Source organism: Schistocerca serialis, chromosome 12, assembly GCF_023864345.2.
Source record: "Schistocerca serialis cubense isolate TAMUIC-IGC-003099 chromosome 12, iqSchSeri2.2, whole genome shotgun sequence".
Taxonomy (NCBI): domain Eukaryota; kingdom Metazoa; phylum Arthropoda; class Insecta; order Orthoptera; family Acrididae; genus Schistocerca; species Schistocerca serialis.
Window position 1 is genome coordinate 1,421,666 of NC_064649.1, and position 72,089 is coordinate 1,493,754.

A 72,089-nucleotide genomic window follows, 5' to 3' on the forward strand; every position below is an offset into this window, starting at 1 on the left:
GCAGCAAAGGACTTGGAAGAGCAGTTGAACGGAATGGACAGTGTCTTGAAGGGAGGATATAAGATGAACATCAACAAAAGCAAAACGAAGATAATGGAATGTAGTCGAATTAAATCGGGTGATCCTGAGGGAATTAGATTAGGAAATGACACACTTAAAGTAATAAAGGAGTTTTGCTATTTGGGGAGCAAAATAACTGATGATGGACGAAGTAGAGAGGATATAAAATGTAGGCTGGCAATGGCAAGGATAGCGTTTCTCAAGAAGAGAAATTTGTTAACATCGAGTATAGATTTAAGTGTCAGGAAGTCATTTCTGAAAGTATTTATATGGAGTGTAGCCATGTATGGAAGCGAAACGTGGACAATAAATAGATTGGACAAGAAGAGACTAGAAGCTTTCGAAGTGTGGTGCTACAGAAGAATGCTGAAGATTAGATGGGTAGATCACATAACTAATGAGGAGGTATTGAATAGAATTGGGGAGAAGAGGAGCTTGTGGCACAACTTGGCTAGAAGAAGGGATCGGTTGGTAGGGCGTGTTCTGAGACATCGAGGGATCACCAATTTAGTACTGGAGGGCAGCGTGGAGGGTAAAAATTGTAGAGGGAGACCAAGAGATGAATACACTAAACAGATCCAGAAGGATGTAGGATGCAGTAGGTACTGGGAGAAGAAGAAGCTTGCACAGGATAGAGTAGCATGGGGAGCTGCATCAAACCAGTCTCAGGACTGAAGACCACAACAACAACCCTTTTATAAAAATGCTTATGTCATCAGCGAACATCACATCTGAATGGTTTGGCAAATCGTTTATGTACGTCAAGAACAACAGAGGGCCCAACACCTTGGGGCACTCCATAGCTTGTTTTTTTTTTTTTTTTTTTTTTTTTTTTTAAAAATCTGAATGATACGTTTTGCCTTCATGACATATTTGTACCTTCTGTTGTCTATCAGAGAGATAAGACTTGAACCATTTGAAGGCAATTCCCCAGACCCCATAAAATTCTAGTTTCATAAGCAATAAGTCATGGCAGATTAAATCAAACGCTTTAGATAAATCAAGGAATATCCTGCAGCTTAATTCGTTCTTGTCCAAGGCATTTAGAACCATTTTCATGAATTGGAAGACTGCCGTTTCTGTGGATCTGTTCTTTCTTAACCCATTTTGAGCATTAGTCAGTATTTTATTTTTATTCAGGAAGTCAGCTAGCCTTTCATACATTACTCTTTCAATTACTTTAGAGAAACCTGACAATAATGACACTGGTCTATAATTAGTTATGTCAGCTGTACTATCCTTTCTGTGAAGTGGTTTTATTATGGAGAGTTTTAGGTTTGATGGGAACACCCCTGTCCTGAAAGAAGTATTAATAATGTCAGTTAGGTGAGTATCTATACTGGTGGAACTATGTTTGATTACCTTGTCTGGAATTCCATCAATACCACAAGCCATTTTATTTTTTAGTTTATTAATAGCTTTTGTAACTTCATTTTCTGTTACTGGGTACAGAAACATTGTCTTTTCACCAGTTGGTACTTTTATGTTTTTGTTGTTTGAATCACTAGGTTCAACAACTTTTGCGATCAGAATAATTGCCAGTTTTGAGGATGTAGAAATTAGTTAGTTAACATACTTAGCATACTTCCACTCTCTGATGTCATATGGAATAATACTCTGGGGCAACTCAACACTTAGGCAGAAGGTATTCACTGCTCAAAAGAAAGTAGTTAGAATATCGTGTGGGGTTCATAGTCACACATCTTGTAGGCATCTGTTTAAAAGATTAGGAATTCTTACAACTGCTTCACAGTAATGAAATTTTTTCTCAACAACATGGACCAGTTTAAAATCAACAGTGACATTCATGATTACAATACCAGAAAAAAGAGAGACCTACACTATCCTTTACTTAACCCATCTTTAGCACAGAAAGGGGTAAGATATGCTGCTATAAAACTTTTTGATAAATTACCATATGAAATAAAATGTCTGACAGACAGCAGTAATAGTTTCAAAAACAAATTGAAATCATGCCTCCTTGACAAGTCCTTCTATACCATGGATGGGTTGGGTTATTTTGGGGAAGGAGACCAGACAGTGAGGTCATCGGGTTAGGGGAGGAAGTTGGTCTTGCCCTTTGAAAGGAACCATCCCAGCATTTGCCTGGAGCGATTTAGGGAAATCACGGAAAACCTAAATCAGGATGGCCGGACGCGGGATTGAATCATTGTCCTCCCAAATGTGAGTCCAGTGTCATGAATTCTTGAATATGAGTAAATAAATCTGGAGATATAATATTTGCATTTTATGCCATTTAAGGGAATGGGATAGATAATAGAAATATTAGGTATAACACTATAATGTAAAAAAAAAAAATACTTGTTTCCTGTGCGCATTTCTTGTGCATTTGACACGTTCCACATCTTAACGGTGCTATTGATCAATGAAACACAACCAACTAACTAACTAATTAGGTTCAGTCCTATGTTCACATAATGTTCATTGATTATATTGGCTACCTGTTGAGCATCGCTATCACTTTGCCCTAGCTTATAATTTTGAAATTATGGGTCTTGGTTTTGCATTTTCCTATGTTATTGTTTATAACCTTCCAAATCAATTTTGATTTGTTGCTTCCCTTATTAATGTATGAATCATTGCTTAGCCTTTTTGCTGCCTGTAAAACTTTCCTATGGACCCTTCTGTATTTCCTATAATATGGTTTTATTGTTGTATTTATTTTAGCATGTTTGCTTAGGTTTCTAAGGGTGGTTCCTGATTTTTTAATCCCTTCTGTCACCCATGTGTTTGTCTTCTCACTGACATTTTTTTAACAGGAATGCTACATCGTAACAATATTTATAATCAGTGAGGAAACTGTCATACTTTTTGTCTGCATCGTAAGTTTATTCTATGCCCAACTGCACCCTTTTTAGCATACTATTAAATACCCTTATGTAATTTGCATTAATAAATCTCCTTTGTACATATTTTTCAGTGACTGTCTTATTGTTCTCATTCCTTATCACCATTTTTAAAGCCATGTGGCCAGAAAGTATGGAGTGTAGCTATGTATGGAAGTGAAACGTGGATGATAAGTAGCATTGACAAGAAGAGAATAGAAGCTTTCGAAATGTGGTGCTACAGAATAATGCTAAAGATTAGATGGGTAGATCACATAACTAATGAGGAGGTATTGAGTAGAATTGGGGAGAAGAGGAGCTTGTGGCACATTTTGACTAGTTGAAGGGATCGATTGGTAGGACATGTTCTGAGGCATCGAGGAATCACCAATTACTATTGGAGGGCAGCGTGGAGGGTAAAAATCGTAGGGGGAGACCAAGAGATGAATACACTAAACAGATTCAGAAGGATGTAGGCTGCAGTAGGTACTGGGAGATGAAACAGCTTGCACAGGATAGAGTAGCATGGAGAGCAGCATCAAACCAGTCTCAGGACTGAAGACCACAACAACAACATGGCCAGAAACGCCTGTATCTGTTACTTAAACATTGTACTCACAGCTTTGTTTATTGGTAAATATCTGATAATGTGTTGTTTCAGACGCATCCCCATTTCTGGTAATTTCCTGCACTGTAGGCTGCATGCTGTATGTGTTAAACAGATTTAATAATTGTACCTTGTTCTTATTACTTTTGTTAAAATTAATGTTAAAGTCACCCAAGAACTATTGTGCATTTTGACCTGCCTCTCAATTCATTTAAAAGGTCATCTATATAATATAAGAATTGGGTAAAGTCACCTGATTTTGCAATTCAGTCTGCCTTCTTATACCTGCACGAGACGTAGAGTAGCCTACGTGCGTCATGGGCACTCTGCTGTATGTGACTCCGCTGTGGCTGTGCTGTTGCATGCAAGTCACTGTGGGTGAGTGGCAGTGAAAACAAATTATGTGGGACAGTTAAATGTATTTCTATACTCTGTGCGCAAACTAAAAATAAGACATCACAGGAGACGGCTGCACACTCAAATAGGTTTTCATTTATTTCAGAATAAAATAGTCTAGTGAACTAACGCAGTAGTCTGTCCGCCCCTGAAGTTGAGCAGTTAGCAAATGAGACTTGCCGTATAAGTTCTATCAAAATTCCTGCATTTGTATATGTCAGGACATTAAACGGAATTAACATATTACGTACCGTGTCTTCTCAAACGTTCGATTTCAATAACGTTTCCTCTACATGTAATTGCCGATTTTGGTGAGGAGAGGATTAGAATATTCATTGCATCAAAACATTGTGTCCATCTTTGAACTTCATGTTTGCAACTGTTTAAAAACCTAGGCGTACCACTTGCTCTCTTATGAAGATTGTTGTGAAGAAACAGGCACAATTTGGAAGAAAAAAAGGTCGTAATTGTAAGACGAGGAATAAAAATAACTTTCACTATCCACAACTTACCTTACTTGTGCAACAGAATGGAACAAAATATGCAGCCATAACAATACTTCACCAATGGCTCTTGTGAATAGGGATACTGGGGTATAATGAAAGTTTTAAAAACAAGTGAAATCATTTCTACTCAGTAACTACTCCATAAATGAATCTGAGTATATAGTATGTATGTCATTGAGTTAATCAAATTTTGGTTGTGGATTGAGATTAAAACAAAACAAAAAAATCCACTTGTGTAAACGGACAGTACGTAGCCGTGTTTTCACAGAGAAAATGTGTCTTATTTGTGAACCGAGCGACACGTCTCACACGGTTGCGAGTTGTTACGAATTCAATCTGGAGAATGTGCAAAATAACTAGACTGATCTCTCCTCAATATTGCCGAGAATTTTCCACAGTGCAAGACTTCCTCTTCTGGTGACAAGTGGAGGAAATTGTCTGTACGTACCTTCAGGGTGGGAAATTCCGAGTACAGCCGATAGAAACTCAAAAAGTAGAAAACAGTGTTACCAGCTTTTGCAACTGTTAGTTTCTTCTTCAGGGAGGAAAGAGGGAAAATTGGAAAGTGGAAAGAAATGAGGTAGCACTATTTCTAATTCACAGGTCAGACTATAAGGAAGAGCTGATGCCATTACCACCAGTGCTTAAAATTCCTCCATTCTGTTGTCTAAAAAGCCTAACAAACAAAATTCTCTGAGAATAAAGCAAAGTGTAACCTGGATCATTTCTAAATAAGATAAAATCAAGAAATTAATTCCTAGACATTAATTTTGAGAGAAATGATGAGAAATTCGAATTATTAGCTGTAAAGCTGACCGACTATTTTGCTACAGTAATCAGAAGCGCTGGATCCAATAACAGCAAGTGAAATGTAAATGTATGTTATACTCCAGTAGACACAGATGAACACTGATTAAAAAAATAATAATAATCATCATCATCTTCGAAAGAGTTTAGAGAATACATTGTATTTCTAGAAAGAGGCATTTTGTTCTGCCTCTGGGATTGTTTGTAGGAAATAATAACCCATTTCCTTAATATTTTGAGAAAGTCATTCTCAGCAGAGTATTGACCCACAGTTCCCAGCTGAAAACTGAAGTAACAGTATCTATAAGCTGCCAGACAGGACAACTATACCTAAACAAGATGTGGGACACTTTTTCAAAGGGAGTGGTAACAGATCTACATGTACATACGTACTCCACAAGCCCCCATGTGCTGTGTAGCAGAGGGCACCTTGTACCTCTAACTAGCCATTTCCTTCCCTATTCCACTCACAAATAGAGTTAGGGAAAAAAATTGCCGATATGCCTCCGTATGAGCCGCAATTTCTCTTATCTTATCTTTGTGAGCCTCCACAAATTGTACATACACGACAGTAGAATTGTTCTGCGGTAAGCGTCAAATGCTGTTCCTCAAAATTTTCCCAGTAGTTCTCCACGAAATGAATGTTGTCTTCCCTCCAGGGATTGATTTAACAAAGTACCTCCGTAATACTCGCGTGCTGACTGAACATTCCGGTAATCGTGTGAATTGCTTCCGTGTATTCCTTTAATCCGACCTGGTGGGATCCCCAGTACTCAAGAATGGGTCACTCTAGAGTACTATACGCAGTCTGCTTTACAGATGGGCTACACTTTCCCAAAGTTCCCCCAATAAACTGAAGTTGACCATTCACCTTCCCTAGCACAATCCTCACACGCTCATTCCATTTCATATCGCTTTGAAACATTGTGCCCAGATGTTTAATCTAAGTGACTGTGTGAACCACTACAAGAACAACAACAACAACAACAACTGCTACTACTAATACTGTATTCAGACATTATGGTATTGTTTTTCATACTCATCTGCATTAACATACAACTTTTTTTTTTTTTTTTTAGAGCACACTGCCATTCATCACACCAAATAGAAATGTTGACTAACTCATCTTGTATCCTCCCACAGTACCTCGACAATGACGCCTTTTCGTGCAACACAGCATCATCGGCAAACAGCTGTATAGTGCTGCTCACACTGCCTGTCAAATCATTTGTGTATATAGAGAATTAGGCCAGTCCTATCACACTTCCCTGGGACACTCCTGATGACACCCTCGTCTCTGGTGAATACTCGCTACTGAGGACGACGTACTGAGTTCAATTATTTAAGGAGTCTTCAAGCCGCTCACATATCTGGGAACCTATTCTTTATTCCTGTACCTTTATTAATAGTCTGCAATGGGGCACATTAATGCTTTTTGGAAATCTAGGAATATAGACCCCGCCTCTTGGCGTTCGTCCGTGGTTCGTCGGATTCGTGTCGGAACAGGGTGAGCTGATTTTTGTACGAGCTATACCGTCTAAATCCGTGTAATATGCGGACTTATTATATTCCGACTGAAAATATGTTCGAGAATTCTGTAGCAGACGATTGTTAAGGATACTGGTCTTTGATTTTGTGACTCCATCCTTTTACCCTTCTTATACATCGTAGTCACTTGCACATTTTTCCAGTTACTTGTGGCTTTGCTCCGGGTGAGAAATTTCTCATAAATGCGAGCTAAGTAAGGTGCAAAACCACAGAGTTCTCCCTTCCAAGCATAATTGGGATTATTTGTTTCCAACTCTTTCAGTTGGTTCTCTGTGCCAGAGCTGCTTACTGCTATGAGCTCCATACGGGACTCTGTATGATGGTTTGTTTATATCACTCTCCCGAATGAATGAGTTCTTAAAAACAAGATTTAAAACTTTGGGTAAAATATGAAATACTGCACAATCTGTTTGACAGCCCTGTATTCCACAACAAGTTCTACCATATAAAATATGACAAAAATTGTCCTGCATTAGTAAATTTCTACCGTACCTACAAAAAGATTTATAGAAAAGTATTATAAGCAGCAAGATGCTGCGATCCACCACTACACGAGAACTGAGCAACATTGTCTGTAACCTAAAAGAAATAAAACGTCAGCAGGTATAGCTCAAGTGTGTGGGCACTTGCTGAAGGATTGTATATACAGTATTAAATGCCCTCTAGTGCACATCACGAATGAATCTTTCACTGCAAGTTATTTCCCAGAGACACTTAAGTATGCAAATTCTTTCATCCACATAAGAAAGGAGGCCAGGAAAAATATAGATCGTTACAGGTCCATCTCATTACTCTAATTGTTTTCAAAACTAGTAGAAAGCATAACGAAACCCAGACTCACGGGGTACTTGACAAAGTACAATCTTCTGTGTAAAGAACAGTTTGGTTTCAAGTCTGGTATGAGCAGAGGACCAACCATAGCTCAGTTTACAAATACTATTCTAGACGTATCAGGCAAAGGAGATAACGTACTGACACTTTTCTTGACCTTGCCACGGCTTTCGACACAATTAGATCACGAAACAGTGCAAAATAAACCAGCTGCATTAGGAATAATGGTGGTATCAAATTAATGATTCCATTCATATGTGAAAACAGAGTGCAGTGGGTGGACACCCAGACCTCAAACAGAGCTCTGTCGGACCATAAAACTCGTTCATCACCCAGAATAGATTAATATTCGAGTCCATCAAGGAAGTGTGCTGGGCCCAGTACCCTTCTTAATATATGTCAGTTATTTTACCCAGAGTATCACTCAAGTTGAAACAGCAGCTTACTGTTTGCTGCTGAAAGTAACATTCTAAACGCTCACCAAAGAGCAGAAGCACTGAGTCATCGTCAGACGCACGCACATGCGTGTGTGCACCCACACTGAGAGACAGAGATGTGTGTGATTTTCACACAATATATGAGACACCCAGTGTACTTAGGGACAGAGTGGAAGAAATATGTATGTAGATGGATAGAAAACATCAAATTAACGACACATGAAGAAGGTTGTATTAGTTGCTACATAAGCAGAAAACAAGATGGTAATTCTCTAAAAGTGAAAGATGAGCACCCAGAAATTTCTAGGGATACATGTTCATTCACAACTAAAGTGGACTGAACATATTACAGTCCTTGGGTAGTAAATACAAGGTGTGTCCATAAAATAAGGTGTCCTAAGGTGGTGGAGCCACGAGGAACACTTTTACGCGAGATCTGGCAACAATGGTGTGTACCTTGGGTCAAACCCCCCCCCCCCCACCCCACCCCACCCCACCCCCCCCCCTCCCACACACCAATCCGACGCTCAGTCTCGACTGGGCAGCCATTCACACGGAGGTTCCCCTTGCTTCTCCTGCCAGGTGCAAGTTGCATGCTGGGCTCCATTTTTAGAGTGCCGAGGATCACTACCCCCGTTCACATTTGTCTTCAGTTACACGACGTTTGTGGGCCAAAGTGCACGGATGTCAGAAACGTGTGAAAATGGGTCAGATGGTTCGAGTATGGACCTACAGACATCTGTGATGAAAAGTGAGCCTTCAGTTTCGATCGAAACAATTGCGAAAGTGGAGAAAGAAATGCTCAAAGATCGGCATGTGACAGTTTATGAGCTGTGCAGACAGATCCCTGAAGTCGGTAAGAGTACGACTGACAAGATTTTGACTGAACATTTGTGTCATCCGACGTGTGTGAGAAATGGGCCCCCAGAATGCTAATCGAAGACCGTAAATAGCGACGTGTCGAAGCGGACACGAATCCCTGGAGCACTGTGCAGAACCAGATGAGCAATTGTCAGATTCAGTTGTCTGTGGCGACAAAACGTGGGTACATAACACGACACGTGAAGTGAAGAAAAAGTCTCCTCAGAGGTGTTATTTGAATTCACCGAACCGGCGACACTTTAACAAACATTGTCTGTCAGCGAAGTGATGGCCAGTGTGTTGTGGCACAGAAAAGCTGTATTGTTGTGCGAGTAGTTAAGTTAATCTCACTACCAAATTTCAAACTGTGTGAACACTACTCCAGATCAAATTATGGACATGGTGGGGTTGCCATCTTCATAAAACAACACATTGAATATAGCCCACTTCCTACCCTAAAGGAAATAGGAACAGACAAGATCTTTGAATGTGCAGCCATAAAGCTTACGGATCTAAATCTAATTGTAGATCAAATTTACCATCTCCCCTCCAGTAGCATTAATTATTTTCTGTTACAAATGGACTTGCTTCTATCCAAAATAAGTCAGTGGCAAATTTTTGCAAATAGAAATAAACTTAACCCAACACTAGAAGTATACAATACAGCATTCAGCGACCACCGAGCTGTCATTCTAAAGGTCAATGTTAGCAAAATAACTCAAACCCAGTCCCACCTAAAACTTTACGAGGTTTTTCACAAGCTAAATACCCTCCTTAGTAAAGAAAAGTGGACAGAGATGTACGCAGCCAATTATGTCAACATGAAATTCAACATGTAACTTGACACAATGATCCACCACTTTGAAGAGGCTTTTCCACAAAAACCAGTAAGAATAAATAATAATAACGTGGATCACACCAGCTATAAAAATCTCTTGCAAACATAAAAGAATACTCCACATGTTATGTAAACAAAGTAATAACTCCCCCAACTAACAGAATACTATAAAAACTACACATGTATCCTAAGAAGAGTGATAAGACAGGCAAAAAGGATACAAAATGATGAGTACATTGACAAATCCAGCAATAAAGTAAAAGCAATGTGGAATATTATAAATAGGGAAAGAGGGGAAGTAAAAGCTACACACGAACATAGAAATCAAACTCAACATTGAATCTATATCTAATCCTGAAGTTGTGGTGAAATCTTTCAACAAATTCTTTACAAGCATAGCTGAAAAATTGGGCAAAAATAATCCTAACACAAACTACCAACCAGCAAACCGAAAATATCACACATGTGCAGAGCCAATTTTCATTACCAAAGTCACTGAAAATGATGTTGCAAAAGCCCTCATTGAGTTAAAAAAACTCTTATTCAGCTGGAATTGATGGTATCCCAGCAGCTGTCGTCAAAAATTGTGTACGCTCAATTGCTGGCCCATTAATTCACCTCTGTGACTGTTCTTTCCAGGCAGGTACTTTTGCTGAAGCTCTGAAACTTTCTAAAGTAATTCCTGTCTTCAAAAAAGGTGACAATAAATATATGAATAACTACAGGCCTATCTCATGGTGGGGTAATCTCATCCTGCTTTTCTAAAGTTTTTGAAAAAATAATGTACAAAAACTGATGGACTTCATTAAAAAAAAAAAAAAAGATTTACTAAGTTTAGCTTAACATGGATTCAGAATCAACAAATCTACTGAAACTGCATTACATGATTGCATAAATACGCTATTACATCTGTTAGATAAAAAACAACCCATAACAGGCATATTTCTGGATCTTTCAAGGCTTTTGACACTGTTGACCTCAAAATATTGCTGGAAAAAATAGAACACTATGGTATCAAAGGAATTGCAAACAACTGGAGTGCTTCATTCCTAACCAATAGGATGCAGAGAGTCAGCACGAAATACACTAATAGACAAACCAACTCAGTAACTGAAATCCTATCGAGTAATAACTCTGTAAAGCAAGGTGTACCACAGGGCTCAATATTGGGACCTCTACTTTTCCTCCTGTATATTAATGACTTGAGCCTGAATGTAGATGCACACAAAACAATAATATTTGCTAATGACACAACTATACTCCTCAAAGGGGAGAATACAGAGGCTGTGCAAAAAGCTGTGAACTTGGCCACTAAACAACTCAGCAACTGAGCTAAAATCAACAGATTAACTATCAACACCAAAAAGACAGCTTCCATGAACTTTCACACAAAACAAAATGCAAATTTCTCTCAGCCACTTGTCACTGTAAATAACCAGCCAACAGATACTGACACTGTTTTCAAATTCTTGGTTCAAGATAACCTGAAATGGAATACACATACAGGAAAGGTAAATGTCAGAATTAGTACTGGCTGTTATGCATTGAGTGTACTGAAATCATGGGCTAGTCTGAAAACATTAACCAGCACGTACTACACTTACATACGAGCCCACCTAAAATATGGTATGACATTCTGGCGAAATTCTCCAGCTGCGCTGAGAACATTCAAAATCCAGAAGAGAGCAATGAGGATTATTACTGGGAGCAAACCCAGGGACTCCTGCAAAACCATCTTCAGAAAGTTGGAAATCCTTACACTTCCGTGCATATACATTCTCGAGACTAAAATTTTTCAGAAACAGCATAGTACAAACTGACTCCAGAGTCATAAAAAATAGTGAAATACATAAACACGACACCGGTAAAAACTCAAATCTGCAAGTTTTATGTACAAACACTTAACTGTGTAAAAAGGAACCTTTCCACAGGGGCCTCCAACTGTTCAACAATCTTCCCACTAATATTAGGTCCAGCGAAGACAACATAAAATTTAGCAAAGCCGTAAAGTCATATTTGTTGTGTCACTGTTTTTACTCTATAAATGAATACCTAGAACAGTAATCTTGCTATTTATGTTAAATTGAAAACATTGAGCAATGGAGTGAAGTAAACTTAACCAATCTTTGCAATATAATACATGTATGTTAACAATGTTAACTGATATTTTCCGACAGCTGTAACACACTACGTACCATCAGATCACATGGAATAAATAAATAAATAAAAATGCCTACCTGCACAACAACGAATGCTGCTCACTATTGTGAGACTTTCAGAGCCGTGCTTTACAAAATTGAAGTGAGTGTGTTGACTACACTCGTCCTCATACTGCCCGTGCAACTGCTGATCTCCTGGAAATCTTCAGCCGTCCCCCTTACAGCCCAGATTAGCACCTACTGATTTTGATGTGTTTCCCGAGTTGAAGTCGCACCCGGGTGGAAAGCACATCCAGACTGACGACGAGTTGAAAAATGAGGTCGAACACTACCTGCGTTCTGTGACGAGGGTGTAGGAAAAATTCCACAGCGCGCAAATATGCGTCGATCGCGACGGTGATCGTGTCAAAAAATAGCTGAAAGGTCAGCCTTTCCATCAATGTAACATTCATTGCCAGTGTCTTCTGTGTGAAAAGAATTGGAGACCTTACTTTACAGGTACACCTCGTCTCTTCAGCTCCGTATGCACTTTGAATAATAACTTCAGTTTGTAGTGGCTCGTGCACTGGACTAGAGCAATATATTTTGAATATGTCTGTTCTGTACTTAGTTATGGGGTAACCTTCTGGGGAACTCACGAGCAGAATATACAATCTTTAAGCTAGCAAGAGAGACTACATATTACAACAAAAAGTAGCAGGAGCACACACTACACTGAGTTGTTTGAATGTGTGGGAATGTGGACTGTTCCGTGTGAATACATTTTGCAAACAGTGATCCACATAAGGAAAGACGTCGATCAGTTCGCAACTGACAGGTCTTTGTACAAATGTGCAACCGCTTACGTTTCAGTAGGAAAAACAAAATGAAAACCCAAGACAGTGTGCTACATATACGACAAACTTCCACGAGTTATCAAAGACAGTAGTGATGTACGTGCCATCAGGCATAACCTAAAAATTATCTGTTAGAAAAGTGTTTTTATAGTGTCATGGATTTCCTGAAATGACATGTAATTATACCAATGATTACTGCTGTGATTAGGAGACATTTACTATACATCCAATAGAACAGTGAAATGTGCTGTACAAACCTGTAACATAGTAGTATGTATCTATTATGTGCCTGTGGTTGTGTATATTTATGTGCCTGTAATGTGTACATTTGTGTATGCAAAACGTACATCAACACAATTCACATTCTCCGTGGATAAATAAGTAAATAAATACATATATTATGCTGACTGGAATAATTTATAGAGTATGTAAGAGGTAGGTAGGAAGTACTGGAAGACACTCAGTATCCCTACAGAATAAAAATTACATGTGGAAGGCAAAGGGGATTGGAGTGACGTACTATATGCACAGAATCGACTGTCAATATGAAAAGTGGAAACTGAGGGCAAAAAATCTCTTAAAGCAGGAGTAATTCTAGGTCACACATTGTAAACCTGTGAGCTGGCAGGGCAACGAAAAAGAAGTTAAGAGAAAGAGAGTGCAATGTAGCTTTGCCCAGCTAGCTTAATGTAAAGGTGGCATTGTTCATTGTGTTTTGTTGAGGAGAATCTTCATGGATGTGGAATGAGTCAAGTAAGAAGTAGCAAGTCTCAGAAACATGGTATTAACCACTTACCACTACACTGCTTAATACTGCTGGTACTCACACCTGCTAAATGTCACCCAGTAACTTAGAATTTAAGATGCTACGGTAACTTATTATTTATTTTACTGGACCTCTATTTTAAAAAAAAAATATCATCTGCACCTGTAAAGGTCACTATTATTAGTGAAGCAGCTAACTAGAATTTTCCATACAACTAGATCATTTGCACATCAAATGGTGTAATGTTTTTTTCTTTTTTTTGAACTGGGAGTCCCAAACTCTTGCTTCACATTACATGGGAGCTTTACACCAGAGTGCATCAGTCGACCACAAACCCTACGCGGAGACACAATATCGCGAGGTGCCTAAAGCGAGCGAGACGAGAAGCACCTCTGAAAGCTTTCTTCGGAAAAAAAGGGAGATCTGCCAGTCTCAAACATCATGGAAGAAGTATACTGTCCAGACAATAAGAATGTACGAGCCAAAAGTGGGCTCCCACAAGTCGAGCACTGCCTGAAGTTAATACTTCCTCTGGAATCGTACTTATAAACTATTTATTTGCTATGTATTCCTCTGAACAATATTTTCTGTCTCAGTGCCATCTCTGCGACAAAATGTAGTTCATATGTTCCACAAATTACATGAATATCTACAAAGAAACTGATCTGTCACAATAATTAAATATGCATAAGAAACATTCTACTTACCACACGGCCGCAAATACTAACATAAAAAAGGTGTTGCAAGTGCTGGCTCTAAAATGATAGACACCCTACTATAGCAAAAGAGGAAAAGGTTGCAAGAAATGATATTTCCAGGGATGGAGTGTGAAGTAAATCTGTCCACGTAATGAGGCCACCTAAGAGAATAATCAAAACTGTTGCAAAATATTCTAATAATACCAGTATTATTTCTTTTCACATTTTGCACCTGTCAAATATTAGCTATTCACTGCTCTACATTTCAGCAAAAGTGCAGATTTTGGTGACATTCTCGAATAAAAATGTTGTAATTACCTTTTTTATGTTACATGAAACTGTGCTCCATCAGAAAATGAACTGCTGACATGCATCAGCTAAGTTTCTTCTGAATTTGTAACTACACCAAGAAATGAGATAGCTTGTGAGAACAGTATAATAAAATTTATTGTGAAAATAACATTATTATAAGGACATATCCTACTACTACATGTACATTTAAAATGAAATTTTTTTTGTACAAACATCAAAATATTTTTGTAAATTGCTAACAACAAGAATAATAGACAAGAAGTAAATAATACAAAGAGCTCATAGATTAAAAATTCCTGTAAGCAATTTTGAGAATTATTTGTTCCCTTTACTGCTCAATGATTAAATACAAAATGCAAGAGAACAAAAGTTTTAAGATATCACTATCATTTGTCTGAGGCATGTGGTATCTTAGGCATATGAGAGATGACTGATTAAAAGTTTACTTTCTGTTGTAAGTATCAGATAGTTTTGAGAAATATTGTTTTGTTACATTATTAGTAGAAGATAAATTGGTAATACACTAAATATTTTTAGTGGTGTTACAGTTAAAAATCACGAACATTACTGTTCCAATTGGTATAAGAATATTGCAAAACATTTTCTGAGAACTGGATTCTTTGGTTATGAATTGGTACAAGTGAGAAGGCTAGTGTTTTGTTGTGCCTGCTACCAGCCTTTACCATCAAATAATAATGTTTACTGTAGTCTCCATCATCTATGTCCGAACACTTCGTGGGAGGATTTAGGATGAGTTGCAAGGTAGTTACCAGTCTGTTGTGGGTACCACCGACAACTTGTTTTTAGGAAAGAAAGATTCCTGTCCACACTGGGCTAAGTACCCAGCACACGGCACAAAGCATTGCTGTAGTGGCAACACTGCACGAAAGAGGCACGAGTAATTTAGGGAAACCACAAGATATGTATATCTGGGTGTTTGGATGAGGATTTTAACTGCTGCTCTCCTGTTGCACCTCTCAGTATGTTGGCACTGTTTAGCCCAAATTTACATAATCCTCGATCAGCACAAATATTCAGCAAGTTGATCTACAAGTACACAAATGAAAAGTTTTTGGATCTGCTTTTGTTCAAAACATAAGCTGATTCCTAAAATTTGTAAGGCCTCCAGATTATGATGCACAGTAAGAATTTTTAAGCAGATGTAGGGTCAGAATAAGGTTAGAACATCTGATGTGAGAAGGATAAACACGGAGTGATTAAAGGATATCTCATTCAGTATTTACTAACGCTGTACTGTCCACGTGTTTCTCAGAAAGGTGTAACTGCCCGCACATTACCGACGGATCGGCCACTCCGAGACGTGGCGTACGGAACTATAAATGATCTCCACAGTCTGTCGTAAGGAGTCTCAGCTTAGTAACAGCCTCACACGGGATGGATCGTATGCTGGAGCGTGCCAGCTGTGTTGTATTAACAGCTGGGCCTACCTGAAGTCACCTCGATTGTTTCTTCTCTCTCTTTCAATTGTGCTCTGAAGAGTGACGGTCTGGTTCTCACTGGTTAGTGAAAAGTTACTTGTCTGTCATTCCAATTTCCAACAGGAAACTGTAAAATTATATTTAGGCTCTGATTTTACTTCCTGTGCTGTATTACAAATTGCAATAAAAAGTATTATATATATATATATATATATATATATATATATATATATATATATATATATATATATTGAGCAGCAGGTTATTATGAGTGGCAAAGAGAGAATATTTGCTGTGGACTTTATTGTAGAGTTGTACATTACACTCTCCCTAACAGGTGCACGTACGAGATTACCGAGAGAAAGTCAAACGACAGCAATAGAATGTAGGTGGAGTGCTACAGAAAGAAATATCTTCACCACTGGTATCGATATATCTTCACCAGCGGGACGTGAAGGAAGGGTTCACTTACGTGCTCCATCAATTTAATCTGTGATCGGCTCGGCTCATAAAATCGCAGCATAATAAGTGAAAAGTTGTTCGTAGCTATAGCGCCACACTGCCAGATATTAAGAAAGTATATACAATGGAATTGAGCGAGAACAGTTACGAGAGGAGGAAGCAGAGAACAATATTTTTTTTTAACATTTTCTCAGTACAGTATACCTACCAAACCTGCTAGCCGCCACGGGACTCCGGATGTTACAGATCGGTGCGCTAGTCCTTGCTGCCTTTATCCGTGCAGTTGAGCTTGTAGATCTGGTAGTTGAGGTCAGTCGCCAGAGTCATCCACAGGAAGTAGGGCACGAAGAGGTAGCCGGCGACGGCGTTGATGCCGTAGAAGGAGTATCCGCAGGCCGCCACGTTGGCCCACAGCAGCGTGATGTCGACCAGGCTCCACGGGATGTTGCGCGCCCCGAAGAAGATGGGGCCCCACAGCCAGTTGAGCACCAGCTGGGAGCCGTACAGCACCAGGGGCAGCCTCGCCGGGCCTGCGAACGCGGCGACACGTGTCGTCAGAGGTCGCAACGAATGTAGGTAAGTGCGAGATAGCGCGTATAAAATAAGAGAGGCAACCCAATAGTGTGCTGTTTATAGATCGGTGGTGGAACATCTCGGGCACGTCACATTGTATCAGTATTTAGAGGTAAGAGTAATAAGGGTTACAAAGTAGGCCGAGTACTTAAAATAATCATTAGGGAAGGCGAATGGAGGACTTAAAGTTTCTGGGAAAGTACAACGCACCTATACTACCCGGTCGGGACTATCTCGATATCTATTAGTGGACATTAATACGCGGTGTGTCCACCTTCCACTTTTATAACGGAGCAACGGCAATCTGTTCTTCCTCGAGAGTCGTAGAAAGAGAAGGTAGTAACGTCGGGCGCCGAGCTCCGGACTCGTTCCGTTCCGGAGGGGGCGTCACGGCCAGGTGGGGACTCCGGGCAGCCCGGTCCGTTTCAGGGATGCGGTCGTCCACAGACCGCCGGCACTGTCACCTTCTGCGAACTGTTCCTCCACTGAACACGACGCTGTAAAACGTGCTCCTATTAGCAGTTTCTTAAAGCGCAGTTAGGGAACTGCACCCTAACTGTGAAAAATTCCCCGGTGCAGTGACGCCGCGTCCACCGTACTTCACTGTTTACACTGCGCACGACAGCGTGTAACATTCTCTGGGCATTCACTAAACCCCAACTCTTCCACGGGATATCCGAACGATAAATCACGATTCGTCATTCCAAATCACTCATTTCCTGTCCTCCACGTTACACCGCCGCGAGTGTCGCTTAGCGCTGACCACACAAATGTGTGACCTTACAAGGAGCTGCTCGAGCGTCGTATCCCATTCCTGGCACCTCTTTAAGCTCAGTTACAGTGCCTCCTGTACAGCTAGGAGCACTTTGGAACTCACGAGTGATTCCTTCCGCTGATTTCGTGTGATTGTTCACGACCTCCCTCCGCAACGGTATACGGTCCCCGTCCGTGAGTACGTGACGTGTGCCAGTTGACAGTCACATCGGGTCCCTGACACGTCTGCACACACTGAGTTGGCGATCCCCGCTGACGGGCCCGTGCTCCTGTCACCACTTCTCTGCTGGCGGCACACCGGAGCCCGCTTCCCCGTGCCCTGGCGGGTCCGCTTCTCGCGACATTCTGACCGTCACTTTGACATTACGTACGGCTGCCCAGGCACTTCTGATCACATACTGCATCACATTTGACACGGCAGTGCCACCGGCTCTACAGTACCGCTCCGGTGATTGGAGTCGTTATCATGTAAGAGTGACAACAGACGACAAACTAATTTACAGACTTATTGTTCAGATAGTAACAGGTCGATAACTGTAACAGAAATGCTGGGGGAACTTAAACGGGAATCCTCGGAAGGAGGTTACCACGTTCTCGCGAAAGTCCCCTTCTGTAAATTTAGTGGTACAGTGGGGTAACAGAGACGAGGGCACATTAATAACAATAACCCTGTAAAGTGTGCAGCGGCAGCAGGTGCTGTAGTTGGTACCAGTATTACAAGTTTTCTGTCGGATACCATCAAAAATACCGAGTGTGGGGCGGGGCGAGGTACGCCGCCTGGTGACGGCACTCGTCCGCTCTTGGGGCCGTTCCCTGACGTCTTCGGCCCCGTGTGTCTCGCATTAAATTACTCGTCTAGCCCTCATCTACGTTCTATCTCACTTCAGGTTTTTTTTTTTTAACATTAATAAGAATTGCCCTGTATATGGAAAAGTAGATGTGAAAGAAAATTGTCATACGTGAAGAAACGAATGGAACAAAATATCTAGGCACGGTGAACAATCACAAATTGGCCCATAATCCTCCTCGACAAGCTACAGAATGAATGGAAGAAGAAACACACACAGGTGCAATGATTTGATTTGCAATACAGGAAACTCATCAAAATTTTATGACTGTCTTACTGCACTACTACAGATATTCAGAACTTACCTTTTTTGGAAAAGATTTATTTTCTCGTACGATCACATATAATTTCAACAAGAAATTATTATATATGTATTTTAAATACTAACATAGAGATAGAGGGGCCGGCCGGTACGTACCTCAGCTCAGTACAGCCGATAGATACACGAAACAGAACAGAAAATTTACATTCCTAGCTTTCGGAACTTTGTTCCTCCATCAGGGAGGAGAGAGGGGGAAAAAGGGAAGAATTGAAAGTGGATTCAGTTACTCACAACCCAGGTTATGAAGCAACAAGGAAAGGTAAACAGGGACGGTAGTAAGGATGTAGGCATGGTCGTCATCCTTACTACCCTCCCTGTTTACCTTTCCCTGTTGCTTCATAACCTGGGTTGTGGGTAACTGAATCCACTTTCCCTTTTTTCCCCTCTCTCCTCCCTGATGGAGGAACAAAGTTCCGAAAGCTAGGAACGTAAATTTTCTGTTCTGTTTCGTGTATCTATCGGCTGTACTGAGCTGAGGTACGTACTGGCCAGCTCTCTATCTCTTTGTTAGTATTTGTTTGACATCTTTATATGAGATTTTCCATTAATCATTTGTATATGTATTTTGTTCGAGTCTAGTGTCGCATTTGTGTTTGTAATGGTTACCAGTTTCATTCCACTTCAGAACACCCCAGATTTATTGCAGTAGCAGAGCAACCCGACAGTTATACGTGCTGCAACTAGAATAGATCTGAAGATGCTGTGAAATGGAACACACTGGTAATCACTGCGTACACAAATGCACCAATACACTGCAGTAAAAAAATACTACGGTAATAGTTATTGCTGATGTGTATCTGCCTTGTTATTGTGCTAGTCTTTCGTAAAAGAAATTATCGTGTTTCAGCCATCACTGACTGTCTTGATATGATAAAAAGGAAGCAGAAGCTCTTTTAGAAAAAGCACATTGTCAGTGTCAGGCTGACATTGTGTTACTGTGAAAGTGCGTGTGAATGAACTACTGCTTCCATCATATCACTGTTCTTTCCATCACCACCAAAATGTTAGTGTTTGCAGAAAACATTTCTTGCAGATGAATATCAAATGCTGATCTCCAGTGAGCGAATTAAATGCTGTTATAATGTTATAGCATCATCTAGAAACTTTGGCAAGGAACAGTAGTAGCATTCTTTTATTAGGACATCTTACAATAAGCTCAACTCCAGGAAGCAGATATTTCTTAATTTATTACACATTTTAGTGAACATGTATTGTAGAATCTGATCATACAAAATTATCCTATCGGGGAGGGGGTACAACCACCTGTCGCCGTGTGACGTTGGCAACTTTTCATCTCGTCCGCAGGGCGTTTAGAAGGTGCACCGAGTTGTACGTCGTGGAAAACGGGCACCGGTTTGAAGACCTCGCTTACACGACCGTTCCGCTACCTGATCATTTGTCTACATACAGTATGTTGCATCCCTAAAACACTGAGTGTTTGTAGCTCCGCAACTGAAACTGGCACAGATTTTACTGAAATTGATTTGTAAACATTTAGTTTAAATACATCACCTACATGACAGAAAAAGTAATACTCTAGTGAAAAAAGATATAACTCATTGCTGTAACTTTCAGGACAATAACTAAAGCAACTGCATTCAAACTTTGCAGAAAGAGTAATGTTTGTTACATTTCCTTGTCTAAATAAATATTCCTTTCACTTACTGGTATGTAAGTTACAGGGAAAAAAATCCTGACAAACTTCGTAATAGTTATCACGAATTACGAGTACAAAATAAGGTGATAGAGCGCTTCAGGGAAAAGCCGGAGAATATTGTGACTAAATTTCCCGATGGTAGTTATCTAACGGCAGAGACTTCAAATTGCCGACTGTAGAATGCGAGGACTGTGCAATTTTTTTGAGCCCAGAATTTATGTGGGATTGTTCTGAACATCTTTTTGCTTAGCAACTAGTTCAAAAACTGACTCACTGGTGCAACATTTTAGAGCTCATAATAATTAATAGACTCAGTTCTGATCGGCGAGGGAATCGGTAGCCGTAATGCTGTCATAGCGTCGATGACTACAAGAGGAGTATTAACAAAGGCAGGACAATACGGCGTATCTCGCCTACGACACAAACAGCGCGTCCGACGTTCGGCGGGAAGAGAGGCTCCGACCGCCACCCACGCTTCAGACTGGGGCAGGTGGCGTATCTGTTCCGGCCAAACTAAAAGTGTTAAGACCGACACCGGAGAGAATACGTGAGCGCCATTCGGCAGCGCTCTGGCTACCCTCCTCGGGTAGCAGCGCCCGACTTCAGTGCCGCTGCCGGCTCTCGTAGTTGGCGCACGACGGACACACTCATCCCGCGACGGTTCCTCTCCCTGGTGAACCACGGCTGCGCGCACCTTGGTACACGACGAGTGGAACTCTACAAGTCGTCGTCAGGCACGAGATGGAAACGGGAGCGTAATGTGCAACTAGTGTGACGCAGATCACTGGACTAATCCGCTCCCACCGAGCCGTAACTTCTGGCATATGTGTCAACAATATACCTTATCTGACCGAAAGTACGATGACCGCCCTACGTCACGCAGAATTGACTCACTAGAATATCGTGAGAAGCAGACCCGGCAGAGTAAGAGAAGGCTGGGAATACAGTGTTACCAGGAGAGAAGCAGTATATGAGCAGAATCGGACGGAACCGGACAGACGCACAGCACTGCGGGCGGCGGCTGCCGACAGACTCGTGGACCACAGAGGGGCTGCGCGCGGGGGCTTGGCTCTATCAGACCACCGCAAGCCACGCACTTCTGCATTCGGTGGCGAGTGACGTTTGAGGCGGTGTGAAGAGCGACAGCACTGTGCGGCGAGTATCTGGATGCGAGTGATTTGCAGTGAGGGTTCGAGGGACGTCCGTGGCACTCCGAGGTCAACCTCACCTGCCACCTTACGTAATGACAAGAGTCAAAATCGAAGGAAATTCTGACCCTACGTACAGTCGCTAAGCGGGTCTGAGGATTCTTTCCAGTGGTTCGTCGACTAGTCTGATGCGGCAGTAGGAGGTAGCGAATGGAAAGGCGAGGTTTTAAATTACGCTTTCAAAAAATTAGTCGTGCCGTACAAACGTCCTGTCGTTTGAGTGTCGGATGGCAAAGTAATAAGCATCCCACTGTAAGAGTTGAAAACAAATAAGTCGACAGGTCCGGACGGAACACTAATTTGGTTTTACAAAGAGTACAGCATTTACTCCTTTCGTAGCTCGCGTTTATCGTGAATCTCTCTCCCGGCACAAAGTCCTGAGCGACTGGAAAAAAGGGCAGGCGACCGCTGTACATGAGAAGAATGAAAGAACGGACCTGCAGATTCACAGATGAATATCCTTAAAATCGTTTTCCCACAGAAATCTCGAACGTGTTCTTAGTTCGAATACGATAAATTTTCTTGAGACAAAAAATCCTTCCGTCTTCAAATCAGCGCAAATTTAGAAAGCATCGCTCGCCCAAAACTCAGTTTGCCCTTTTCTCACGTGATGTACTGTGAACTGCCTACGAAGGGCAACTGGCACATTTCAGATTCGTCGACTTCCGAAAAGCATTTGACACAATGCCTACTGCAGACTCTTAACGAAGGTACGTCATGCGGAATAGGTTACAGCTATATGTGAGTGGCTCGAAGACTTGTTAAACAACAGCACCCAATATGTTGTCTCGACTGTGAGTGTTCGTCAGAGACAAGGGCACTGTCAGGAGTGCCCCAGGGAAGTGTGATACGACAGCTGTTATTTTCGATGCACATAAATGATTAGCACGGAGAGCTGCATCAAACCAGTCTCAGGACTGAAGACCACAGCAACAAAATGATGTGGCAGACAGCGTGAGTACCAGGCTGCGGTTGTTCCCCGGTGAAGTGTGGTGTACGTGGAGATGTCGAAGTGGAATCATTTTACGAGGACACAAGATGACTTGGACAAAATTTCTAGTTGCTACGATGAATGGTAGCTAGCTCTAATACAAAAAAATGTAAGTTAATACGGAGGAGAAGGAACCTGTTCTCGAGTACTGATCTGCACCAGGTTGGATCAAAGGAAGACATCGAATCACCCCAGAGGTTGGCTGCTAGATTTGTTACCGGTAGATTCGAACAACATGTAAGTATTAAGAAGATTCCTCGGGAACTCAAATGGGAATCCCTGGAGGGAAGGCGACGTTCTTTTCGAGAAACACTTTTGAGAATTTAGAGAACTTGCATTTGAAGCTGACTGTAAAGCAATTGGTCTGCTGCTGCCAGAAAATCAGAGAAGTTAGGGCTCTTACGGAGGCAGACAGGCAGTCGTTTGCTGCTCGCTCTATTCGTGAGTGCAACAGAAAAGGAAACGACAAGTAGTGGTACAGGGTACCCTGCGTCGCACACCGTATGCTGCCTTACGGAGCACGCGTGTACATTCAGATGTAGGTAGTCGTACGATACCAGAGTGCAGTTCCGTTACAGCTAGACGGGGAGGTGTGTCAACACAGTGTAGTGCGTGCAGGAGAGGAACAGTGGGGAGGCGGCGGTCGTCTGCTGTCTCAGCATGACAGTGCGGACCGTCTCTGAGGCAACAGTCTGTCGACGGTAACATTCCTGAAAAAGAGTGCGCCCATCGTCCTGCCGTAAACCCATTAGAACACCTTTGGAATAAGTCACAATGTCGACTTCTGGTTGGTCGGTTGGTTTAAAAGAGGGTGGGGGGGGGGGGGGGGGGATGACCAAACTGCTAGGTCATCGGTCCCTGCCACAACGTTGAGAATAAAATAAGCCAGACTGACGATAGAAAACGGATAGAAAGGAAAAACCACAAGAATGACGGAAGGGCAACAAACACTTAAATCGACAAAAGGGGAGAAGAAAACCACAGGAAACAGGTAGAAGAGATTAAAATTACGAAACAGATTACCATGGCTGGCTGACCATGAGAATAAAAAGGAGAAGCCACCCACTCTGCAACACATTAAAACCTCCACCCTAAAACCACTGGGGTGGAGGTCACAGAGGGACAAAGGACATGCGCGAAAACTTGGATCAAATGATAAAACCCACGCTCACGAATAAAACGTAAAACTAAATCAGCCGACGAGCCGTTGTCAGACAAAACTAGCGGCAACGAGTCCGGTAACTGAAGATTTCGTCACAGGGCAGTCAAAGTGGGACAGTGCACCAGAATATGGGCCACTGTCAAGCAGGCGCCGCATCGACACAGAGGCGGGTCTCCAAGGCGCAAGAGGTAGCCTTGCGTCTCCCAAGCGTGGCCAATGCGGAGCCGGAGAGAACCACAGAGTCCCTGCCAGAGGCCCACGAAGACGATTGCCACACACTCGTAGTATCCTTAATGGCACGCAGTTTGTTGTGCGTACTGAGACTATGCCATTCCGTCTCCCAAAGCCGAAAAACCTGGTGGCGCAAAAAGGAACGCAGGTCAGTTATTGGAATGCCGATCTGCAGAAGCGGTTTCCGTGTAGCCTGTTATGCCTGCCTATCATCAAGTTCGTTGCCTGGGATTCCGGCGTGTCCTGGGGTCCACACAAACACCACTGAACGACTGGACCACTCCAGGGCATAGAAGGTCTGCTGGATGGTAGCTACCAAAGGATGGCGGTGTTAGCGCTGATTGATAGCTTGTAGCTGCTCAGAGAGTCAGTACACAGAAGACACGACTTCCCAGGGCAGTAACGGATGTCCTCAAAAGCACGAGATACAGCCACCAGCTCTGCAGTGAAAACACCGCAGCCATCGGGCAAGGAATACTGTTCAATGTCCTCCACGGACATACGCAAAGCCGACGTGACCGTCAGCCATCGAGCCGTGGCCTCGGTACAGGTCAACAATCGAGAGGAACTGACAGCAGAGAGCAGCAGGGTGAACCGAGTCCTTTGGGCCAGGTGAAAGGTCCAGGCGAAGCCGCGACGTAGTGTGGACTATGGGTGTGTACACGAATGGACCTAGAGCACATGTGGTAAAGGCAAGGACTCCAGTTCAGATAGAAGAGATCAGACGCAAACTGCAGATGCGGGAGATGAACTGCCGTGGGTGGGAAAAGGAGACGGTAATTGCAATGTGCAGGAGAACTATGAATATGTGCAACGTAACTGGCCGGCAGTTGTGCGTGCCTGACCTGCAATGGAGGGTCGCTGGTCACCGGACTCATCCTACAAGCTCCCATCGCTAGTCACACGCCACAGCGGTGCCCTGGGGGAGTAAACGCAACGCTGAGGGCGGCAGCGAACCATAAACCAGACTCGCACAGTCAAAGCGCAGTTGAACAAGGGCTCTGTAGAGCTGCAGCAGCATAGAGCCATCTGCACCCCAGTTGGTGTTGCTCGGGCAGTGGAGGGCATTGAGGTGCTGCCAGAACTTCCGCTCAAGTTGACGAAGGTGAGGAAGCCGAGTCAATCGGTCGCCGAAAACCAGTGCTACGAATAGATTGTCTCCACTACAGTGAGGGGACCGTCAGTAAGGCAAAGTTCTGGTTCCGGATGAACGGTACGACGCCGACAGAACTGCGTAACACACAACTTTGCGGCAGAAAACTGGAAGCCGTGGGCGAGAGCCCATTAGTACACCTTGTGGATGGCTCCCTGTAAGCGCCGCTCAGGGACGTAGCCATCGGGCAAGGAATGCTGTTCAATATGTCCTCCATATACGAACTGCAGACGTAGTCTGCATACAGAGAGGGTGAGACGGACAGCCCTACAGCTTCTGCTAGACCGTTAATGGCCACTACAAATAGACATACACTCAATACACAACCCTGCGGGACACCATTCTCGTGTACATGGGGGTAACTATGGGACACAATATACTGCCGACACAATATACATTCCAGTAGCTTACAAAGAACGTTGGTGGGGCTGATGGCCTGATTGCTATCACATCAAGCGGGTTTTTGCCAGGTTTGAGCTCTGGTATGCTGGTGCTCTCCCTCCAGTGCGATGCAAAGACGCCATTGCACCAGATCCGGTTGAAGATCATGAGGATATGTCGCTTGTAGATGATAGATGTTTAATCATCTGACTATGGATTCGATCTGGCCCAGGAACTGTGTTGGGGCAACGTGCAAGGGCATTGAGGAGCCCCCACTCTGTAAATGGGGAGTTATAGGATTCACTGTGGCGTGTAGTGAACGAGAGGACTTTCCCTTCTATTCGCCGTTTGTGGGTGCGAAAGGCTGGAGGGTAATTCTCTGACGCAGAGGCGTGAGCATAGTGCTCGGCAAAGTGCCCGGCAATCGCGTCTACGTCGGTAGATAACACGCCATTTATGTTAACACCGGGAACACCTGTTGGGTTCTGACGCCCAAAATCTCGTTTGATGTTTGCCCAGACTTGGGAAGGCGACGTATGGCAAATCTTCCTCTGTTGCTCCCAAAGCACCTACTTCGGGAGCAAGCCCCCCCCCCCCCCGCCCCCAAATGCTGCTGGAGAAGCAACAGCCTCTTCCCTATCCTCTCGTGCAGAAAGGGGTCCCTTGGGGTCCTATCTTCCAAGGACTACACCAATGCCACGGCGGACACTCTGCCAACACTCCTGTTTCCGTCGTTTGATAAACTGGTGAACACGGGCACAGAGCTGTTTAAAGGCTGTGAGGTGCTCCAGGGAAGGGTGCCACTGTAGAGCTCCCCGACGCTCCTTAATTCCCCCGGCGACTTCCGGCGACCACCAAGGGACTGTCTTTTGCCAGGGCCAACGAACGAGGGATCACGTTTCCTGCCACAGAAACAATCGTTGTAGTTACCTGCTCAACCACCACATCGATGTTACCATGTGGGGGATATTCAACGGTGATGGCAGAGGTGAAGTCTTCCCAGTCTGCCTTGTTTAAAGCCCACGTGGGCAGGCGTCTGTGGGCCTGATGCCTGGGCAGTGACAAGAAGATGGGGAAGGGGTCACTACCAAACAGGTCGTTATGTGCTCTACAGTGGATAGATGGGAGAAGGCCAGGACTGCAAACGGAGAGATCAGTGGCCGAATATGTGCCATGTGCCATACTGAAATGTGTGGAGGCACCTGTATTTAAAAGGCAGAAGCCGAGTTGTGACAGTAAATTTTCATCTCTGCCTCAGCCAGTAAGCGCGGTGCCAACCTACAAGGGGTAATGAGCGTTAGAATCTCCCAAAAGTAGAAAAGGTTTAGGGAGTTGATCAATCAGTGCAGCCAATGCGTTCAAGGGTGCTGCACCATCTGGTGGAAGATATACATTGCAGACAGTTATTTCCTGCGTCATCCTTATCCTGACAGCCACAGCTTCAAGAGGGGTTTGAAGGGGCACAGGTTCACTGCATACTGAGTTCAGGACATAGACACAAACACCACCTGACACTCTATTATAGTCACTATGTTTCTTGTATCCCCTATAGCCGTGGAGGGCAGGGGTCCGTATTTCCAGGAACCAGGTATCGTGAAGGGCAATGCATAAAGCAGGTGTAAAGCTTAACAGTTGCCATAACTCAGCCAGGTGGTGGAAAAAACTGCCGCAATTCGACTGTAGGGTGACGTTATCCCGAGGCTGGGAATGCATGAAGTGCACAAGGAGGCAGGTTATGCCTCAGTGTCACCTGCTGCCACCGATTGAGTGTTTCTAGCCGTTTCTATGGTGGATGAGGCATCAGCGAAATCCAGGTCCGCAGGGGACGCTGAGATCTCCAGAGTATGCTCAGATGCAGAATTGATAGGGAGCAGTGGTGTTTGGGCCACCAGAGGGTCCTGTTTCTTAGCAGACTTCCTCTTAGTGTGCTTGCTCTCTCACTTCTCTTTGGGGGCTCGCTGGGAAGATTTCTCCGAAGTAGCTTCAGGTGCGGAGGAAAACTGTGAAGATCTTTGTGCAGCAGCTTTTGGCTCCTTGAGCCACTGGCGAGTGTCTGCCGTGGCATTGGTGTAGACCTTGGAAGCTAGGGCCCCAAGGGACCACTTTCTGCACGAGAGGATAGGGAAGAAGCTGTTGCTTCTCCGGCAGCAGGGAGGGGACTGATGTCCCCTATGTTTGGGGGGCCTAGCTCCCGAAGTAGGTGCTTTGGGAGCAATGGGGGAAGATTTTCCCCCTACCACCAAAGGGGCAGATGTACTCTAATGGCCCAAAGGGTCCATTGTTTGTGGCATGGAGTGAGGAACCAGTGGCACTTGGGACAGCAATGTTCATGTAGCTGGAGCATGTGTTGACGTCAACCGAATGGGGTGTAATCTTTAAAATTTACGTTTGGTCTCTCTGTAAGTCAACTGGTCCAGGGTCTTGCACTCCATGATTTTCTGCTCCTTTTGGAGTACTGGGCAGTCTGGCGAGCAGGGGGAGTGGTGATGTACACAACTGATGCAAGTGGGAAGTGGCGCACACGGAGTATCTGGGTGCAGTGGACGACCACAGTCTCGACATGTGGTGCTAGAAGCGCAGCGGGAAACGTAAGCCTGAACTTCCAGCACTTAAAGAATCGCACAGGGGGAGGGATATATGGTTCAATGTCACAGCAGTAAACCATCACATTGACCTTTTCTGGGAATGAGTCACCCTCAAAGGCCAAGATGAAGGCTCCAGTAGCAACCCTGTTGTCTCTGGTCCGCTGTAAACGCGCCGGACGAAATGAACACGGAGCTCGTCGTCAGACTGCACGATGGAAAACAATCCCCTGCACCATGTTGAGGTTTTATGGGGAGTGACGGTAACAGGAATATGACCCAGCCTGTCACGGGCGAGTAATGGTCGGGATTGGGCTAGGGATGCTGTCTGAATCAAGACTGCGCCGTTTCGCATGTTAGACAGCACTATCACTTCTCCAAACTTATCTTCAAGGTGTTCAAGGAAAAGCTGAGGCTTTGTAGGCAGAAAGGAGTCCGCATCAGTTCTGCTACATACTAAAAACTGGGGCGAATATGGCTCTCTGTGTTCTGTAGCCCTACATTGGTCTCATGGTGTAGCGAGGGAGAGAAACGATTTAGCGTCATACTTGTCGTCATTGTATTCCACCTCGCCCTTCTTAGAGACTGCTGGTGCGGTACGGTCACCGGCAAGAGATGACTCAGTTCGCTTCATTGTGGGTCATCCGCCCTGATGCCACCCACTGCGATCGGGGACACTCTGCACAGGTGCCATCCAGCCACAGCAAAGCCTACTTGGCACGATGGCTGTTGCCGGGATTCCTGACGATCCAGGAAGGCAGGCATCTACTCCTCGGCATACGTGGCGAGTGTAGAGCTCAGGCATCAGCAGTGCGATCCCTGTGTTGTCAGGGGGCTACCGACAAATGGGTACACGACTGCCCCATCGCAACGGAGTGGCTACCGTGCTAGACATCGGGCGCAGAGAAATCCAATATTGTCACAGGGTCGAAAGAGGACAGGAGACAATGGAAGAAGATAACATACCCCGGAAAGTGTCCTCGCCCAAATAGTGGAATCGCAGGTGGAGATGCAAAGCGATGACGAGAGATTCGGGAGATCGAATCTAAGGGCACTACGGATAACCTGTGCACTATGTAAGGCGTCCTTCCCCTTATGGCCCACGCTTCTGTAGAATTTTGAAAGTGGCAGGTGGGATCTGAACTCAAAGGGCCAAAAAGTGAGACTCATTTTAGTCGCCTCTGACGACAGACAGGAATACCTCGGGCCTATTCTAATCCCGGACCTGCACGGGGATGTCGACTTCAGACCACAGCGTCTGACATTGATGCCTTTTCTGGTTTCGGATCTCGAGGAAGAATGAGCAGCCGCTCCTGCACAGACATTCAGACACCTCACCGAAAGTGTCCCCATCGTCAACACGTGTCTGGGTACTTCTCGTCAGATAACGGGGCTGTACTGTGGCCTTCCTTCAGAGAACCGACAATCCAGAAAAGAGGTAATATTGTTTCATTCTGGACAGTACAAGGGCACACGCACTGGTGCCCGTACGACAGTATCACGAATGTGTTTTTGGTGACAGGATAATCGTTACGGTGAGCTCCTGCATCGAACACAGACTGTAACAGCCATTCACGGTACTGACGTCAGTGGACGGTACCTGAACTTGTTATTCGATGCACTGCCACCAGTGTTCAGTTTGTCCACAACCCTGTGATCGGGTGTTTCCGCTGAACTGCGCCACTGTGTTCTCGGGCTGCGGGGCCTCTTCTAGCTAGACAAATACGGCCAACGCCGTCGTGCCACGTGCCAAAGGCAGGGGAACGAGGGGTGTCGGAGCCAGCGAGTCCTCTCCAGAGGCACGGCTGCTGGTGCCTGCACAGTGTGGGACACGCGGCTTGCGTCGTACGTGAAACACACTGTAATTTCTACTTAGCGGGAACGACAGGACGTAGACTGCAAATTATTTGAGTAGTTGACGTGAAATAGTGATCTCTACAGACAATGACACGCAGAATCAAAGGAAAAAAAATTAATAGTACGCTGTAGACAAGTTACGCGCCGAGAGATGGGAAAGACCCGTCACAGTTCAGTAGCCGTGGCAGGAAGTCGACACGGAAGCAAAGTGAGCTGCTTCAAATGAAATGAAAGCTCTGTTGACAACAAAAGCTGAACGAAGCCGTGTTGTTGTTGTGGTCTTCAGTCCTGAGACTGGTTTGATGCAGCTCTCCATGCTACTCTATCCTGTGCAAGCTTTTTCATCTCCCAGTACCTACTGCAACCTACATCCTTCTGAATCTGCTTAGTGTATTCATCTCTTGGTCTCCCTCTACGATTTTTACCCTCCACACTGCCCTCCAATACTAAATTGGTGATCCCTTGATGCCTCAGAACATGTCCTACCAACCGATCCCTTCTTCTGGTCAAGTTGTGCCACAAACTTCTCTTCTCCCCAATCCTATTCAATACTTCCTCATTAGTTATGTGATCTACCCATCTAATCTTCAGCATTCTTCTGTAGCACCACATTTCGAAAGCTTCTATTCTCTTCTTGTCCAAACTATTTACCGTCCATGTTTCACTTCCATACATGGCTACACTCCATACGAATACTTTCAGAAATGACTTCCTGACACTTAAATCAATACTGGATGTTAACAAATTTCTCTTCTTCAGAAACGCTTTCCTTGCCATTGCCAGCCTACATTTTATATCCTCTCTACTTCGACCATCATCAGTTATTTTGCTCCCCAAATAGCAAAACTCCTTTACTACTTTAAGTGCCTCATTTCCTAATCTAATTCCCTCAGCATCACCCGACTTAATTAGACTACATTCCATTAACCTTGTTTTGCTTTTGTTGATGTTCATCTTATATCCTCCTTTCAAGACACTGTCCATTCCATTCAACTGCTCTTCCAAGTCCTTTGCTGTCTCTGACAGAATTACAATGTCATCGGCGAACCTCAAAGTTTTTATTTCTTCTCCATGAATTTTAATACCTACTCCGAATTTTTCTTTTGTTTCCTTTACTGCTTGCTCAATATACAGATTGAACAACATCGGGGAGAGGCTACAACCCTGTCTTACTCCCTTCCCAACCACTGCTTCCCTTTCATGTCCCTCGACTCTTATAACTGCCATCTGGTTTCTGTACAAATTGTAAATAGCCTTTCGCTTCCTGTATTTTACCCCTGCCACCTTCAGAATTTGAAAGAGAGTATTCCAGTCAACATTGTCAAAAGCTTTCTCTAAGTCTACAAATGCTAGAAATGTGGGTTTGCCTTTCCTTAATCTTTCTTCTAAGATAAGTCGTAAGGTCAGTATTGCCTCACGTGTTCCAGTGTTTCTACGGAATCCAAACTGATCTTCCCCGAGGTTGGCTTCTACTGGTTTTTCCATTCGTCTGTAAAGAATTCGCGTTAGTATTTTGCAGCTGTGACTTATTAAGCTCATAGTTCGGTAATTTTCACACCTGTCAACACCTGCTTTCTTTGGGATTGGAATTATTATATTCTTCTTGAAGTCTGAGGGTATTTCGCCTGTTTCATACATCTTGCTCACCAGATGGTAGAGTTTTGTCAGGACTGGCTCTCCCACGGCCGTCAGTAGTTCCAATGGAATATTGTCTACTCCGGGGGCCTTGTTTCGACTCAGGTCTTTCAGTGCTCTGTCAAACTCTTCACGCAGTATCATATCTCCCATTTCATCTTCATCTACATCCTCTTCCATTTCCATAATATTGTCCTCAAGTACATCGCCCTTGTATAGACCCTCTATATACTCCTTCCACCTTTCTGCTTTCCCTTCTTTGCTTAGAACTGGGTTTCCATCTGAGCTCTTGATATTCATACAAGTCGTTCTCTTATCTCCAAAGGTCTCTTTAATTTTCCTGTAGGCGGTATCTATCTTACCCCTAGTGAGATAGGCCTCTACATCCTTGCATTTGTCCTCTAGCCATCCCTGCTTAGCCATTTTGCACTTCCTGTCGATCTCATTTTTGAGACGTTTGTATTCCTTTTTGCCTGTTTCACTTACTGCATTTTTATATTTTCTCCTTTCATCAATTGAATTCAATATTTCTTCTGTTACCCAAGGATTTCTACTAGCCCTCGTCTTTTTACCTACTTGATCCTCTGCTGCCTTCACTACTTCATCCCTCAAAGCTACCCATTCTTCTTCTACTGTATTTATTTCCCCCATTCCTGTCAATTGCTCCCTTATGCTCTCCCTGAATCTCTGTACAACCTCTGGTTCTTTTAGTTTATCCAGGTCCCATCTCCTTAAATTCCCACCTTTTTGCAGTTTCTTCAGTTTTAATCTACAGGTCATAACCAATAGATTGTGGTCAGAGTCCACATCTGCCCCTGGAAATGTCTTACAATTTAAAACCTGGTTCCTAAATCTCTGTCTTACCATTATGTAATCTATCTGATACCTTTTAGTATCTCCAGGGTTCTTCCATGTATACAACCTTCTTTCATGATTCTTAAACCAAGTGTTAGTTATGATTATGTTGTGCTCTGTGCAAAATTCGACCAGGCGGCTTCCTCTTTCATTTCTGTCCCCCAATCCATATTCACCTACTATGTTTCCTTCTCTCCCTTTTCCTACACTCGAATTCCAGTCACCCATGACTATTAAATTTTCGTCTCCCTTCACAATCTGAATAATTTCTTTTATTTCATCATACATTTCTTCAATTTCTTCGTCATCTGCAGAGCTAGTCGGCATATAAACTTGTACTACTGTAGTAGGTGTGGGCTTCGTATCTATCTTGGCCACAATAATGCGTTCACTGTGCTGTTTGTAGTAGCTTACCCGCATTCCTATTTTCCTATTCATTATTAAACCTACTCCTGCATTACCCCTATTTGATTTTGTGTTTATAACCCTGTAGTCACCTGACCAGAAGTCTTGTTCCTCCTGCCACCGAACTTCACTAATTCCCACTATATCCAACTTCAACCTATCCATTTCCCTTTTTAAATTTTCTAACCTACCTGCCCGATTAAGGGATCTGACATTCCACGCTCCGATCCGTAGAACGCCAGTTTTCTTTCGCCTGATAACGACATCCTCTTGAGTAGTCCCCGCCCGGAGATCCGAATGGGGGACTATTTTACCTCCGGAATATTTTACCCAAGAGGACGCCATCATCATGTAATCATACAGTAAAGCTGCATGCCCTCGGGAAAAATTACGGCTGTAGTTTCCCCTTGCTTTCAGCCGTTCGCAGTACCAGCACAGCAAGGCCGTTTTGGTTATTGTTACAAGGCCAGATCAGTCAATCATCCAGACTGTTGCCCTTGCAACTACTGAAAAGGCTGCTGCCCCTCTTCAGGAACCACACGTTTGTCTGGCCTCTCAACAGATACCCCTCCGTTGTGGTTGCACCTACGGTACGGCTATCTGTATCGCTGAGGCACGCAAGCCTCCCCACCAACGGCAAGGTCCATGGTTCATGGGGGGGGGGGGCATTACGAAGCCGTAATGAGAAGAAAGTGAGAAGTGCTCGACGTATTGGAAAGTAAAATTTTGGCGACCAAAGTGACGAAAAATACTAAAAAATCTTTACTTGTGCAGTGTCAATAAAAGGACAAAAATCGCCTGTAGAGGCACCCAGTGTCTGAAGTTCAAACGGAAAATCACGGAAAGGAAGTCCAGATACCCAGTTCGATCTTCCAAAATGGTTTCGCTGGCGAAGATCGTAATACGGTTCTGCCTTCAGTCACTGCACAAACGCCGAAACGACAGAAATCACTGGACAGGGTCGAGGCGACTGGATGTGGTTTTTAGGCGGTTTTCCACATTCGATCGGTTTGAATACCGGGCTGGTACCCGAGTCCCGCCTCAGGTACGCGCAGAGAACGTCGTCACACTGAGACGTGAGATTTACTCTGGACGCAGACAGACGGCGTACACAGGTTCCTGATGGTGTCAAGAAGCGTGTGCTGCCACTTCACGTCGCGCTACAGCGCCGTCTCCGTAGGGAGAAGGCAACAGGCGGAACGAGGAGGAGAGGGAGATACCGGTTTTCCAGAAGGGTCGACGGATACGTACCCGTCATAATACGGCAAGCGGTTACAACGATGTCGCCAATATGTTCTAGAGTTAAGGGACACGTTTTATGCCCGAGAAATTCAACTCGCTCTGCTCGTCCAAGGTATTCAAAGGGCAGTCGATAACAGAGGAACTGCAGCTCACAAAAAAAAAGCTTGTCGCCCTACGAGCTTGCCGAGCGTCGATCGCGGATGGGACGGGAAAGGCCGTATACACATCGCCGCACACCGTAACGTGGCTGGCGCAGTGCAGATGAAAATGTTATAGTTTCATTTGAGGAACGCGTTTGGTTGAGTTCGTCTGCAGAGAAAAACAGACAGGAAGATTAGCCCCTTTACGTAACCACGTGATAACCTCGTCCCGACGGCTTGAAGCGATCGTGAAATGTTTATCCACGTCGCGTGGGACTGCTCCCCTTTGTGGCTGTCTGGCCAGAATCACAACTGGTTTTTCTTCTGTTCAGAGAACTCAGGTCATCAGCCCCCAAACAGGAAACGCCGTAGTAAACGTTTCGGCACTCAAAACTCTGAACTTTCTGGATAAGAGCTGTAAGAGCAATCACAGAGAGATTTTTTTGAATTGCGCTTGGTATAACGCCTTGGGAACGTAGTATTTTAGCAACAGCTAGCTTCCTCGATTTGGAAAGCCAGTTTATTTTTTGGCAATATGTGCTTTGCATGTTTCTGTTCAGTGAAGCAGGTAGGTCAGTGGGGAAGGCCTTTTTCCCGCTTCCGTGGTATCCGGTTACACTAAGCTACAATTACAACTGTACAGTGAAGGGGTGCTCTGTATTTACGGAGCGGCGCCTTATGTTTTTCTTGCGTCGCTTGACAAGTGTCGATTACTTGAGTGTCTCTGCTGAGATGGTACGAATTCTGATACAGCACGGCATCTTTCGCAGAGCAAGCTCTGTTAATGTCGTCTGTCATTACGGCATCTACTGAATGTGATGACGCGCTCCACGTTACTGTGGCCGTACGGAATAAACAAATGGAGGGAGCATCGGCCGTTAACGACACTGCCAAGTTAAAGCAGTTTTGGGCGGCTTTGCAGGACGAGTGAGGGCAGACTGGGCGAGCAAAAAGTTCAGCACTTTTGAAAAAAAAAAAGAAAAGAACTTGTATAGCAGTAATAAATAATGCCTAGAGGAACCTATGTTAAAACATCAGAAATTACATGTACTATGTTGAGGTAAAAGTACTATTTGCGAAGAGTACCTCGAATTCTTTACAGACGAATTGGAAAACTGGTAGAAGCGGACCTCGGGGAAGATCAGTTTGGATTCCGTAGAATTGTTGGAACACGTGAGGCAATACTAACCTTACGACTAATCTTAGAAGAAAGACTAAGAAAAGGCAAACCTACGTTTCTAGCATTTGTAGACTTAGAGAAAGCTTTTGACAACGTTAACTGGAATACTCTCTTTCAAATTCTGAAGATGGCAGGGGTAAAATACAGGGAGCGAAAGGCTATTTACAATTTGTACAGAAACCAGATGGCAGTTATAAGAGTCGAGGGGCATGAAAGGGAAGCAGTGGTTGGGAAAGGAGTGAGACAGGGTTGTAGCCTCTCCCCGATGTTATTCAATCTGTATATTGAGCAAGCAGTAAAGGAAACAAAAAAAAATTTCGAGTAGGTATTAAAATCCATGGAGAAGAAATAAAAACTTTGAGGTTCGCCGATGACATTGTAATTCTGTCAGAGACAGCAAAGGACTTGGAAGAGCAGTTGGACGGAATGGACAGTGTCTTGAAAGGAGGATATAAGATGAACATCAACAAAAGCAAAACAAGGATAATGGAATGTAGTCAAATTAAATCGGGTGATGCTGAGGGGATTAGATTAGGAAATGAGACACTTAAAGTAGTAAAGGAGTTTTGCTATTTAGGGAGTAAAATAACTGATGATGGTCGAAGTAGAGAGGATATAAAATGTAGACTGGCAATGGCAAGGAAATCGTTTCTGAAGAAGAGAAATTTGTAAACATCGAGTATAGATTTAAGTGTCAGGAAGTCGTTCCTGAAAGTATTTGTATGGAGTGTAGCCATGTATGGAAGTGAAACATGGACGATAACTAGTTTGGACAAGAAGAGAATAGAAGCTTTCGAAATGTGGTGCTACAGAAGAATGCTGAAGATAAGGTGGGTAGATCACGTAACTAATGAGGAGGTATTGAATAGGATTGGGGAGAAGAGAAGTTTGTGGCACAACTTGACCAGAAGAACGGATCGGTTGGTAGGACATGTTTTGAGGCATCAAGGGATCACAAATTTAGCATTGGAGGGCAGCTTGGAGGGTAAAAATCGTAGAGGGAGACCAAGAGATGAATACACTAAGCAGATTGAGAAGGATGTAGGTTGCAGTAGGTACTGGAAGATGAAGAAGCTTGCACAGGATAGAGTAGAATGGAGAGCTGCATCAAACCAGTCTCAGGACTGAAGACCACAACAACAACAACAACCTGGACACCGTGTTGGTGGTGTGAAGGCGGCAGTGGGCTCTCTGCAGACAGAGACCGATGCTACGCAGTTTCCTCCGCGTCCACAGCTAACCGCGGTGCAGCTCGGCAGTTTTGACAATCCTAAATCAGTGTCAGAAGTGAAATCCTTGGGCCAACTTTGAATATTGTTAAACTGTCGTATAATCTCGTGTTTTGATAATACGTGATAGAAAGAGTCCTTTGACGAACTGAACACTGAACGCCGGACCGTTGCACATCGTAGTCTGATGCTTAGCTGTAGCTACGTCATCACATCTCTGAGGCACACTATTAGGTTGGTGCATAAGCTGATAGCTTTTTTTGTTTTGCATGTGGGTTTATTTATGGATTGTCAATTTTTATTTGGAGTTCGCTGTAGCGATTTGAGCCTAAATATTGTCGGAAGGAGGTAGTGAGTGGGGCTGTGGACGCTAGAAAGTGGAGGGCCAAGTGGAGAAATCGGAACAATTCGCACCCATTGAGCAGAGGGGTGAGAGCAGCAGGCCGTGCGCGGGGGCAACGCCACTGCACAGAGCACGGCCAGGAAACGGTTTCCTCGTTTTATGCAGGGTCGGTTTGACGCTGGTGACTCTCCACGTCCAGGAAGACCTGAGCTGTTTGACGGAGGTCGTTCGAACGCATTAATCCTCAATGAGTCACGTCAGTGTACTGGAAAATTGGCTAATGTGATGAACTGTGACCATTGCACCATCGTGCGACATTTGCATGCAATGGGGAAGGTTCGAAAATCGGGTGCAGCCACGTTATTCACATTTTCCGCCATCTATCGAGCAGCCTTCGAGGAACTTGCTTTCCGGACGATAGTGCGCTCCGAGCATCGCTCGACGAGTCTTTCGTCTCAAAACCGAGTGAATAGAAAAGTTACCCCAGCTTCCCAGCTTTGGCCGAATGCATTATGGACGAGCAGCCTCTTACGTGCATCCGTCGTGTGTGTTAAGCTTATGGAGAAACGGCGCCGACCCAGAGCACTCGGCGCTCCTCCAGCCTCGCCCCCCACCTTCCCCGGTTCCAGTCGCGACCGGAACCGACCGCACGGCACCGCAGCTCCCTAGTTTCACGTTTCCGGTCTTTTCGCGAGTGTACGTTGTGCGAAGCGACACATCGGTCGACACTTGCAGAAAAGCGCGGTGTAGCAGTTACAAGTGTTAAGCAGGGCGCGCCTGCCACCCAGGTCTTTCCGGCAACGCCGTGGCGCTTCCGCGCTTGCTTATGGAACGCGCTTTTCTTTGGGCCAGTCAGAGGCAGTACGAACGGAAGAAAACACGACAGGAATACTGGACACGCAGGAAAGGAAGAAACTGGGGTCGTAACGAGATCCTCACTGGCCAATAAGGAGCTACTGAGACGCTTTCTGCAATTTAACTGAGCGTCCGTAAATGTGACCTGCGTGCACATAACAGTGTAACTAATAAGTGACAAAGAAATGAAAACAAAGTATATATTCAGAAATGGTAGTATTCTAGCGGTGAAACGCGCGCCTGGAAAGCTAGAGGCCGGGAAACTTCCACTGTGGCCTCAACCTGACCGAGGACGCGCTCCTCCACCGCCACTGAGCCACCCGCAACTCCAGCAGACGCCTCCACACCAGCACCTGCTTCACTCGGCTTTGCAGGAGTGCCGCCGTTCCTTCCGGCACGGTCATTACGCTCCTTGGCGTAAGCACCTTGTGTCTACATCTACATCACTACTCCGTAATTCACGATAAAGTTATGGCAGAGCGCTCGCAGATCCACTTTCGGACTATTTCTCGACCGATCCACTCCCGAATAGCACTGGCGGAAAGGAACGCCTAAATCTTTTCGTGCGAGCTCCGATTTCTCTCATTTTATTACGACGGTCATTTCTTCCCGAGTAGGTGCAAACCGACAAAATATCCTGACGCACAAAAATCGCAACACCGTGAAGGGGTTGTGCGGCATCGATTAAAATCGGTAAGCGTGTTTCTACATCTCAGGGATGATGTCTATTCAAATTTCGCGCTAGTCGATAAAAGTGGCGACTATAGCGTCACTGTGAGGATGCAAATCAGGTTTGCTTTAAATACACGCTGTGACAGTCGTGACGATGGATGTGGTCAGCTGATGTGAGTCGAGAATGCCTTTAAAGTGACAAAGACACCACATCACAGGGCTACGAGAAACAGAACGTTCCCTCCGCGTTACTGCAGAAAGCGGGCAGGGACGTATCCACTGTACACACGGCGGCCAGAACACCGGGCTCCGGACGGCCGCGTGGCACTACCGGAAGGGAAGACCACCGTGTCCGGCGCGTCGTACTGCACCTGCAGCACCAGTCTGAACAGGACTTGCACCACAGTGGCACGACCAACTTTTACAAACAGCATAACTGGAGGGCACTTCCGAGTCAGGCAGCCCGCAGCGTCCGTCCGATTGAGCCCGAACCGTGCCAATTTGTGACTTATTGGAGGGCAGGGCAGAGGTGTGTCGTGTTTTCCGGCGAAAGCTGGTTCTGCCTCGGTGCCAGAGATGGCCGTGTGTCGGTTAGGAGTAGGACAGCTGAGGGCGTGCACACGCCGGGCCCGCACCTGGTACCACGGTCTCAAGTGTGGTTTCGTATGACAGCTGGACGCACCCTGACTGCAAATTTGTACGGCAGTCTGGTGCTTCGACGTGTCGTGCAGCCACACACGAACGGCATTCCGAGGCCAACACACAGCTGTTGTAACCTAGCATTCTCCACAGATTGTCGACGTGTTGCCTCGGCCCGATCCGTCGCCAAATTTTTCTGCAATCGAGCACATATCAGACACCATCGGACAACTTTTCTTTTTGTATGTGGTAGTTCAAATGGCTCTGAGCACTATGGGACAACTTCTGAGGTCGTCAGTCCCCTAGAACTTACAACTACTTAAACCTAACTAATCTAAGGACGTCACACACAGCCACGCCCGAGGCAGGATTCGAACCTGCGAGCGTAGCGGTCGCTCGGTTCCAGTCTGTAGCGCCTAGAACCGCTCGGCCACCCCGGCCGGCTGTGGTGGTTCCAGTTACAGTTGTTTGTAATTGTAGTCCCTAGGTATGTAGTTGAATCGACTGCCTGTAAATTCTATTATTTGTCGTCTAGAAGAAATTTAGTGGATCGTTTTTAGTACTCACGTGGAGGACCTCATACGTTTCATTGTTCAGGGTCAGTTGCCAATTCTGGCAGCGTACAGACATCTTATCTGAGTCGTTTTGTAATTCGTACTGGTCTGAGGACTGCTGGAGGCGGCAAGCGAGAGCAGCGCCAGCAGGCAGTCTGGGAGGGCTGTGTGTGCCAGTCCCGCAGGCAACAGCCGAAGCCACGAGCGTTAAGAGGTTCTCAGGAGTGCTTTCTAACCAACAAAAGTACTTAGACACAGTAATATATTAAGATGTACTTAACTGTAATTGGCGTTGGTGAATTCCACCGTGAGCTAAGTGACGTTGGTCGCTTATCGCAGGGAGGAGTGTGGGTACGTAGGGCGGCCGCTGAAATGTTAGACGATATATGACGCGGAAAGTTGTACTGTTTGTCTTCTGGTGCCGACAATTCAGGGGTATTGGCGATTCGTGTCGATTTTGACACGGAAGTTGACAGACGGTCTTATTCAAACTCGGCACTTACCTGTAGCGAGGAATACGAAAGTGAATTAAGGCTGTCGTAGTGAGAGAGGAGATGTGAAATTTAGTGTCTCGTCCTGCATAACAGATTTAAATATAAGTACAGTTACTGATATTTCTCAAGTAATCGTCCGCTGGCACTGACAACACGGTTGGATTGTTTTGGGGGAAGAGAGCAAACAGCGAGATCATCGGTCTCACCGTATTAGGGAAGGATGGGGAAGGAAGTCGGCTGCGCCCTTTGAAAGGAACCATCCCAGCATTTGCCTGGGAAATCACGGCAAACATAAATCAGGAAGGCCGGACGCGGGATTGAACCGTCGTCCTCCTGATTGCCAGCCCAGTGTGCTACCACTGCGCCACCTCGCTCGGTGACAACACGGCAACTGTTGGTCAGGCAAGTACAGTGTCACAACTGTGGGTGGCGGCGATCTGAGAGAGACAATGTCCCGAATGGCGCAGACTTTTGACGACGAGAACTGGAAGGCCGGCTCTGCAGCCGACTCGCTACGGCTTTCAACGCACTGACCCACGCAGGCGCAGGTACGTGTGCGGCCCGAGGTGCCTCCTCGTGGTCTCAGTGTTGGCTCTCGAGCAAAAATGTACACGTAGGTTACAGACAGCAGAGGGCCTATTATCACTTCCCTGCGGAGCGGCAGGTATCGGATTTTTTCACGCTACGAATTCCCGTCAGTTATTCCGAAGTGACGGGAAATCACGAATCCAGTCGCACGGAATTTGATTCTAAGTCGGTTTTGGCGAATGGTGTCGAAAGCCTCGCGGAGGTCTAGAAATTGGCTGTGACCAGGTCGGTGCGGTACCTTGGAAGCCGGCGCCGTCCTTCCAGACGAGGTACGAGGCGTACCCCATGCCGGCGTACAGGGCGCTCCAGACGGGCGCGTACGCCCAGCGGGGCGGCGTCCACCGCGGCTTCCTCAGGCGGTCGTACCAGTCGGAGCGCATCAGCGTGCGGAACACGGCCGCCTGCAGCACGGGCACCGTGTACGGCAAGGCGCACGCCATCACGGCCGGGCACGAGACGCGCATCTCGCTGCCGAGCACGCGGAACACACTGCCGGCAGCCAGCGTCCGCCCGCCGCCCCTCGCACCGTGACTCTGCACATTCGGCTGCTCCGCGCCGCGTCACCGCATTAGGTTACAATACTGTTTGCGCTCCCTCCATTTCAAAGGCTAATCGGCCGCGACCTTTACGTAAGTCGCGCCGCCGCAGTTCCCGCGGGTCACCGGCAGATGGCAGGCGAGGCCATTCGGCTTCGCGCCGAAGCTCGGCATTTAACGTTTTTCCTCGCTAACTGACTCGGTGGAACGCCGACTCGTTCTCGAAATATGCTTTGTTACGTTAAATGGTCAGTCGTCGTGCTGCGACGAAACCAGCTTAAGGAAATGTAAGAAGATCGCCGACGACTCTGCGATGCCTTTGATGTTTTCAACCTTTCCTTGACGGCATTAGATCCTTTGAAAACACTACAGTTCTCTGTGTACACATTCACATAAAATACACCCAAACAATAAAAACTTTACTTATGGTACAAACGTATGCACATACATCTAAAACGAAACATCAGCAGTCTTCATACGAAACGGTGCCTTGGCGAAGGAACGAATGTACTTCACGTACATGAAGTACCGTTCTGTCATTGGTATTACTCTCCAACACTTCAGATTATGGAACTGAGTTTACGAAATAAAAGAACATGTACGTACTGCAAAATGAGGCCGTTTTGATATCTAGTGGCCCCGGTAACGGTAAAACTTGTTTGTCAAATTCTCTCTTATCTATCCTCGGATTTTTCAAATAAGCGCGCAGCGTCCAATTTAATCTCTCTTTGGAAGCAGCTGTCAGGCAATGCGCACCTGTCGCCAAGTATTTGACACTAATGCGAGTCCTTACTGATGCAGACGGAGCATCTACTTTAGCACTGTGCATAAAGATGAGAAGGAAAACTACACGCTGGTTGAGGAAATGGTTGAAGTCGAGAGAGAAATATATCCACGAAAATCTGCTAAAGGAAATATTATACTCGGAACTTGATGATAACGGCAACTTTAATTCAACTTTCATTTTGTTGCGCTTCCGCATGCATGTTGTGCGGCAGACAGCAGAGGTGTGCCGGTCTGCACTCGTGTTTGATGTGAATGCCGCCTTCAGTAACGAAAACTAAACGCATTCGCTCGAATGGGAATCAAAAGAAATTCATTACGGTTGTGACGTTGGTAGAAGACAGTACTGTGTTCCCATACACTAATAAAAAATAAATTCTGACTCAGATATTCGATACAATATGTGTGGATCTACTGCCGTATGCGGCGATCAGATGTACCACAACATAAAACAGTGAAAAACACAACAATTGTACGTGTAAGTACCATCGTACTGACTAATTTTTTTAAAAAGTGAAAGTTTTCGTCATAAAGGTATGAAATTAGCACCTGCTGAAGGAGCGTTCGCTTACCATACTGTCCACCACAACCAGTCTTTCAGATCAACCATTACACTGCTAAACTTGCCCGATGTACTTTTTGAAAACAAATTTGCTTGTGTCCGTACCAAATCCGAGGCAATTAGATTAAATGTTTTAACTCTCAGAAAGAATTTTCACTCTGCAGCGGAGTGTGCGCTGATATGAAACGTGCCTCGTGATGGCTGGGTGTTGTGTGATGTCCTTAGGTTAGTTAGGTTTAAGTAGTTCTAAGTTCTAGGGGACTGATGACCATAGATGTTAAGTCCCATTGTGCTCAGAACCATTTGATATGAAACGTCCTGGCAGATTAAAACTGTGTGCCGGACCGAGGTTCGAACTGGGGAAGGAAGGAGATCAGGTAATGGCTGAGTTAAAGTTGTGAGGATGGGTCGTGAATCGTGTTCTAACTCCATTTGCCACTTCTGAACTAGAATCTGATGCACAAAAAGCGAATTACAACTTGAAACAAAACAGAAAAACACTCGCTCTTTGTGCAGATAATACGAACTGTAATTCTGGTGGTGTATCTAAAAAGGGCGTCGACAACGTCTTCACGAAGGACAAGGGAGATTTAGGTCATAACTTACTTTCGGTTGAGTGTTCTGCGCATATAATCCACAATACTATCCAGATGACTTCTGATATCCTTGCTACCGATATTGAAGGCATTGTTTCTAAAATATTCTTATTTCTGTGTGTATACTGTAAGAGTTGGAAATGTTAAAAGAATTTTCTAAATTTGTTGACCACGAGTACAAACAAGTTTTAGGCCGTAGCAAAACAAAGTGGCTTCTTTCAGTCCCTGCAGCGGAACGTCTTCTAACTGTGTTTGTTCCTATGAAATCGTATTTCGAATTTCCCAGTAAATGTCCATTTGTTATGAAATTATTCTTTGAAAATTGTTTATCAGAAACTTGGCTGCCCTTTGTTTACAACCAAACAACTTGTAACACTGCAGTTCAAAGAGTAGAGGGTGAAACAATTACAGTTTCCGAATAATTTCTGTGTTAAATGATTTTAAAACTAATTTAGTTTCCAAGGGAGGTAAGATCAGCTGACAGATCAATTCTTGGTAAATTGTAAAATGAGGAATTATCATCGGAGGTTGGAATGGTGGGACAGTATGTCCATACATTTTATCAAACAGCACCTGAATATCTAAATAAGTCGTCTTATTCCACCGAGAATCTTCGGGGCTGCTGTTTGGCTAACACATGGCAGGAGCACGCCAATGGAAGCACAAACAAAAGACAAGATTTCATTAGTGCAATGGCTCCTTCATATATGACAGACGATACTGGTCTCTATGATGAGTATGTGTATATTAAACAATATACGAGGGTTAGAACTTAAATAGTGGCAATTATTTATTCACAACCGATACGAATGAGTTTCATGTTTTCACCTGTTACTGTCCTTCAGAGTAGTCACCAGCGCTGTGTAGAACCCGTTGCCAGCGATGTGGAAGGCGCAGTATACCGTTAGCAGAGGCTGTCCTGTTGATGGTGCGAATGGAGCGGTCTACTGCGTGTCGAATCTCTGGAACAGTTCTGAAACGAATGCCACGAAGTGGTTCCTCCATCTTCGGGATCAAATCAAAGTCACGAGGACTCGAGTCCGGGGAGTATGGTGGCTGGTACGGTACTTCCGAGTCCCATCCACCGAACAGAGCAGCCACAGCTTGCATTGTCGTGCAAAATGATGGCTGAGTTGCGCATAAAGTGTCGCCGCTTCTTTCGCAGAGCTGGTCGCAGGTGATAACGAACAGTAATACTGCGCATTGACGGTCTGCCGTGGAGGAACGTAATGCTTTAGGATAACACCATCACTGTCGTACGCGACAATCACCGCAACTTTCGCCATACTGGGGCTCTGACGCACTTTCGACTTTCGCGGCGACCCATAACGACGCCACTCGTTGGTCAGGCGTTTCTTTTTTGGCTCGTGCGATGTGGCCCATGTCTCATGCTGCGTAATAAAGCCCCAAGTGCGTCTGAGCAGCGTCGTAACGCATCCATTTCTGCATTTTCGTAGAGTCATGCGGAACCCATCGTGGTGCAATTTTTCGCACGCCCAGACGTTCCCTCAGGATGAGAAGCACAGTCGTATCCGCTAATCTGGTTTCGTGGGCGAGCTTACGTCGATCAGTGTCCACTAAGGCGGCAGCAGCATGCACTTCTTCTTCAGCGACGCTAGGACGACCTGCCCGATGCACGTCTGCCACAGTTTGCCGACCTTCGTTGAAGGCTTGCCACTCTTATGTGCGGCGATGTAGAGTCCCCGCACGCCTCTCGAAGACCTCGTGACACTGTCGTGCTGTACGACCTCTGGCACGTTCAATCTCGATCCAACTCCGTTGTTCCTGTTTCGAAAACACAGTGACACCGTTACGTTAGACCGCTCACTCACAAGTGACTGTGTTTCCCTCGATTGTGCGCACGCCGGTCACGTGGGACGGGCGAGTCCATTTGGTCGGCGGTAAGGTAGGTATGTCAACAACGTGTGCTATCAGCGACGATAGTAGACTCGATTGCATAGTGTCTCCACTGTTTAAGTTCCAACCTACGTTTATCACTGAAAATACTAAAGAAATGGAAATTGGAAAAAACTACTCCTATCGACTGTTGGGTAGAAATTATATCATATTGTAATATGACCAACGTCCCTTATATCAAATTTCTTAAAATATGTGATTTTTTTCTTTGTTTACCTGCAACTAATGCTGAACTTCGATCGCACTTGTGTACATTTTTACAAAATGTTGTGTGGTAAAGTAGACTTACTGACTTATTGAAGAAGATCCACTCATCAGCAAAATATCAGAGGAATGACTCCTGCACTAATAATTCTACAGGATTTCGCGGCGGCATGGCTACATTCTGACGACAATGGCAGAGCTAGCCATAGAAAGCTCGAGAATTTTATTGCAGTTGACGCGGTTTGAAAACCGAGATTTTATTCCTTCTACGCGATTGTTTGGCTGGAGTGAATTCAGAGCTACTATATGTCTAAGTTACACATTATTTATTTGTCCGGTTATTATTAGTTTGAAACCTTCGTATTTATGACGAAATAATTTTACGCTTTCTCTTTTGCCCCTTTTTCGTTTATAAAAATTTAATACGTCTCGGTTAATTGTTTCAAAAATTATCCTCACCTTGTGTTAAACATGCGCGGCAAAAAAATGGACACAGCCTCTGACTTCTTGTCAAATAGGCCGTCAAACAAATTTTTTCTATGTTTGACAAACGCGTCGTACAGATTCGCTCACAAGCTTGACAAATTGTTGATTTTTTACAATAGCCTTAACAACTATCTACCACCATCTACAACAACTTGAGTTGAAAATCAGAATCCAGCAATCAGATTGAACCACGGTTGTTCCAGAGAAAGAGCTATTCGCGATGTGAAATCGGTAGAAACCGAGTCAAATCTTGTGAAGAGTAAGCACTAATACGAGGGTATGCTGAAACGTCATGTCTCCCAATTTCTTATGTGATATCTCTTAAAAGATTTTAAAATAAAATGGATGTTACTAACATTGTACGTCTTTATTCTTTGTGTCTACATATACAACGAGAGGCCAGTTAGCTGATAGTGCCAGTGTGGGATGTTTTACTTGGTCGTCGGAGGCACAAGCTCAGCTCTCCTTGCACCGCTTCACCACTATCAAAGCCAAGTCCTCGAAAGTGTTCTTTAAGTTTTGGAAACAGATGAAAATCGGATGGGGCCAAGTGGGGACAGTATGGAGGACTATCGATGACAGTGAACCCGAAGCATCAGACTGTTGCAGCGTTCGTGTGTGGTCCTGTACTGTCACACTGAATGAGAACTGCTCCGTGTGTTTCTCGCGCAGCGACACAATTACGTTACGCGTTAACATTTCAGAGCCCTCTAGCGGCAAACGGCTGCAAGTATGTAGACATGAAGAATAAAGGTGTAGAATTTTAATAACTTTTGTTTGAAAAGGTGTACGAGTTCTCGCACAAAAATTTGGGAGCATTACATTTCAGCGCGTTAGTAAACACGAGGTCTGAAGTTCAGAACCACTGGTGTGGGAAAAGCTGCCCCGTCGTATTAGAAGCAGCGTCGGCTGTTCACTACAGGAGTGGCAGCCGAACGTAACAGTCAGTGCTACGAACTGGCGCCTGCGTGGTCCGCACGTCTACATTCTGCATTTGTAATACTCGTGTCAGTTCCTGTTTACTGTCTACATACGGTACACATCTCCAAACCACTGAGAAGTGCACGGCAGGGAGTACTTACGTTTTACGGATTCTCCCGTTCCATTCGCGTACGAAGCGCGGTAATACTGGCAGTTTAAATGCCTCCGTGCGCCCCTCGATAACACGCACGGGAGCGACGCGTAGGAGGCAAAGTATGTTCTTAGGCGCCTCACTCAATACTTGATCTCGAAACTCTGCAAGTGGTCGTCGATCTTCAGGTATCTACCACTTCACCCTTTTTCAGCAGACGCGACACACGAGCGATTTATTGTTGTCATCTCTGCAATCTTCGCTCGCTTCGACTCTGCCGCACAGGAAAAATTTATTCCACAATTTCATCCAATATTTACAAAAGAACGCAATGAACTGCTATATTTAGCAAGAGTGGCAGTTGTTTCCCATCTTACAACTAGTCTAATACGAGCCTCCCTATTAAAAAAACTGGAGTTGAAATTTATTACCTTGTTTTGAAACGCCTTCCTTGAAACTTTAAGTCACGGTATACTATACACTGTATATTTAATTGACGCAAAATGCATTGTGCATGTATTTCCAGTCTGTATTTGGCGTATGCGTGTTAAAGCCCTCTATTTGTCTTTCATTTGTTAGTCTTCCAGTTTAACTACAGGTATTTACACTACGGCTTTGTAATCTCGATGTGTGTGTCAAAATAATATCGACAGCAGCGCTGATGGTTCGCGTAACGCTTATTGTAAATTGTACGACGAAGAGAGAGATTATATGAAATGGCAAGAAACTTTAGTAAAAAGTTTGATTAAGCGTCAAGATGTCGCACGATATAATTAGCCACCAGCCAGACCTGTGTATATTGTGATTGCTATATTAATAACGGCATTGTCCGCAAAACGAAGTCCTACTTATAGTAAATTTCAGAAAAACTATAATGTCTCGGCCGTGTAATGACGAATGGAAACGTATAAACTGCTGCAGAAACTTTCTTCAATGAAAGATGCCTGTTAAAGGAAAACTTAAGGACATAGACGCCACACGCGAACGAGGATTTTTTTTTTTTTTTTTTTTTTTTTTTAGGAAAAGCAAAAGTGATATAGCTATGATGGTCACCAGCATCCGAAAGGTATAGACAATAGACGAAGAAGCAAATACTTCCCATGCACTTCTGCTTGTATAGCAAAACCTGTAAAATACCGGTCGCTGCAGAATTTAAGAGTAAATTCGGAGGGTATTAATATTTTTTTGGAGTGCTTCGTGTTTTCAGAATAACTCTATAAACGCTTTTTAAAATGAAAGCATTATTCCACCTGATTACAGTGTAAGGAAATAAAGCTAGACAACTGCTCATAATTGCTAGATGTATTGCCGCCGGTAATGCTCCTCGGGCTAACACGTGTGATCCACAGACACATAGCGCGACCAGCTCTACCTCCGCGGCTCGTCGAGCGCTAGTTCGAGTATCGAGATTGCGCGTACGTACCGTGGAAGCCGGCGCCGTCGCGCCACACGAGGTACGAGGCATAGCCCATGGCGGTGTAGAGCGCAGTCCAGACGGGCCCGAACAGCCAGGCGGGCGGCCGCAGCGCCGGCTTGCGCAGCCGCCGGTACCAGTCGCTGCCGAGGGCCCTGTTGATGCAGACGCCGCCCGCCATGCCGCCCACCGCAGGCAGCAGGCAAGCGCACAACGCCTCCAGCTCGCTCCTCATGCCGCACCGCCGTCCGCCATCTTGTATCGAGTTGCCGCCCGCTGCGATAATCGACGCGATCGATCCGGCTCTCGAATTGCCGACGTATCGTTGCCGCTGAAGAGCTCGACCCCCCTCTGCGTTAATTTAATTGCGCGCGCAGAAATTATTTACGGTTAGGGACAACTCGACCAGAAACGTAAATAACCGATAGCATTTCAGTTTAGCGAGAACCGGTAGGATTGCTTCTTTTCGGATGAGTCTCGTGTAGCGCAGTCCAACACGTAAAGTCGCGAAACTCACTGCTGTGAAAATTGTTACCGTCTGACAATCGGTGGGACACTAGTGCCGCAAGCGGCGAGAAAGCCGTAAAATTAAAGTTTGCTTTTCACTATTTTTCTAGTTAATTCGCGAAATAGTTACTACATTTTTGCGTCCTGAGCGTTAGTAACTTATCAAAAGACACGAATGATCGTGAAGTTCGTGTAAAAATAGCCGAATCTCCCTGATCCAGTGACATAAGCTATAACTTACGATGAAATAATTCTTTCGAATATGTGTATATCTGCACCTTACTCCGCTGAAAACAAGAGAACGTAAACACGCATTTCGTGTATGAGATGAATCTAGTTCTTTTGTTGTCTGTTCTTATTATGATAGGAACACATGAAAACTTTGTAGTGAGCCTAATATTTCGCTCAGTTTTACACTTCACACGACTTTCTAATACATAAATATTCTTGTAGAAGTAATTACTTCCGCTTCAAAAGCAAATCTGTTGAAGATTTTTGCCATTTGTGGCTCATATAATAAATCGTGGAATTGGTTTCTTCTGTGCTTTATTATCACGTCTGTGTGGTTTTTCCTTCAGCCACAGTTGTGGTAGCTTATCTACTACGTTAAATAATGTAGGTGTTTTATTCTATACCTTTTCCAATGTTCCACGTTCACTGATTTGACTGGAAGTATAGTGAAGAAAACTTCACGTTTTTGAGAAGACATACGACGCTTTCTGCTGTTAACTAACAATTGTTTTGTTCTTAAAGAAGACGACAATGTAGAGTACATATCTGTAGGATATAAGAAAATCGTAAATAAACCGTTCTGTAATATAGCGGTTCACACGTCCTACAGTCGTTACGAAATATTACTAAAGACAAAAGTGATGTCTTCTTCCTGTAGTTTCTGCAATTTATTGCGCTACAGACACTCCCATTTGTAAAATTATTCCATGGACCAATATAAACAGTTACGATTCGCTTTCAGAAGATCTCACCGAACTCAACAGTATAACTTCCTGGCGGCTTGGCGCGCTGCAATCGCAGTGGGTAACAAAAAGGAGACGGAGTGCTGTGACTGTGGTGTGTAGTGTGACAGAGACGCTATAATCTTTGGTTTTCTGAGAGCTCTGCGGCAGACGAAGCCGAGTCTTTAGACGTAAAACATTGTGTGAAGAATTGGTCAGCAAATGATTCATAGAATAGTGAGTTTTTTCCAGTTCGTCGCTGCAGTTATTTTTGTGAAAAAGGGGGAGGGAAATAAAGCTTGTCCATATTTTCAATACGTGAGCTCTCGTGTTGCTAGCTTCTGCTTCTGGAACATTCACGTATTGTAAAGGTTCACCGAAAACTTTTTGGAATTTGTAGCAGTCCGCGAATAGTGCCGCTTGCTACAGATAAGTGTATATTTCGTCTTTAAGTGATGATATGGTGAGACGTAAAACTGAAGTATGGAAATTGTGGTACAACTCACAGTGGCACACTACAACATCCTGAATTTACGAAAGCGTTGTTAACGATTCGATTGCAGCTAGATATCTGCGATTAGCAATACACCATCACCGGCCAGGGTGGCCGAGCGGTTCGCCGGCACGGTAGCTCAGCGTGTTCGGTCAGCGGGCTAGCTGCCCTCTGTAATAAAAAGAAACTGAATTAATGGATCAACAACGAACTGAAACGGGTGTCTTTAGACGTCCGCCCAGAGCAGATACAACGAACGAAAACGAACAAAATGACATTTAAAAAAATAAAGAAAAGCGGTTCTAGGCACTACAGTCTGGAACCGCGCGACCGCTGCGGTCGCAGGTTCGAATCGCATGGATGTGTGGTGATGTCCTTGAGTTGGTTACGTTTAAGTAGTTCTACGTACTAGGGGACTGATGACCTCAGAAGGTAAGTCCCATAGTGCTCAGAGCCATTTTGAACCAATACACCATCGGAAATCGGGACGTATTCGGAATAAACAGCAAACTGTCTCTGACAAGCGATACACTCCAGCAGCTCGAGCTGTCCTCTTAGGTTCCTGCCCATCCACACCCTCGAAAATTACGATATATTCGGAATAAAGAGAAAAATATTCGTATGAAGCTAGAACACAAATATCATTACTGGTCGTTTCGTTTGCAGGAGTTTCATCTTTCGTTTTTTAATCAGATTGAAGTCAGAAAATCTAAGGAATTCGTTCCAGAGAGAGCATGCACTTCATGTAAATAATTTCGAATAATCTAAAACATAGTCCTACTTCACGAACGAGATAGAACCAAAATCTGCTGCAAACGCGAAAATGAAAAAAAATATTTGCGTTTTGCCGGGTGTTAACCTACTTCCCTGAGTACCACAGCCACATGTCTCTGGCCGCAAGACCACGTTGTTCGCATGCAAATTCAGACTTAAAAGAGGACCGAAGTAACTTCGCCTTCCTATTGAGAGGGTGGCTGGGGCACGACACACACCTCTCTTCCGCTTTCGATAAAATCAGTTCGAACATTTTACGCGTGCCTGCATACTTTTTACGGTGTTTGGTAATGAAGGCTTCTGCAGCCAAGCGGGCAAGCGAGGGAGGTGGCGCCGTGGTCAGCACGCTGGAGGCCCGCGGTTCAAACCCCCGTCCGGCCATCCAGAAAATGGTTCAAATGGCTCTGAGCACTATGGGACTTAACAGCTGAGCTCATCAGTCCCCTAGAACTTAGAACTACTTAAACCTAACTAACCTAAGGACTTCACACACATTCATGCCCGAGGCAGGATTCGAACCTGCGACTGTAGCGGTCGTGCGGTTCCAGACTGAAGCGCCTAGAACCGCTCGGCCACCGCGGCCGGCACGCAGGCACCGCCCCGGCCATCCAGATTTCGCTTCAGGCAAATGCCGGGACGGTTCCTCTGAAAGGACGCGGCCGACTTCCTTCCCCGTCCCCCCAATCCGAGCTCGTGTCCCGTCTCTAACAACCTCGTCGTCGACGGTACGTTAAACACTAATCTCCTCCTCCTCCTCTACTCACTTTCGTAAGTGTGAGGTTTGTGCATCGAATCTGCGTCCACACAGATCCTCCTCAAACAAAGTACGGTGCGTGGCTGAGGGTGCCCTGCACCATCCCTGACGGCCGGAGTGGCCGTGCGGTTCTGGGCGCTTCAGTCTGGAGCCGAGCGACCGCTACGGTCGCAGGTTCGAATCCTGCATCGGGCGTGGATGTGTGTGATGTCCTTAGGTTAGTTAGGTTTAAGTAGTTCTAGGGGACTGATGACCTCAGAAGTTAAGTCCCATAGTGCTCAGAGGCATTTGAACCATTTTTGCACCACCCCTACTCATTTCCTTTCCTGTTCCATCGCAAACAGAGCGAGGAAAAAACGTCTGTCTATATGCCTCTGTACGGGCCCTAATTTCTCGTATCTTACATTCGCTGTCCTTACGCGCGCTGTGTGTTGGCGGCAATAGAATCCTTCAGCAATCAGTTTCAAACGGCGGTTCTCTAAATTTACTTAGTAGCGTTTCTCGAAAAGAACGTCGCCTTCCCTGCTGAAATTCCCATATGAGTTCTCGAAGCATCTCCGTAACACTTGCGCGTTGTTCGAACCTACCGGTAAGAAATCTAGCAGCCAGACTCCGAATCGTTTCGATGTCTTTCTTCAATCCGACCTGCAGTACTAAAGAACAGGTCGCACCAGCTTACTGAATGCGGTCTCCTTTACAGGTGAACCACTCTTTCCTAAAATTCTCCCAATAAACCGAAGTCGACCATCCGACTTCCCTACCGCAGTTCTCACGTGCTACCGTCAGATATTTAGACGACTAAACTGTGTCAAGCGGGGCACCAGTAATACTGTACGCGAACATTACAGGTTTTGTTCTTGCTACTCATCCGCATTAACTCTAGATTTAGAACTAGCTGCCACTGATCACACCGACTGGAAATTTTGTCGAAATTGCCTTGTATCTTCCCACAGTCCCTCCACTTCGACATTTTACCGTACACCACAGCAAACAACCGGAGATTGCTGCCCGCCCTGTCAGCCAAATCATTGATCTATATAGGGAACAACAGCGCTCCCAGCCGGCCGGGGTGGCCGAGCGGTTCTAGGCGCTGCAGTCTGGAAACGCGCGACCGCTACCGTCGCAGGTTCGAATCCTGCCTCGGGCATGGGTGTGTGTGATGTCCTTAGCTTAGTTAGGTTTAAGTAGTTCTAAGTTCTAGGGGACTGATGACCTCAGAAGTTAAGTCCCATAGTGCTTAGAGGCATTTGAACCATCACACTTCCCTGGGGCGCTGCTTTGTCTCTGATGAACACTCGCCGTCGAGAACAGCATACTGAGTTCTATTACTTAAGTAGTCTTCGAGTCACTTATTCCATATGCTCGTAGCTTCTTTAAGAGCCTGCAATGGGGCACCGTGTCAAATGCTTTCCGGAAATCTACAAGTATGGAATCCGATTGTTGCCCTTCGTCCAAAGTTCGCAGTATACCATTGGAGAAACGGGCAAACTGAGTTTCGCACGAGCGATGCTTCTAAAACCTTGCCGATACGTGAACATAAGCCTCTGAGTCTCAAGAAAGTTTATTATATTCGAACTGAGAATATATTCAGCGATTCTGCAATAGATCGAAGTCAGGGATATTGGTCTGCAATTTTGCGCTTCCTTTCTTTTACCCTTCTTATTTACTGGACTCACCTGCGCTTTCTCCCAGTCGCTTGGGACTTTGTGCTGGGCAGGAGAAATGCAGGCGAGGTGAGGGGCCAACGCCGTGTAAAATCAAATGGGGGTTCCATCTGGACCTGGCGATTCGTTCGATTTCAAATCTTTCGGGTTTCTCTGCGCCAGGGATGCTTGTTAACATGTTGTCCATATAGGAGTGTGTCCGATGGTCAAATGACGCTATGTTTGTACGATTGTCCTCTGTGAACGATTTATTGAACGGGAAATTTAAAACTTCGGCTTGAACTGTCTCACAGACTGGTCAAGAAGGAACTGTATGGAAGCCTTAAGCCCGGTGCCCTGTTTTATATTTCATTCATTATGTGTGGTACGCAGTGGACTTTTGTGATGCCCGAGCACCGCTTACGAATGTAACACACTTTTATTTTGCAATAGACACTTTGAAAAAACACGTACATGTACGGATTTGGCGTTCATTACAAATGCTGTATCTCCCAATAATTATTGTTTTCCTTGTTTTTATGATCAGTTTCATCCTGATTCGTGGAGGGCTTCATGGGTTACACGTTATACATGCCACAGAAAAAAATGTTCAAATGTGTGTGAAATCTTATGGGACTTAACTGCTAAGGTCATCAGTCCCTAACCTTACACACTACTTAACCTAAATTATCCTAAGGACAAACACACACACAGCCATGCCCGAGGGAGGACTCGAACCTCCGCCGGGACCAGCCGCACAGTCCGTGACTGCAGCGCCTAAGACCGCTCGGCTAATCCCGCGCGGCACATGCCACACATGTAGATAAAATAATTTAAGGGAAACGACTACACTGATCTGACTGAAAGTTCTTCTATATCAACTTTTTTCAATCTCATTACGAAACTTTCTTCTCCTTTTCAGGATAAAGATTATGAGAATAAAAATAATCGACGTATCGCGGCCCTGCTGTGGCCAGTGTGTTGGGGGCTCAATGATAAGGTCGCAGCCCCAGGGCTCCTCCAGCAGAGTCGGTATTTCGCTCTCGAGCAGAGAAGTTTGGCGAGCAGTGAGCCGGGCGGCCGGGACAAGTCTGCCGTAAGAGAGACGGCGTACTGCGGCCGCTGCCGCTGCTCCACTCGGACGTAGGGAAAAAGAAACAGCCGGGAAGTGAAGCGACCGGCAGAGCAGACGCCGATCCGGACTGTGCGCCCTCTCTCCGCAGTGCGTGGCGGAGCGTACTTGGCACCGCTGCTACCGACTTCCTGCCCCCACGCCAGTCCTAACCTCCGCTGCCCTGTCAGAGAGACGCGCAACAACTGACACACAGTCTTCCTCGAATGCTGGTTCTGTAATTATCCGACGCCGTTTCGCTTCCCACAGTACATTCCCGTTCGAGTTGCCCGACTGTTGGCGCTACGCTTTCGTGCGAGCTCTTTCAGGCCTGCCGGCGCCCTCCACAGTGGGGCAGCGTGTGTCTGCCACGCCTCCCGGACAGGGACTGCGAACACCGGAACAGTACTCTAGAGTTGGTCGCACCGGCATCCTTTACAGATGCAGCACAATTTTGCGGAACTCTCTCAAAAAAATAGACTCTTCCACCGATATAATCTTTTACGTGTTTTATGTTCTCGACCCATTTCACGTATTTCACACCATCTCATCAAAGTACCTGGACACCTATTAGTGGATATTAATACGGGGTTTAGCCACCCGTCGGTTTCGCGAAGGTTCAGACTGGGCTGGGGTCACTGTCGGGCAGCGTGGCGCGTTCTTCCTGAGGAGCCGAAACCAGTGAAAGCAGTGACCGGACGCCGCAGTCTGGGGGTTGCGGCCTCGAGTCCGGGCAGGCCGGTGCGTTACTCGAGGCGCGTTATCGTCCACGAAGCACTGCAGGGCTGCTCTCTGACGGGGTACACTGCTCCCTCTGCAGAACGCATTCAGCCATTCCTTAGGCGCAGTCAAGGGGAGCGCAGCGAAACAGCTGCAGCCCGCAGCACCGCCTCCAGACGCGGCGGCGCGCGCACAGCGTCACTCCTCGCCCCGTATCATCCGCCTGTCCGGTGGCGTTACTCTGTGCACCACCCCAGTCACTACTCGGCACTGGCTTGTGAGTAGCTGCCAGACCACTGTAGCCCACTGCGCTAGTCCGGAAATCACGGGTGACCGCTTCGGCTGATACCGAGCGGTCTTTTACGACCGCCCTGCGCCCCGGGCGTCGGTTCCCGACCTGTGGGGACGCGGCGCCTGCCCGGTCTGGGCTCAGGAGTGTCCGCTCCTCGGCGTTTCCGTTTCTCCGCCACCCGGGCGGCTACGGAAGAGCCGCAATGTGGCCGGTGGGTGCGCCGGCGCCTGCCCGATCTGGGCTCAGGAGTGTCCGCTCCTCGGCGTTTCCGTTTCTCCGCCACCCGGGCGGCTACGGAAGAGCCGCAATGTGGCCGGTGGGTGCGCCGGCGCCTCCCGTGTCACACCCAGCGGCCAGTCGCAGCTCTCCCCCACCCTGACCTCCTCTCCTGTCGCTGCTTCTCTGCTGCCGACACAGTTCTTGTTTTTTCGTACTTTTCACTCCTGTCCCTGAAAGGAATGGGCCGGCTGTTTGAGGGCTTGCATTACCCTTTTCAGCCTTTTGTTGTACATGTCCATTTCATTTCTTTATTACTTCAAATTTCTAATCATTTTTACGATATACAATTCTTAAGTCATACTGAAATACAATATAGATGCTATAAAATAAAAAATATATTACATCATTATTCCGTAGACCATATTGGGATACAGTAAAAATATATTAAAAATAACAGTAAAATACAGGGTGTCCGAAAAGTCTTTCCCTGATTACATAAATTGATAACTCAGGCTAGAAGTAAGATACAAATATGAAACTTGAGTCGAATTGTTTACAGATATCAAAGCTTTTTTTTCTGTTTTAGGTTCGCAGTACGCAAGTAGTGGATGAGGTGCAGTGCCCAAGAAGCCACGTTAACCAATCAGGAGAAGGCACAGTGTGTCCTCTGGTACCATGAGACACGATCACCGACCACAGTGCAGAGACACTTCCAGACAACATTTGGAAGGAATCCACCTGATGTCAAGAGCATTAAAGGATCGGTTGCTGACCTTCCGAGGTCTGGTCGACCGAGAACCTCAGCAGACAGGGTGGAAGCCGTAAGGCAGTCTTTAAATGACAAGTCCGAATAAATCGGTGCGCAGGGCCTCACGTCAATTACAGACGCCAAAAAGGTCTCTCCTTGACATGTTACACAAACGTGTATTGTTTCGTGCATACAAAGTGCAAATCGTTCAGGCCTTGTTGCCCAATGACAGTACGCGTCGATATGACTTTGCGGTCGAAATGCTGTCACGTATTGAGGACGATGATGGTTATCTCAGACGAATTGCCTTTTCCGACGAAGCGACCTTTTTTGTCAGTGGAGTAGTGAATCGCCAGAATGTGCGCATTTGGGGTTCACAACCCCCTGGCGACGTCATGGAGTGCACCAGAGGCAGTCCAAAGGTGAATGTTTGGTGCACGCTATTGCACGATCGAATTATCGGGCCATTCTTCTTCGCTAGGCTACCGTCACATCTGAAGTGTATCTCGACATGTTGCAACCGTATGCTGTTCCTCGGCTGCTTCAGTATCACCCCAATGTCTTGTTTCAGCAAGACGGTGCACCACCTCATTGGGGTTTGGACGTCCGTGCCTATCTCGATACGACCTTTCCTGGGCGATGGATTGGTTGTGATGGGCCAGCGGTTTGGCCTCCACGCTCTCCTGACGTAACCCCATTAGACTTCTATTTATGGGGTTATGTCAAGGACGAGGTCTGCCGAACACGTGTACCAGATCTCGAAACCTTGCGGCAGCGGATAACCACAGTCGTCGAATCTATCCCTCTAGTGATGTCGGCTAATGTGTGGACGGAAATTGAATATCGCCTAGATGTGCTACGTGCTACCAACGGTGCTCGTGTGGAAGTTTACTGATGTGTGAAAAAAACTTTGATAGTTTGTGAACAATTAGACACCAGTTTCATATTTGTATCTTACTTCTAGCCTGAGTTATCAATTTATGTAATCACGGAAAGACTTTTCGGACACCCTGTACAACAACAATAGAATGAGATATAATGAAGGCACAATAAGATAAGAAAGATATAACAGAATGAACTGTGATGCATTGTCATACATTGTAATTTTTGACACAAGTGTGGTAGAATTCGTTGTAGGAGTGGAATTATTGATTATAGTCAGTGTCTTTCTAGAATGATACATTAAAATGTTGGTTGTTACATTATTTTCTTACTAAAGGCACGTTGCGTAGTTAAGGTTGTGGAGTACGCTTTATGCTTTGAGGCGACTGTCGTGTGTGCTTTTGCGGCGTTGCTGGATTCCGTGTGTGCTGGCGGTGCTGTTTCCCGCTGCTACCAACAGTGCCACTTTCCTTTACAGCATCCGCTGTTGCTGGGAGGCGAGGATAATCTGACGGTAGACAATTGAATCTAGGGGGCAGTCGTCTGTTGCAGCTGCTCCCCTGTTTACATCTGGTCCTCCTGTCACCTTAGGGCCGCCCAGTGTGGGGCGCCACGTCGCGGACTGCACCGAGGTTCGAGTCCTCCCTCGGACATGGGTGTCTGTGTCGTTCTTAGCGCAAGTTAGTTTATGTAGTGCGTAAGTCTGGGAACCGATGACCTCACCAGTTTGGTCCCTTAGGAATTCTCACACATTTGAACACTAGTCACCTTAGGGGAATGACTTTTGTGGCAGTGGTGAATTGTCACATGTTGTAATTTTTTTAATCTGTGCTACGTTTTATACTTATTAATCCTATTGCTTGTGTGTGTGTGTGTGTGTTTGTGTGTGTGTGTGTGTGTGTGTGTGTGTGTGCGCGCGCGCGCGTCTTCTGTACGGCTTGAGTGTGTTTCTTACGGTGTGTGTAATTTATGTGGTTAGTCTCTGTCTTTGGTCGAGATGTGGGGAAAGTGGGGGGCTGCACGGTGCGGGCAGGATCTGGCTATTCTCTGCTGCCGTCGTGCGCTGGTTGGATGTGTTTACTGGTGGCCTTGTCGTGAGAACGTCTCCCACGTGTGGGCGTCTGCCGTCGCTTGCGCCGAGTCCACTGGCTGCAGGCAGTGCCGTCGCTGGGTGTGGGCCTCGACAGCCGCGGAGGAGGCGAGCCGCCTCTGGTGGGGCAGGGCCGCTGCGCTGCCGGCCCAGTCTCACACGCCTGTGTGTGTGGATCGCGGTTCCGTCGTCACACCCGTCGAATCGCCCTCGTACCCATCTGATAAAGCTTCGTCTTTTTCTTGTCTCACGACTGTGAGGCGTGTTTCCCAGTTTACATGTTTGTCTAGTGTCATTAAGCGCCAGTGATGTGTTCCAGAGCGTCACTTGTATGTCATCTGTGTTTTCTTGTCAGACGTCTGAATAGAAGCAGTCGGGTTTTCGATGAGTTTGGGCGGATTCTCCATTTTGCCGTCCACGTTTCTAGTCCGTGTCTTTCGTTGTACAGTTGTCGTCTTCAGTCCTGTACACCAGTAGGCGATGCCGTCCGCGTAAAGCCCCTCCGGTTCCGTAGGAGTTGTGAGCCGCGTGAGGCGGGGACGAGCTGCGAGCTGCCTCCCCGTGGTACTCCTGCTCGGGCTGTAAATTCCTGACAGGAAGCACCGCCTACATGTGCCTCGCATTTCCTCTTTGTCACGTACGCGTCTATTAATCGTACAGCCTCGGTCGGAAAGCCCAGCTGGTTCAGTTTGTAGAGCAGTCCTGTGTGCCGGAGCTTGACGAAGGCACGCTCTACTCGCACGTCTAACAAGACTGCGAGCGTGCGGTGCCTTCTGTTAAAACGTTGCGTTGCTCCATCGGTCAATTTGAGCAACGGGTCGTTGGTGGAATGATTTTGTCGGAAGCCCGATTGTGTCGAGGGGACGACTTCTATGCGTTCTACGTACGTTTTTATGCGATCAATTAGTACCCTTTCGTATGTTTCTCCTATGACGTCGAGTAGAGATCTCCGTCTGTAGGATTGCGGGTTACTCTTTGGTTTGTCTGGTTTTCGTAGCATTATTCTTTTACAAGTTTTACAGCTAGTCGGCGACATTTAGTTGGTGAGACAGGAGTTGTGGGTACCAGGAGGTGGGCTGGGGCGTTATGGAGGTGAACGCGTCTGACGTCATTCTGTTCAGGGGCTGTGTGGCGCCCTGAGTAGATTGCGTTTATGATTTCTGTGTCGGTCATTTCTACACTCAGTGTGTTTTCGTCTTGTGTCTCTGTTAAAAAAAATGGCTCTGAGCACTATCGGACTTAACATCTGCGGTCATCAGTCCCCTAGAACTTAGAACTAGTTAAACCTAACTAACCTAAAGACATCACACACATCCATGCCCGAGGCAGGATTCGAAACTGCGACCGTAGCGGTCGCGCGATTCCAGACTGAAGCGCCTGGAACCGCTCGGCTACACCGGCCGGCTGTGTCTCTGTTGCTGGGGTATTTAAGGTTAGGGTCAGATGTTGCTCTGTGCGTTGTCTGAAGTTGTCATCCAGTTTAGCCTCTTGTGGGAATGAATATACTTGCTGTAGTACTTGCCTCAATGTCTCGGCTTTGTCTGTTGTAGGCTGTCGTCGTCCCGTGAGTGCTCCAAAGCATTGCCAGAATTCCCCTCCTTCCCTGCAGTTTAGTCTTCTGCATGTGTCGTCCCGTCGTCTTTGTACGTATTCAGATACGATTCTATTAATGCTAGCATTTAGTCTGTTCCATTGTGTTTTCAGGCCTGGGTTGCTGTCGCGTCTGATTTGTCTGTAGCGTTGTTTTTTTCTGTCGGATTAGTTTGAGGGCTTCCTGGAGGATGGCTCGTTTTCAGTTTTCGACTACTGCAGTGGGAATGGCTTCATCTAATGCTCGATGTATGGCGGTATCTATTCTGTTGGTGCCATGTTGGAGATGGTCGTCGTATGTCACGGTTAGTGGTATCGATAGGTGTCGTGTGAGTACGTCTACACACTTGTCGCAGTCGCTCGTTGTACAAGGCACAGGCGCCCACACCATGTCTCTGATGTCGTGTCCGTACAGCACGTGGTCCGGCGCGGCGTGTCCACGTCGGCCCATCGGCTCTGTTGTCAGGAAGCCAAACAGACTCGGACCGTTTCCGTTATCGGCCGTCTCTCCCAGCATACGGTGCCTCGCATTGAGCTCTCCTAGTATTGTGTATTCATACGTCGTAGGCAGTGCAAAGCTACGGGCGTTCCAACACGACACTGCCTGCCTCCTTTGACACTGGTGCGCGACATCTGGTGGTCGGTGTGTGCGCTGCGCGTACTGTCCACCAGACCGCCTACATGCGTACGTATGTTCTGCAGACGAGTGTCAAGTACGCGGCAGGTGGTACCTCCTACTGTATAAACAGTAGGATTTAATTTCGTTTTGTTTATTAATATCTCACTTGATATTGTATTAGTTATAAGTTTTTCTAATGCTGCACAAAAAAAAGATATCAAATGGATGTAAAGAAATAGAGCCCGCCTCCACGTGGCGGGACACGGGCAACGGTGTGAGTGGGGACGGGAGCCGGTGTGGTGTCACACTCAGTCACAGCGGCTAAGAGGCAACATACGACCCACCATAAGAAATTAGACGGTGGGTCATAAAAAATAAGCAGCTAGTGAAAAAAAACAAAGTGTATAAACAGTTTCCGTTTTATTCGTGTATGTTTCTATAGACCTCACTCGAATCTGGTTGTCGAAACTGTGTCGGTGGTGTTTCCCGCGGTAGTTGGGCTGTCCCCTCTAGCAGCTGCGAGTTCAGCTTTATCGCCATGTCTGTGAGACTCTCCCGCGTACCACACAAATCTGTGACAATTAGTGCTACCCTTCTCTCTGTACGTTCGATGTCCCCCGTCAGTCCAAGTTCGTACTGTAGGATGTGTCGCACGATTGGTTTTCAGCACTCCTTCTTACACTGACTGCATTTTCTCAGTGTTGTACCAACCAACCGAAATCTGCCACCTGCTTTACCTGTGACTGAGAGGAAGTGATCGTTCCAATTTTTATCCCTAAAAGATTGTTACAGACAGGTATTTGCGTGAATTCGGGCTTATAGATAACTTCACTTTTTCGTTTTGTGAAGTGCACTGTTTTACACATGTGAACGTTTGAAGCAAACTGAATTGCCTTCTTTGCCCCCTTTGAAATGTTATGAAGGTCTTAACAGAACATTTGTGCATCCTTAGCTTTTGTCATCCACTATCGACACAGCCGCATAAAAAGCCGTTGAGTGTGGTGCCTGAGGTTAGCTTCCGCGGGCGGCGGGGGACTCGGGTGATGTGAGGTGTAGCGTGCAGCGAGTGGGAACGTCCAGTTCCTTACGGCTGTCTCCTGTAGAGGCCGCCTCGCCTCGCCTCGCCTCACACAGCGGCTATGAATATTGAGAGCGCCAGGGGCCCATTACGGGCGGCTCCGGTTGGGACACACGCGATCTCACTTATCCTTCTGTGGCACATTCAGCGTCCATTGTGACGTACTCAGATACACTCTAAGACGGAGAAACACGCACCGCCAAAGAATCATACGAACGGGGCGGAAAGCGGTAGACGTGATGTAGGTATGATTACAGTTTCAGACAGTCAGTAGCGCACCCCCTCGCCTACGCAGCTCGGCGTTGACTGCCAAAGCCGCCGGCTGCCCTGGTGTCGGACGTGGCGCCACATTACTTACGTCCACGTGGCGCGCCACAGCCTCAGAGTCCCGAGTTGCGGCCACCTCGCTGCCAGCACCAGCTCACGTGACGACGAACAAATTGAAGAAATGTACAGCGAGGTCACAGAGACTCAGTCAGTCAGGGAGACGAAAATTTAATAGTGGTGGGGGGCTGGCAAGAGAACGAAATATAGTATGATGAATATGGGCTGGGGGAAAGGAAAGGAAGAGAGAAAGCCGCTTGCTAGAATTTTGCATAGAGCGTAATTTAATGGTCCCTATCAATTGGTTTAAGATTTTTGGGGACCAGATTTTAAATCGTAAGGCATTTCCAGCGAAAGATGTGGACTCTCACCACAATTTGTCGGTTATGAACTGTATATTAAAACTGAATAAATTGCAAAAGGGTAGGAAATTAAGAAGATATGACCTGCATAAGTTTAAAGAACCAGAGAATTTTGACAGTTCCAGAGAGAGCCTAGGCGACGACTGACAAAAACAGGGGAAACGAGAACAAAAGAACGCGAATGGGTAGCTTCGAGAGACGAAATAATGAAGGCAGCAGATGATCAAATAGGTAAAAACACGAGGCGTAGTAGAAGTTGTCGGATAACACAGCTCGTACTGAATTGATTGAAGAAAAGAGAAAATTTAAAAATTCTCTAAATGAAGCAGGAGAAAGGCAATCCAAATGTCTTAAAAATGAGACTGACAGGAAGTACAATACGGCTAAACAGGTTTGGCTGGATGACAAATGTAAGGATATAGAAGCACCCACTGTAATGACAAAAGTCGTGGGATACCGATATGCACATGTGAAGATGGTGATATCATCGTGTAGACGAGGTATAAAAGGGCAGTACACTGGTTTAGCTGTCGGCTGCCGCCTGCACTCGGGTGGACCGTGTGGTAAGGTTTCCGACGTCGTAGTGGCCGCACGACGCCGATCAACACACTTTGGACGTGGGACGGTAGTTCCAGCGAGACGCATGGGACAGTCCATTTCGGAAATCATTAGGGAATTCAATATTCCAAAGCCTACAGTGTCAAGAGCGTGTCGAAAATATCAAATTTTAGGCGTTACCTCTCACCACGGATGTTTACAGCATTTGTAGACTTCAGAGAAAACTTTTGACAGCATTGACTGGAATACTCTCTTTGAAATTCTGAAGGTAGAAGGGGTAAAATACACTGAGGGAAAGCCTATTTACAACTTGTACAGAAACCAGACGGCAGTTGTAAGATTCGAGGGACATGAAAGGGAAGCAGTGGTTGAGCAGGGAGTGGGGCACGGTTGTAGCCTTTGCCCGATGCAATTCAATTTGTTCACTGAGCAAGCAGTAGAGGATACCAAAGAGAAATTTGCAGTAGGAGTTAAAGTCGGAGGAGAAGAAATAAAAACTTTGAGGTTTGTTGATGACGCTGTCAGAGGCAGCAAAGGACTTGGAAAAGCAGTTGAACGGAATGGACTCTGTCTTAAAAAGAAGATATAAAAAATTTGTGGCACAACCTAATTACAAGAACGGATTGTTTGATAGAACTTATTCTGAGCCGTCAAGGGATCTCTAATTTAGTACGGGGGGGGGGGGGGAGGGGGGCGGCGTGGGGGGTAAAAGTCGAAGAGGGAGGCAAAGAGATGAAGGATGTAGACTGCAGCAGTTATTCGGAGATGAAGAGGCTTGCACAGGACAGAGCAACACAGAAAGCTGCATCAACCTCAGCAACAACAACGAAATTTACTGACGAAATGATATAAAAGAAAGGGCAGTAATAGCTGTCTACCTTGCAACTTCGCAACGTTGCAACCGTAAATATATATGTATATAAAAGGCCCAAATAGCTTTTGGACGCTTAAGATCAAGTAAGGCAGAAGGGACAGATACAGGGTGTTTCAAACATGACCGGTATATTTGAAACGGCAATAAAAACTAAACGAGCAGCGATAGAAATACACCGTTTGTTGCAATATGCTTGGGACAACAGTACATTTTCAGGCGGACAAACTTTCGAAATTACAGTAGTTACAATTTTCAACAACAGATGGCGCTGCAAGTGATGTGAAAGATATAGAAGACAACGCAGTCTGTGGGTGCGCCATTCTGTACGTCGTCCTTCTGCTGTAAGCGTTTGCTGTTCACAACGTGCAAGTGTGCTGTAGACAACATGGTTTATTCCTTAGAACAGAGGATTTTTCTGGTGTTGGAATTTCACCGCCTAGAACACAGTGTTGTTGGAATAAGACGAAGTTTTCAACGGAGGTTTAATGTAACCAAAGGACCGAAAAGCGATACAATAAAGGATCTGTTTGAAAAATTTCAACGGACTGGGAACGTGACGGATGAACGTGTTGGAAAGGTAGGGCGACCGCGTACGGCAACCACAGAGGGCAACGCGCAGCTAGTGCAGCAGGTGATCCAACAGCGGCCTCGGGTTTCCGTTCGCCGTGTTGCAGCTGCGGTCCAAATGACGCCAACATCCACGTATCGTCTCATGCGCCAGAGTTTACACCTCTATCCATACAAAATTCAAACGCGGCAACCCCTCAGCGCCGCTACCATTGCTGCACGAGAGACATTCGCTAACGATATAGTGCACAGGACTGATGACGGCGATATGCATGTGGGCAGCATTTGGTTTACTGACGAAGCTTATTTTTACCTGGACGGCTTCGCCAATAAACAGAACTGGCGCATATGGGGAACCGAAAAGCCCCATGTTGCAGTCCCATCGTCCCTGCATCCTCAAAAAGTACTGGTCTGGGCCGCCATTTCTTCCAAAGGAATCATTGGCCCATTTTTCAGATCCGAAACGATTACTGCATCACGCTATCTGGATATTCTTCGTGAATTTGTGGCGGTACAAACTGCCTTAGACGACACTGCGAACACCTCGTGGTTTATGCAAGATGGTGCCCGGCCACATCGCACGGCCGACGTCTTTAATTTCCTGAATGAATATTTCGATGATCGTGTGATTGCTTTGGGCTATCCGAAACATACAGGAGGCGGCGTGGATTGGCCTCCCTATTCGCCAGACATGAACCCCTGTGACTTCTTTCTGTGGGGACACTTGAAAGACCAGGTGTACCGCCAGAATCCAGAAACAATTGAACAGCTGAAGCAGTACATCTCATCTGCATGTGAAGCCATTCCGCCAGACACGTTGTCAAAGGTTTCGGGTAATTTCATTCAGAAACTACGCCATATTATTGCTACGCATGGTGGATATGTGGAAAATATCGTACTATAGAGTTTCCCAGACCGCAGCGCCATCTGTTGTTGAAAATTGTAACTACTGTAATTTCGAAAGTTTGTCTGCCTGAAAATGTACTGTTGTCCCAAGCATATTGCAACAAACGGTGTATTTCTATCGCTGCTCGTTTAGTTTTTATTGCCGTTTCAAATATACCGGTCATTTTTGAAACACCCTGTAACATTCCGTTAGACTTTCTAAAATCATTGGGGGAAGCGGCAACGAAACGACTATTAGCGTTGGTGTGTAGAATGTGTGAGTCTGGCGAAATACCACCCGACTTTCAGAAAAATACCATCCACACAATTCCGAAGACTGCAAGAACCACAAGTGCGAGAATTATCACACAATCAGCTTAACAGCTCGTGCATCCAAGTTGCTGACAAGAATAATGGAAAAAATTGAGGATATGTTAGATGAGGCAATTTGACATGGCGGTTGATAATGGAAGCAAGACTGAAGAAAAATCGAGACACGTTCATAGAATGTGCCAGCCTGGAAAAAGCGTTCGACAGTGTAAAGTGGTGCAACATGTTCGAAATCCTGGGAAAAATAGGGGTAAGCTATAGCGAGAGACGAGTAATATACTCTGAAGCGCCCAAGAAACTGGTATACGCGCGCATTTTCAAATTCAGAGATATGTAATCAGGCAGAATACGGCCCCGCGGTTGGCAGCACCTATATAAGACAATGTCTGGCGCAGTTACTGCTACTTCAATGGCAGGTTGTCAAGATTGAAGTGAGTTTGGATGTGGTGTCATAGCCTGCGCACGAGTCATGGGGCACAGCATCTCCGATTTAGCAGTGAACGATCATTTCACGAGTGTGCCGTGAATATCAGGAATCCGGTAAAACATCAAATCTTTGACATCGCTGCAGCCGGAAAAAGATCCTGCAATAACGGGACCAATGACGACTGAAGAGAATGAATCGTTCAACGTGACTGAAGTGCAACCTTCCGCAAATTGCTGCAGATTTCATTGCTGGGCCATCAACAAGTGTCAGTGTGCGAACCATTTAACGAAACATCATCGATATGGACTTTCGGTGCCAAAGGCCCACTTGTGTAACCTTGATGACTGCACGACATAAAGCTTTACGCCTCACCTGGACCCGACAACACCGACATTGGACTGTTGATTACTGGAATCGTGTTTCCTGGTCGGACGAGTCTCGTTTCAAAGTGCATGGAGCGCATAGACGTGTACGGGCGTGGAGACAGTCTCACGAATCCGTGGACCCTTCATGTCAGCAGGGGACTGTTCAAGCTGGTGGAGGCTCTGTAATGGCTTGAGGCGTGTGCAGTTGGAGTGATGGGACCCCTGACAGGTGACACGTACTGTCTAATCACCTGCATCCATTCGTGTTCATTGTGCACTTCGACGGACTTGGGCAATTCCAGCAGGACAACGCGATACCACACACGTCCAGAATTGTTACAGAGTTTCTCCAGAAACACTCTCCTGAGTTTAAACACTTCCGCTGACCGCCAGACATCAAAATTATTGAGCGTATCTGGGATGCCTTGCAACGTTCCATCAGAAGACATCTCCACCTCCTCGTACTCTTACGGATTTATGGACAGCCCTTCTGGACTTGTGGTGTCAAATCCCTCCAGCGCTACTTCACACGTTAATCGAGTCCGTGCCACGTCGTGTTGAGGCACTTCTGCGTGCTCGCGGGGGCCAGACAGGTGTACCACTTTATTTGGCTCCTTAGTGTACAATATGTACAAGAGCCAAGAGGGTATAATAAGAGTGGACGGCAAAGAACGAAGTGCTCGGATTAAAAACTGCTCAACCTGTACATCGAAGAAGCAGTGCCGGAAATAAAGAAAAGTTCAGGAGTGGAGTTAAAGTTCAAGGTGAAAGTAGATCGATGATAAGATTCGCTGATGACATTGCTATCCTGAGTGCAAGAGAAGAAGAATTACATAACCTGCTGAATGGAATGAACAGTCGATTGAGTACAGAATATGGATTGAGAGTAAATCGAAGACAGACGAAACCAGTGAGAAGTAGCAGAATAGAGAACAGCGAGAAACTTAACATCATGATTAACGGCCAGGAAGTAGTTGAAGTTAAGGAATTCTACTACCTGGGCAGCAAAATAACCAATGATGGACGAACCAAAGAGGACATCAAAAGCAGACTAGCATTAGCAAAAAAGGCATTCCCGGCCAAGGGAAGTCTACTAGAGTTTAACATAGAACTTAATTTGGGGAAGAGATTTCTGAGAATGTACGCTTAGAGAACAGCATTGTATTGTAGTGAAACATGGACCGTGGGAAAACCGGAACAGAAGAGAATCGAAGCATTTGAGATGTGGTGCTACAGACGAATGTTGAAAATTAGGTGGACTGATAAGGTAAGGAAAGAGGAAGTTCTGCGCAGATTTGGAGAGGAAAGGAATGCAACACTGGCAAGGAGAAGGAAAAGGATGGTAGGACAACCGTTAAGACATCAGGGAATGACTTCCACGGAAGTCGAGGGAGCTGGAGAGGGCAAAAACTGTAGAGGAAGACAGAGTTTGGAATACATCCAGCAGATAATTGAGGACGTAGGTTGCAAGTGCTACTCAGAGATGAAGACGTTGGCACAGGCGAGGTATTCGTGCCGGATCGCATCAGCCCAGTCAGAAGACTGATGAATCAAAAAAAAAAAAAAGAAAAACAAATAAATGCACACAATTTTAAACGACATGGTGAGGTGTGGAATAGCTTTCGGAAACCTAGATAAATAGAAACCGTCTAGCCAGTTGCGTTTAATGTTGACGAGGTGTCGTATGGCGAACAAAGCAGGCCGCGTTACACATCCGTGCTGATTCTTTGATGGAAGTTTGTCTTTCTACAGGAACGATATGATGTTTGGATAAAATGTTCTCGGTTGATCTGCCGCGTCAGATTCGGGTAAAATTGCTTATTTTATCTGACGGCGCAAGTCAACTGAGAACTTTTCGGTCGAATGTTTGAACGGAGCGAAAACAAGACTTTATACAAATTGCGCAATGAATTTTCGTCGAAATTTTCATAGCCGAAAAAAAAGTGGGGAACAGGCAAATTGGGTAACAGACTGAACAGCGAGAGTTCTAGTTTTACAAAAACGTATTAAATTGCTCGAAAGTAGTCGGGTAATTAAGAAAATATTATTTAATGATTTGAGGGAAAATTGAAATACGTCACGAGCAGCTACTACTAGCTTTCTAAACAAAGTGTCAAAAAGTAAAAGTATTCAAGGCCTAGCTATTTTAAGTATCAAAAGTTGCGTTGGTGTGGTTTTTAACAGTCAAAATGGCTTCCCTTAAATAAAGTGCTAAGCTCAGGACATTTCGAGAACTGAACGTAGGAAACAAATAAGGTGTCGAAAAGATGCTTTCTGAACAAAACTTGAAAATAAAAGAATTGAAAATAATTCGGTCAAATGTTTTGTGAAGCGATTTGTCTAAAGGCGAGAAACATTTGACGCGCCTCTCGAATGAGGCTGAAAATCGGTATAGCAAATCAGGTACCGATTGAGAATTTAAAGTTCCATGTTAATTTAGCATTTTTATTCGTAGCTGTAATTTTCAGCAGCTGTAGTATTATTTTTCGGAATTTAAATTTAATCATAAGTTGCTGATGTATATTATTATGGTTTACGGGTTTAGGCAAATTAATTTGTCACCTTCAGAAGCTTAATATTGGTTTAGCAGATGTCATTATCTTCTTCATAGAAGGACAATGCCATGGTATGTCCAGAAATTTGTGTATTGGATGTGATTATTTCAAACACTGATTGACAATTTACAGTAACTGAATCATATGTGTGTACCTGTTGTGCTAGCAGCGTATATGTTCCTTGCTGCTAGCAAGGCAGGGCAACACAACGTTTAAAACAGCTCGCAGTGCGTGGCTGAAGAGCACCAGGATGAGTTTGGTACTCGTCTGGTCACCAAACTCCCCGACAATCTGTGGGACCACCTCGGTCGGGCTGTTCGTACCACGGGTCCTCCAGCGCGGCATGGCTCCACATTGCTGTCGGTGCCTTCCACAACCTCACTCACACTCTTCCTGCAGTCTCGCGCTGCAAGAGAAGCTCATTCAGGCTTCTGGCAGCTGGTCACATTAATGTGACTGGACAACGTATAATGGGCAGTTTGAAAAGTGAAAGTTCTGTTTGACTCACGGGAGAACATCGAGGAAATGCCCGAATATCTTACCAGTCAGGCGCTCGAAGAAGAACGCCAACTACCCCTACTTACGAAGTCCCGATAAGCAGTTTTAAGTGAAGGATCTAGGAATGTGCTCACATAGGAACCGTACAGACGAGATTTGACTGATGACAGTGTGCACAAAGCTGTGTTCCTGCGGTCTGCAAGCGTATCGCCTGGGAATAAATCCTAAATTGTGCTCCAAAGACACGCCTCCTTTTCCACACACTTCACAGTCATATGCAGAGTATGGGTGTATATGATAGTTGCTTGAAAATGATGAACGTTCGAAACTGCAATCGCAATAAATAAAAATTCTGACTGCGATAATGACTATATCTAACAAACATATTTTACACGAATGCTTTGGACGCGTTTCTCGTTAAACTACAGATAAAAATAATAGCACACTTATCCAAAGGCGCTAAGCCTGAATTCACGCTTACGGTGACTAAAACATCTTTTTAAGGGTTTTTTCTACCCTGAAAATCTTCTACCGTGGGTTGAGAGCCTCGGTTACATACGCGCGTGCACGTAATAGGATTTGAGTCCGACGCTTGGGACAGTGCGACAGCGTGCAGGGGGCTCACCGTGGCGCTCTCCTTAACCCAAATACACAGCTGCCTCCTGCCTCCCCCCACCCCACCCATACATGTCTGGTGACACGGCGGAACAGTTCGTGCCGAGCGCGCGCGACGCTCCCATGCCCTGGGAATAGCGACTGCTCTCGAAAACTGCGTTCATTATCGCTGCCCCTCCAGCTGTCATTTAAAAGTCGTCGCGTTCGACACAGTTCCATCCGTCATAACAAGGTGCGCTGCCAACACAAACTCTATATCGTCACTGTGATCGAGCGCTCCACTAGTCCGAGAAACGACTTCAGCAAGAAACTTACAGTAATTGTGCCTAATGCGTAAGTTGATTGAGCAAAGTTACTCCTGAGACAGATAGGTTAAGTTGTGCCCGTTCCTGGACACGGGGCCTGCCGCGATAGTGCACCCGAAACCGTAATGTTGGCGCCCCTGTGGCATCGTTCTTTCTGTGTGCTGTCTCTGGCCTTCTCGCGGGACGAAGCTGGGCTCTGCTGGGTGAGGGGCGAATTTCGCCGAAAAATCAATGCATTGCGAGTTTGATTCACCGATCTGTGAAATAAATTCGATGCGTTGTGACAACGTGCAGTGACATTAAATGTGACGGCGAGTGTACCTGTTAACAAAGTGAGTAAACCGCAGAGGAGGTTATCTTTTGTCTTTTGACGCTTGACAGGGTTGAATGTCCTTGAATTTTTTGGAACAGTACAAGTAACGAATAATCCGTATATTACAGAATAATAGAAAGCTGCAGTTTTCTGTAGACAGCAACACGTTTCTTGTGCCTGTCGCATCATTTTTACTCAGAAGCAAAATAGGGAATTGTGTCGTCTGTCGACTGCTGTCGATGTCAAGGTTGTGTAAATAGGTGTTTAATTCCATATGCTCCATAAAAATCCGCCATTCGCCTGTTCTAACTGATACAAGGCAATGTGTAGTGATTTATTCCTTTGTCCTGTTAGGATTTCGGCGAGTGAGTAATTCTACACGAACAACGAAATTGCAGATCCCTAGACGCCAGCTGACCTTGCATCAATCGTACTTGACCGAGTGCCATCCGATGAGAATTGTTCTATGTTCCGGTGAGTATGTGATAAATTTTTCGAATGTATTGTTATCAAAGCCTCTTGCCTTCTATATGGTTTCGCAAAAGCATGCCGAAATTTCAGTATGAGTTCTCTGTCCCAAATTCTCAGCCGTCGCCCCTTGTTCATACCAGCTCGGAAATTTCTGTTCACCGTACCAGATATTTTCGTATTGGAGACGTAATTCATTTAGTAGCCTGCGTATAACAAATTATCCACTGCAAAACGTAGCGCCATACAGTTTGAAAGCTTAATGACAGAACAATTTTATCTGTCACAATACTTGGCTCAGGTATAGTATTTCTGTGTATTTATTCCTGAGAAATTTGTTAGTAATCGTTGTTTGGTATAGCAAGAACTGGCGTACATATTGCAACCATGTGTATGAAAGCTTTGTCGCAAAGGTCATTAGGTCTGCATAATTTCTTGAGTGATTCAGAACAGCTTACCATGTTAGCAAACTTGTTAAATTCATTTATAACATAGTAGGCTTTATGTATGAGAAACTTTTCCAATTATGTGTTTCTTTTTATTTCTGTGTGTACTCCGTGTAAGATACTGTCCTCTGACTGTTAAACACCATAGTATAGGACAAGTCATTTACAGTTCAAAG

The 72,089-nt window shown here is 45.5% G+C and overlaps 2 protein-coding genes across 5 annotated transcripts in view; one reads left to right on the forward strand and one right to left on the reverse strand.

The window, feature by feature from the left end:
• Positions 1 to 14,625: 14,625 nt before the first annotated feature.
• On the reverse strand, positions 14,626 to 41,532 carry LOC126428264 (translocator protein-like). The gene is made up of 2 exons (XM_050090181.1): positions 41,217 to 41,532; positions 14,626 to 16,939 (listed from the first exon to the last, which is right to left on the reverse strand). Exons 1-2 carry the CDS (start codon positions 41,440 to 41,442, stop codon positions 16,665 to 16,667), a joined length of 501 nt encoding a protein of 166 aa, XP_049946138.1. The 5' UTR covers positions 41,443 to 41,532; the 3' UTR covers positions 14,626 to 16,664.
• A 29,297-nt stretch (positions 41,533 to 70,829) lies between these two features.
• The window catches only part of LOC126428408 (protein roadkill), a 326,473-nt gene continuing 325,213 nt past the window's right edge, over positions 70,830 to 72,089 (forward strand). The window contains exons 1-3 of one of the 4 annotated variants that reach the window (XM_050090329.1): positions 70,830 to 71,018; positions 71,128 to 71,246; positions 71,354 to 71,473. In XM_050090329.1, the coding sequence (XP_049946286.1) occupies positions 71,466 to 71,473 (8 nt within the window). In that variant the 5' untranslated portion in view covers positions 70,830 to 71,018; positions 71,128 to 71,246; positions 71,354 to 71,465. The remainder of the gene's footprint in view (positions 71,019 to 71,127; positions 71,247 to 71,353; positions 71,474 to 72,089) is intronic. The other 3 variants (XM_050090331.1, XM_050090328.1, XM_050090330.1) reach the window with 3 other exon arrangements.

Excerpts from the sequence above, each read along its gene's own strand:
- LOC126428264 (XM_050090181.1), bottom strand. The coding sequence starts at position 41,442 with ATGCGCGTCTCGTGCCCGGCCGTGATGGCGTGCGCCTTGCCGTACACG. Across the intron at positions 16,940-41,216 it reads GGACGGCGCCGGCTTCCAAG|GCCCGGCGAGGCTGCCCCTG; the intron begins GTACCGCACCGA and ends CCGCGTTCGCAG.